Source organism: Phyllostomus hastatus, unplaced genomic scaffold (genome assembly GCF_019186645.2).
Source record: "Phyllostomus hastatus isolate PE091 unplaced genomic scaffold, TTU_PhHast_1.1 phas_scaffold_55, whole genome shotgun sequence".
In the NCBI taxonomy this organism is placed as follows: domain Eukaryota; kingdom Metazoa; phylum Chordata; class Mammalia; order Chiroptera; family Phyllostomidae; genus Phyllostomus; species Phyllostomus hastatus.
This window is the reverse complement of record NW_025334035.1, coordinates 8,181,169-8,253,257: the sequence shown is the minus strand read 5'-3', so window position 1 is coordinate 8,253,257 and position 72,089 is coordinate 8,181,169. Positions and strand designations below refer to the sequence as shown.

Below are 72,089 nucleotides of genomic sequence, written 5' to 3'. Positions count from 1 at the left end.
AAATCAAAATGGAATTCTAAAGTATATTCAAGCAACCCACAGGAAGGCAGGAAAAAGAAAACAGAATTTTTTAAAAAAAGATCTAAACAGAACACAAAATAAAAATAAAATAGCAGACTCAAGTCTTAGCATATCAATAGTTAAAATTATGCTAAATGTAAATGCTTTAAATATACAATTCAGAACTGCACAGATTAAAAACAAACACAAGAAAAACATGACCCAACTCTATGTTGTCTGTAATAAACTCACTTCAAATCTGATGATATGTGCATGTTGGAAGTAAAAGGATAGGAAAAGTTACATCATGTAATATTAATCCAAAAGGTAGAAGCTATGTTAATATCAAATAAAGTAGACTTCAGAGCAAAAAAACATTACCAGGGACTGAGAGTAAAATTATGTAATGATAAAAGGGTCAGTTTGCCAAGAAGATTAGAGCAACCCTCAATGTGTAAACACCGAACACCAGAAGTATAAAATATGTGCAGCACAAACTAAGAACTGAAAGGAGTGCAAAACAAACCCACAAGCACAGCTCTCCAGCTGTGACACCTTTGACACCTTTCTCCCCAAAACTGATAGAATGACTAGACAGAATATCAATGAGGATGTGGAAGAACTGAACTACATCATCAAGCAGCAGAATCTAATTGAGACCTAACAACAACAGAACCTATATTCTTTCCATGTGCCCAGAGACTATATATCAAGATAGACTATATCTTGAGCCATAAAGCAAATCTCAACACATTTAAGAGAATTGAAATTACTCAGATTCTGTTCTCCAATTGTAATGGACTTGGATTAGAAATCAGTAATAGAAAGATAACATCATTTTTATCATAAATGGGTGCTGGATTTTATCAAATGCGTTTACTGCATCTATTGATATGATCATGTGGGTTTATCTTTCATTTGGTTTGTGTGATCTATCACATTTATTGATTTGTGAATGTTGTGCCAACCTTGCATTCCTGGAATAAATCCCACACGATCATGGTGCATGATCTTTTTGATGTATAGCTATATTTGGTTTGCTAATATTTTGTTGAGGATTTTAGCATCTATGTTCATCAGGGATATTGGCCTATAATTTTCTTTCTTTGTAGTGCCCTTATCTGGTTTTGGAATTAGGATAATGCTGGCCTCATAAAATGAGCTTGGGAGTCTTTGCTCCTCTTGAATTTTTTTGAAATAGTTTGAGAAGAAGAAGTATTAGTTCTTGTAAAAATGTTTGGTAAAATTCACCTGTGAAGCCATTCAGTCCAGGGTTTTTGTTTGTTAGCAGTTTATTATTATTATTATTGCTTAACTAGACCACCTTTTTACACTATGCATAAGAATAAATTCAAAATGGATTAAAAACTTAAATGTTAGACCCAAAACCATAAAAATCCTAGAAGAAAACATAGGCAGTAAATCTCAGACATTGCTCAAAGCAATGTTTTATCTGATAAATCTCCTCAGGCAAGGGAAATAAAAGAAAAAATAAACAAATGAAACTACTCCAAACTAAAAAGTTTTTGCACAGCAAAGGAAACCACCAACAGAACAAAATGACAACCCCCATAATGGGAGAACATATTTGCTGACACACCTGATAGAAGGTTAATATCCAAAATTTATAAACAATTTATAAATCTCAACACCAAAAACCCAAACGATCCAATTAAAAAATGGGCAAAGGATCTGAATAGATACTTCTCCAAAGATGATGTACAGATGGCCAATAGATATATGCAAAGATTCTCAACATCACTAATCATCAGAGAAATGCAAATTAAAACCACAATGAGGTATCACCTCACATCCATCAGAATGGCTATCATCAATAAATCAACAAACAAGTGTTGGAGAGGACGCGTAGAAAGGGGAATCCTTTTGCACTGTTGGTGGGAATGCATATTGGTGTAGCCACTGTGGAAAGCAGTGTAAAGATACCTCAAAAAAGGAACTTCCTTTTGACCTAGCAACCCCACTCCTGGGAATATATCCAAAGAAACCCCAAAAGACTAATTTGAAAGGACATAAGCACCCCTATGTTCATTGCAGCATTATTTACAACCAAGATATGAAAGCAGCCCAACTGTCTGTCAGTAGATGAATAGATAAAACAACTATGAAACATTTACACAATGGAATACTACTCAGCCATAAAAAAGAAGAAAATTTTACCCTTTGCACCAGCATGGATGGACCTGGAGAACATTATGCTAAGTGAAATAAGCCAGTCAGAGAAAAACAAATATCATATGATTTCACTCATATGTGGAATCTAATGAACAGACTTAACTAAAAAGAAAAATAAAGACAGACTCATAGGTGGAAAACAGGCTGACAGCTCTGAGAATGTTGTTAGGGAGTGGACAGATTAAGCAAAAAGGAAAAAGGACTCATGGGCATGGACAACAGGGTGGTCATTGTGGTTGTATGAAGTAGAAGGCAGATAAATGGTAAGGGAAAATACAATAAAAACAACAACAAAGTTGGAAAACCTCTAGGAAGACTAGAAAAGAAAAAAAGAGAAGACACAAATCACCAATATCAGGACTGAAACAGGAGATATTCCTACAGGTGCTGCAGATATCAAGAGGATAACAGAACACTATGAATAACTCTACACAGAAACTGGGCAGCTTAAGTGAAATGCACCAATTCATTGAAAAATACAAACCATCATAACTCATTCAATATTAAATAGATAATTTAAGTATCCCTTTAACCATTAGGGAAATTGAATTTGTACTTAAAAACCACCTGAAAAAATAAAGCACCAGACATAAGTGTTTCATTGGAGAATTCTACCAAACATTTAAAGAAGAATTAATACCAAATTCTACCCAATTCTTTCCAGAAAAATAGAAGAGAAGACAATCCTTCTCAACTCATTTTATGGAATATTATTACCTTGATACCAAAAAAAGTAAAACAAACAAATAAGACCAACATTACTCATGACTATAGATATAAATATTGTTAACAAAATAGTAGCAAAGAGAATTCGACAACATATAAAAATAACTAGGTACTATGACCAAGGGGAGTTTGTTCCAGATATGCAAGGCTGATTCAACCCTCAAAAATCAATCAACATAAGCCACCACATTGAAAGGCTGAAGAAGCAACATGATCATATCAATTGACACAGTGAAAACATTTGACAACTTTAAACCAATTTATGACAGAAACTCTCAGCAAACTTAGGAACAGAGAGGCACTTCCTCAATTTATAAAGAACATCAATGAAAAACCTACTAACAGCAAACATGATGGTTTAAGGCTGACTGCTTCCCCTCTAGGATTGGGAATAAGACATGGACATATACTCTCACCACTGCTGCTGAAGAGATTGAAAGAAATAAAGGAAATTCTCACCAATTAAATCAGTCAAGCAAATAAAATGAAAGGCATACAAAATTGAAAAGGAAGAAATAAGGCTTTCTCTATTTGTAAATGTTGTGCATGAAATGTCATGTAGGAATTTATTTAAAAAAACACATGAGGCCCTGGCTGGAGTAGCTCAGTGGATTGAGTGCGGGTTGCGAACCAAAGTATAGCAGGTTCGATTCCCAGTCAGGGTACATGTCTGGGTTGCAGGCCATGACCTCCAGCAACCGCACATTGATGTTTCTCTCTCTCTCTCTCTCTCTCTCTCTCTCTCTCTCTCTCTCTCTCTCTCTCTCCTTCCCTCTCTAAAAAATAAATAAATAAAATCTTTAAAAAAACTAAAAAAAAACACATGAGTTCAGCAAGGTTATATGATACAAGATAGACATACAGGGTAAGCAAAAGTAGGTTTACAGCTGTGTGTATGTGAAACAGAATTTATTCTTGTGTTGTTATTATTTATTAACTATTGTATTATTTATTTGTATTATAATGTAAACCTACTTTTGCCCACCTCATATATATACACACACAAACATATAGAAACTGAATAGTAACTCAAAAAATACTTAGAGGTAAATCTAGCAGAGGATGTATAGGACTTACATACTGGAAACAACAAAATGTTGGTGAAATAAAGTTTAAAAAATCTAAATAAATGGAATTATATTCTGTGTTCATAGATGTGAAGATTTGAATAGTTAAGGTATCAATTTCCCCAATTTTACATAAAAAATTTAATGTAATTTTATCAAAATATCTGCAAAAATTCTGTAGGCATAAAAATTATTATAAAATTTAGACTTCTGGCCAAGATGGAGGCATAGGTAGACACACTGTGCCTCCTCCCACAACCAAGATAGGGACAAAAACAATTTAGAAACAGAGTAACAACCAGAATTGACAGAAAATTGAACTGTACAGAAGTTGGAAAACCAAGGAGTTAAAATAGACATGTTCATCCAGACCAGTAGGAGGGGTGGAGTCAGGCAGCCAGGTGCAGGTTGAGGTGCAGATAGGAGATATCATTGGGACCAGGTGCATAAGGCACACTGGGCACACAAGACTGTATTAGGCGACGCCAGCTGAGGGGTGGCAACTGGCAGGCCCAGAGAGGCAGCCATTGTAAAGCAAGGCACAGCGAGCAACCCAGGACCCCAGCACTGGGAAATAGAGCCTTGGGGCACTGATTGAAAACACCTGTGGGGGTTGAGGCGCAGGGAGAGACTCCCAGCCTCACAGGAGAGGTTGTTGGAAAGTCCCACAGGGTGCACAAGCCCACCCACATGGGAATTGGCACCAGAGGGGCCCAGTTTGCTTGGGCAGCAGAAGGGACTGAGGTCCCACGGAGGGTAGAGCAAGCGCCATTGTTCCCTCTCAGACCCCACCCCCACATACAGCATCAAAACTTAGCGACTGGGGGGCCCCACCCTGGTGAACACCTAAGGCCCCGCCCCTCATATGTAACAGGTGCAACCAGACCAAAAAGAAAAAAAAATGGCTCAAACAGAAGAAGAAATGAAAGACCCAGAACTAGTACTTTTAAGCAACCGAGAGATAGCCAACCTATTAAATGCACAGTTCAAAGCACTGGTGATCAGGATGCTCACAGAATTGGTTGATTTTGGTCACAAATTAGATGTAAAAATGAAGGCTACAATAAGTGAAATGAAGAAAAATGCACAGGGAACCAATAGTGATGGAATGAAAGCTGGGTCTCACATCAATGGAGTGGACCAGAAGGCAGAAAAAACATACAATTAGAAAAGAATGAAGAAATAAGAATTCAAAAAAAATGAGGAGAGGCTTAGGAACCTCCAGGACATCTTTAAACATTCCAACATCCAAATTATAGGGGTACCAGAAGGGGAAGAGGAAGAGCAACAAGTAGAAAACTTATTTGGACAAATAATAAAGGAGAACTTCCCCCATTCTGGCAAAGGAAATAGACTTCCAGGAAATTCAGGAAGTTCAGAGAGTCCCAAAGAAGTTAGACCCAAAAAGGAACACACCAAGGCACATCATAATTACATTACCCGTGCTTAAAATGAAGGAGAGAATCCTAGAAGCAACAAAAGATAAGGAGACAGTCACCTGCAAGGGAGTTCCCATCAGACTGTCAGCTGATTTCTCAAAAGAGACCTTGCAGGCAAGAAGGGGCTGGAAATAAGTATTCCAAGTCATGAAAGGCAAGGACCTACATCCAAGATTGCTCTATCTAGCAAAGCTTTCATTCAGAATGAAAGGGCAGATAAAGTGCTTCTCGGAGAAGGTCAAGTTAAAGGAGCTCATCATCACCAAGCCCTTATTTTATGAAATGTTAAAGGGACTTATCTAAGAAGAAGAAGATAAAAAGCATGTATAGTAAAATGACAGCAAACTCACAATTATTAACAACCACACTTAAAATAAAAACAAAAAGAAACTAAGCAAACAACTAGAACAGGAACAGAACAACAGAAATGGAGATCACATGGAGGGTTAGCAATAGGGGAGTGGGAAGAGGAGAGAGAGGGAAAAGGTACGGAGAATAAGTAGCATAGATGGTAGATAGAAAATAGACAGGGGGAGCGCAAGAATAGTGTGGGAAATGTAGAAGCTAAAGAACTTATAAGTATGACACATGGACATGAACTAAAGGGAGGAATGTGGGTGGGAGAGGGTGTGCAGGGTGGAGGGGAATGAAGGGGGTTAATAAGACAACTGTAATAGCATAATCAATAAAATATATTTAAAATTATTATAAAATTTAAATGTAAGGATTAAAAAACTAGAGCACTAAAGCAATCCTGAAGAAGGAGAATAAACAGAGACAAATCACTTTACCATTTTCAAGACTTCTTATGTAGCTAAATCAACCAGGGTTGTGTGTTACTGGCAGCAGGACAGACATATAGATCAATGGAACAGGACAGAAAATCCAGAAATAGCCCCACACAAATATGCACTGATTTTAACAAAGGGGCAAGAGCAATTTAATGGGGAAAATGTAGTGTCTTTTCACCAAATAGAAGTGGTTATGCGTAGTCCCAAGGAAAAAAAAGAATCTCTACCTAAACTTCATAGCTTAAACAAAACAAAACTCAAAATAGATTATGAATTTACATGTAAAATATAAAACTAAAATCTTTTACAAGATAACATTTGAAAATATTTGGGACCTAGGGCTTGGTGAAGAGCTGTTGGATGTGACACCAAATGCACAGCCCATAAAGGGAAATATTGATAAGTTAGATTTCATCAAAATGAAACACTTTTGTTCTGCCAAAGACCCATTTAGGAGGGTAAAAAGACAAGCTACAGATTGGGAGAAAATGTTTTCAAACCACATATAAAGGAAAGAATTTGTATGTAGAATATATAATGAACTCTCAAAACACAATGGTAAAAAGAACTAAAAATACTTCAGTTAGCAAGTGAACAAAGTCATGGAAAACATTTCAGCAAAGTGAACATACACATGACAAGTAAGCACAGGAAAGCACTTTCCATATCACCAGACAATGGGGTATTGCAAGTTAAGACCAAGATGAGATATTACCATGTATCTTTTATAACAGCTAAAAAAAAAAATAGTGGCAACAGCAAATGCCGGTGGGAATGTAAAATGGCACAGCCATTCTGGAAAATAGTTTGAAAATAGTTAGGCAGTTTCTTAAAAATCTAAACATTCAACTGCTGAACCCCTCAGCAACTGCATATTTGGCATTTGTCCCAGAGAAATAAAAATTGATATTTTTACACACACACGGGTCAACCTGTACACAGTTGTTCATAGCTGCTTTATTTGTAGTCACCAAAACCTGGAAACAGCAAAACTTCCTTCACTAGGTGAACTGTTAAACAAACTCGGATACATTCATAGCATGGATTACTCAGCAGTAAAAAGGAATGGAGCATTGTAACATGAAGCAACTCGGATGGATTTCAAGGGCCAATCTCAAAAGGTCACATAATCTATAATTTAATTTTCATAACATCTGCTAAAATGACAAAATTCTAGAGATGTTAAACAGATTAGTGGTCACCAGGAATTAGAGACAGAGGAGAGCAGAGGAAGGTGAGTGGGGTGGTAAAGGAGAAAGCACGTAGGAGATCTCAGTTCCCGTGAGAATGTCCTATGCCCAGACAGCTGTGGTGGTCAAGCAAACATGCATGTGAGGTGAAACAATGCAGAAACACACACACACACATGTTGTACAATGCCACACTCCTGGTTTTGGTTCTAGGAAAAATTGGGTGAATGTGCATATGACTTCCCTGTATTATCATTTAAACTTTCTGTGAATTTATATTTATTTCAAAATAAAAACTTTAAAAAATAAAGTAAAAAATATTACTGAAGCTTTATTTTAATTTCTGGAGCCCAAGCACCCCCTTATAAATTTTTTTTTAAAAATAACATTTTCAAGATTGTATTTTGTTGAAATGAATATTAGAATTCCTTTATCAGGTTTCAAAAACGATAGCAGACTTCATTAGTGTGTAGTACAGTTACAGACTATTTGCAGGGAAAATGGAAAAATCCTGTAATTCTAACCACCAGATGGAAAAGGCCAGGTATCTGTGTTACACTGTTTCATAGTCAAACAACAAACTTCTATTCTGTTAAGCCACTTAAATTTTGGAGGGTTTTTTTCTTCATGTTTTGGTAGCTATCCTATACCAATTAATAGAGCTTATAATAAAATTTAAGCTTGCTAATGATACTCTAGCCCCTTTATTCTTCATCTTTTTTTTTGCATAATCAATGCTTTCTTGAATTTGAGAAAATCAGATGTTTACCAATGTTTTTGTTTCTTATGTTATAGTTCATCTTCATTTATGTTTCACATTATCCTCATAGGCCACAATGGACTATTTTTTGTCTTTGAATGAGAGTTCTAGCTACACATTGCATTTGTGTAGTTGGGGAGGATCCTTTCTGATTCCTCCTGTATGGTAAATGGATTCTTTTTGAATTCTGCAATTGAATAGCTTGAGGTGGTGTGAAGGGGACTGTGGGTCCAGAAATGAGATCTTCCCCATCTCTTTTCTGCTGTAGGAGGCAGATGTTATCTGCTCCATCTGGTCACTGCACCAGTGACAAGCCCAGGCACCTGCCTGATGTGTCAGCTCCCGTGTCTGGACAAGCCCACCCCTCCCTGCCAGCTCCCTGCTTGGTGGCATGAACTCCAGGGACTCAGACTTCAATTTTCTCCACTCATGCATCACTGGGCACATTCCCTCTGTGTCCTAGCAGACTAGGTGGCACCATTTGCCTGTGCCAACCACTCACTCCTTTTGGAAACACTTCCTCCTCTTCGTTTCTGCACTAACTCTCCTCTGGCTTGTCTTCTGTCTTCATGGCAATTCTTCTTGGTGCCCCTTGACAGCCGTTTCCCCTCTACTTTCCCAGCCCATGTTGTCTTCCCCAGGAATCCATCTTAGATGTCCCTTTTATTCACACATTCTGTCTCAGAGGGGAACCAATGGTCATATTTTGCCTGTGCCCAAGAATGTTCCCAAGGCATTGGGCTTTGATGGCTAACATTAAAGGGAAAAAAGTATGATGAGTTGTTTACTCTGCAGATCTCTGTTCCTTTGGCTTCAGGTACCACCTAGATGTCAATGACATCTCTGTTTGGATGTCTCTTTCCACTCCAACATCCATCTCTTATGCTCACTGACTTGGGATAGTCACCGCCATTGCTCATCAGCCCTATCATCACAGGGGGATGATCGCTGACATTTCCTCTCCCTCACCTCCCACACCCCCTTCTTGGTGGCTCATCCATCTTCTGTTGTTTATAATACTGTTGTGTCTTTTAATTGGTGTGGTAGTCCTCAAGATGTTTGCAATGATCTGCCTCTACTTGGTCCAGACAAATAGTAGGATGGCACCTCTCAGCCCCTTGAAGTTGGGTATTTCCTTTGGATAATTACATGTCAGCAGAAATCACCCGGGTCATTGTATGAAGAGCAGGTGAGTGGTCTGCCCTAGCTCCTTCTTCCTGTGATGGCAAGTAACAATGCTCCTCAGGGGCAACCTTGTCAGTCTGTATCCCTGAGCAAGGATGAAATGCAGCAGAATCTCCAAGTAATCCATGTGTAGCCCGAATGAGAGAAACATCTTCATCTTTTTAAGCCACTGAGACTTTGTGGGGTTTTTTTTGTTTGTTTATTTGTTACTGGAAGACAACTTAGCCCATACTGAAAAATACACTCGGTCTCCTCAACTTCAGTTTTCGCTGCACAAGTAATTTTCTACACAATAACTAGAATCATCTTTTACAATACATGAAATGCACCAGTCAACCCCTTTTCAATGATTTCATACCAACAGAGGAAATAGCAGCATCCTTACCATGGACTATCATGCCTCCTTGTCTAACTCTCCAGCTGTTTCTCTCTCCTCTCTCTCTTTCTTGCCCCTTCTCTCCCTCTCATTCTCTCTTTCTTATTTTCTGTTTCAGACAAACTGGACTCCTTGTGGACACTAAAATGCAACATGTATTTTTACTTCGGTGACTTCACACACACCTTGACCATCTCACCTCATGTACCTGAAGATAATTAACTTTTTTTCAAGTTAAATACAAAATAATCCTGCAAATCTCATGAAAAATACTTTTGCTAAGAAGATTTTTGACCCTAAAATTAAATTAGGGCACTCTTCCATTTTTCATAGTAAAACCCCAGTACTAACAATTAAGTTTTCAGAATTTATCCCTCTACTGTGAGCTCCACAAGGCCCAGCGTTCTGCATATCTTAACGTTCCACTTTCTGTTAACTTTCGTTGGACATAGTGCCTGGCACATTAGATCTTATTTGTATTTATTAAGTGAATTGAGTGAATTAATAACAAAAAGTCCATTTGCAGTGTCTGTTAACTAAACTGTATGTTATATCAATGATATTTTTTCCAAGGTTGTGTTAATTGGCATTTCCCTATTTTGCTCCCAGCTGGTGCCTGCTGCTGCCACCACCACCACCTACAGTGCTATTTATTCAACCCCTCCTCTACCACATACACTTGTTTGTATCTTCTCTGCTCACTGCCTTGTTCTTTACCTGACTAGTTCCTATTTATCCTTCATGCCTCAGCTTAAATGTCACCCCCTTAGAGAATATTTCTCTCACTCTGCAGGCTACATCAGGCCCTATCTTCTACCATGACCTTGATACATTTCATTGCAGTCCTTCTGAGTCATTGGATTTGGGGTTATCACCTGTTACATCCAAGGCCACATTCACTTCTACTGTTACCTATTGACAGTCATGGACTGAGCACCATATTCTAGGCATTCTCCACACAGATTCATGATTCACACAGATTGCCTGCTTACAGCATCAAAATAATCCTGCAAGAAGGGGATGGATAATTTATTAAAGTTGGACAATTGATAAATCCCTGATTTGACAATCAAATTTGCATTTTCAGAGACTGTATTTCTTTAACTACTATGTCACAGGTGGGCACAGGTAATCAGGTTCTTGGTGATCAGGACAAAGAATTGAACTGAACACACAGAGTTTATAGCAGAGAACATAGGAGAAAGCCAACTCCAAGCAGAGATTGACCTCATGGGCTAGAGGGATTCTATTCTTATAGGGTGGATTCTTCCTGGCTAGTTTTGGTGGGCTTTTATTGTGCATGTACAAGTAGTTGTATTACTTTAAAGCTACTGCACATATGGTCTCCCTGATTGGCCACCAGAGAAGGGGTCACACAATGTTACCAAAAGGACTCCTCTTCTCCTGGGGTTCCCCTGTACTAGGTTTGTCTTGCCTGCCACCAGGGAATTATAGCTCTCCATGTTACAGATTGGTGAAAAGGAAGGGAATTATTTATTCAAGTTATACAGACTTAAGAGTAATGAATTAATGTCCTCATTAAAATTCCAAAGTCCCTTAAAACACCCACAAATACACATAGTCCTTCCTTCCCCCCTTTGCCCAGGCTGGGGTGCCATATCTCAGGGAAAGAAATAGAAGTCCATGGCTCAGGTAGCCCCTGGTTCTTTTAAGTAATCCATGCTTGGCTGGCAGGCCTCCCTCAGTTCCCAGTACCATCAGCCGTGTCACCAGGATCTCCAGTTCTTATTCCAAAATCACATGGTGCCTTCTCATGGCCCACCAGCAAGAGTCCTTTCACCCCTTTCCTTCCTGCAGCATCTTTCCTGCACTCTTCCAAAATGCTAAGAGAGAGCTCTGCATTGCTGCTACATCTTGCTTTCTGGCTTCCTGATATGCACGGCAAAGGGAGACCCAAAGCTGCATGGTTATCCTCTGCTAAAGCTGTGTGGTTCTTCTCTGCCAAAGCTGCATGGTTCTCCTATCATGGCTGCCTTGCCTGGCTTTAAATCTCAGCGCCAATCTTCCCCTGTAGCCCCATTTTCAACTCCTCCCACAATCGGCTACACTTACCAGCATTCCCATATTTTTCCAGTTTTTCTGGGCTGCCATAGTAAGTCCAGGTAGGCATGGCCCTGTAGTGTGGAGCCAATCATCTCCAAACTCTTACTCAGGCTCTGTAACCAGGGGGGAGTTGCCCCCCAGTTATATCCTGGGTGAAAGTCACTCCCATCTCCCTGGCTCAAAGCCTGGCCACAGCTATTTAACATATCTGTGAAACCAATTAAGGTTATAGATATGTCAAATGACCATCCTAGAGGTTATCTTCAAAACTGTTGCTATGCAAAACAACTCTCAGTGGCCCTGCTCCATGTGTCCCATCCCCCAGTTCATACTTGTGAGGTTGAGGACATCCCATATTTTTAATAATTCCTGGACACCCTGAGTTCTGGACCCCATCACATATCCTTCTTTTGGAGGCCTCCTGGCTGTACCCTCTTACAACTCTATTGTATTTGGTTTATATTTTTTACCCAATCTGAGATTTTTCTTTTAATAAATGAATTTCTTTCATTTATACTTATAGATATGTTATCTACATTTGACTTCATTTCTTCATTTCTAAAAAATGCCTACATTTTTTACTTTCTCCATATTTTAATTATTTTAGTTTTCTGTGTGTTTTATACTATGTTTTCTGTTTTCATTTATACATTTCCTTAAAAAATATTTATTGAGCATTTACTATATACCAAGTACAAATTTAAAAGCTGGGGATAGAGCAGTGAGCAAAATAGAGTTCTTACTCCCATAGAACTGAGGCAGGATAGTAAGAAGCCAGGGAACTTCTTTGGCAAGTGGAATGGAGAAACTAAGACAGATAGCTGATTCAAACTGGCCTCATCCAGCACCCTGATCACCTGCCTCCTTCTCCCTTACAGGACCACTCCCTTAAGCATTAAGTCCTCAGGACAAAGAGGTTCTGATCAGCATCAGATAATGTTAGGAACAAAGCCTTAGGTCTATTGACCACAGAGAGTTTTGGTCAAACTACAGATAACATCTGGGCTTCAATTGTATTTCAGCTCCAAGCCCACAAAAGCAGCAAAACCAGATGAAGTCACACCAAAGCTGGCATCATGACTAGATACAAAGACCAGTGACCCCTAGCACTGACCAATCAATAGAGACCATGACCTTGACCCTGTATGATCACTTTGATGAATCAGCATATTAAAGGACACACCAGGAAAGCTGATGAACATTCTATTGAGATCTTTCCCTGAGACCTCCCCTAAAACTCCTGCCTTTAGAAACAAATAGGTGTGGCTCAGTTGGTTGGAGCATCATCCCATAACCAAAAGGTTGTGGTTTCAAAACTGGTCAAGGCACATATCTACATTGTGGGTTTGATTCTTGGTCTGGGCTCATGTGATCCCAAGTTTGGGTGTGTATGGGAGGCAACAGATCAATGTTTCTCTTTCTCTTCTTCTCTCCCTTTGTTTCTCTCTAAAAGCAATTTAAAAAGTTAAAAAAAAATCATCCTAAGACAAAGAACCCAGTGAGCACTCTCTCTAGAGCATGCCTGTGCCTTCTTTCTTCAGGCATATGCCTTTGCTTTCTTTTTCGTAAACTCTAAGGGCTCTCACAAAACTTGCAACCAGGGAAGCTGTGGGCAGCAGTAGCTTATACCAGGCTAACCCCCTGAACTTGTCTTCAAGGTCTTCCTTTTGCCTCTGTAATTTGTTTCCTAAGTCCACATAGCCCAGTTGGCTCACTTCTTCTGCCTCTGTGATTTTCTTTCTAAAAGGCCAAGGCAGTTCTCTGAGCAGCCTGCTCAAATCTTCTATTTGAGAATACTTTGCTTTGCAATGCTAAATAAACTTCTTATGCTAGAGTTCTTGGCTCTGAATTCTTTCTTTGCCTAACTCAAGAACTGAGAGCTGACATTCACCATTAACAAAACTAACTTCTAGCTAGAAGAGACAGATAATAATAGTAATAACAACAATAACAATAATAGTAACTTGTGAATATGTAATAGGTGGTGATAGTGCTGTGTGAAAAGGGAGTAATGGGAATAAAAATGGGGAAGAATGATGTTATTTATACAAGGAGATCACTCAGGATGAGCCTTGCTGATAAGATGCCACTTTGTTAAAAATACTTCCATTTCCCCTTCTTTTGAAATATGTGTTTTATTGTGTATATTTTTCATTTGACATATGAATGTTTATAGTCACTTAATGAAATGCATAATTTTAATTTTTTTAATCATCTTTAGGCAATAGCTGTTGAATCCCTTTATGAAAAGTGAGGAAACCAAAGAAATAGCACTTTCTTAAGCTTGTATCCTTCTCACCTTTAGCTAACTTTGTTAGTTATAGAGTTACCCTACAAGATGGTTTGTTGTGATTTATGGGAATGCTAATATACAAGAAATTCTGCTGGGTGGGAGGCAGCTCCTCACATCCACACCTGCACTGGGAAGCACTGCCACCATTCGAGTCCCTGATACAACTGACGCAGGTACAAGAAGTCCCCTCTTGGCATGTCCTCGATTTGTAGGTTCGTGGTAATGATAATCTCATGCATTATTTGCACTGTCTTTATTGATTTCCTTAGTCATTTATTATTTTGTAAATTAAAAACTTAACTACTCAAACATCAAGTAGATACGTTCCATTTGTAACTGAATGGAGTGCATACCATTGGTTGTAACTATGTTTAAGTTTTAATTTCAATAATTTACCTTACAAGGAGTTTTTCAGAAAAAGATTACCCTCCAACTAGAACATTTTACTATCTACTTTTCAACATTAATAAAAATCTGTAGTTTTTTCAGTGGCGGTAATCTTCAAAGTTTTTGTTTAAGTTGATTTACTGAACACTTTCCATCTTTCTATCATGTCTTCTCCATTTATCTCTTGGAAATCTCAATTCAATTATTAAATACTTTTTTCTAGAGTGTTTATAGAATCTATGTTTATCTTGTTCTTGCATATTTGAACATGTCTGTCTTGGTATAAATCATTCAGTTTTGTTTCGTGTATCTGAGTTGGACAGGTGTTGCTTTAGATAGTTTTGAACCCAGATTGACTTTTTCCACCCCATTAGGTAGCTTAAAATTTGTGTTTTATTTGTTTATTCATTGGGGGGGAGGGCTGGAGACAGGGATAGAGAAGGAGCTGCATATTGTAGGCTACTATCTGTAATTATTGGAGCCCAACACATTTAATGGATATGTTTTGGCTGATGATTATTCACTAATTTTGAGAGGCCCAGTGTGCCCTTCCAATCATAAGTCATGTACCTATCTTTGTTCTACAAAATGTTCTTCTGTTATGTACTTCAATATTTTATGTCTGCTTCATTTGATCCATTTCCTTTGGGGGTTTACCAATGACATGAATGTTTATCCACTATGTCCCATTTTTTCTGTAGTTCTTTCACTCCTTTTCATATATTTTGTTCATTTCTTCTCTTCTAAGTCTGTTCTTCATGTCTCCCTTTCCCAGTAATATTTATTCTGATTTTTGACAATTCCAGTGTGCTTTAGGTTCTGAAATGCTTTTTTTCTTTTCCACATTTTTCCTGGAACTATTTCAGCTCACATTACTTCTTTTTATTGCCTTATCATGTCTTCTTTGATCCCAATATCTTTTTTCTGAGCTCTGAGAATCACAGACACCATTAAAAATTATTTGACGCTGTAGATAAATGTTTGTTTGTACTGCTGTTCTGCTTTGCAAAGAAATTTTTCTGATATACAAGTGTATATTCCACATGAGGCTTTTGTTTGGTGTGTTTCTTCCTTCTATCTGGTTATATCTATGCCTATTTTTCAGGCTGGTTCTGTTTTTGATCATTTATTATCTGTAAATGGGTACAGTTTTTTAGTGGAGGGGTCAAACATTTGATTAAAAATTGCATGAGGAGGACATCACACAGGCCTAAGAAACTTTTTCTCTACCTCTGGAGTGGGTCTCTGCTAAGAGCTCATTTTCCTTCTTACACCAAGAACGACTACATATTTCACTTGTGTGTGTGTGCATGTGTGTACTCTGGGAGGGGATTTTCATGTCAGTGGATGGTGAAGGCTACCTCTGCCTTGCTACACAGACCACTGGTTTTCCACAAAGACAATGTGTCTGTAATATATGTTCCAGCCCCAGCTTCCCTGATGCTCTCTAACATGGAATGGGATTTGGGGATGTTTCCATTGTCCAAGCATTCCCAAGGACTCAGATGCTCCAGCAAGGGGGCTGTTGGCTGGTCTTTGTAAGCTAATGGAAATACACTTGGGTTTCTTCATGCCCGGCAGGGGAGGATGGAAACTCTAGACTTCTGCCACTAATTCAACCCATCCTTCCTGTTTAGTGGCTCTATTTCATAATTTGTGGTTTGTGGTTGCAGATGCTTCCTAGTTTCATTGAAAGTGGTGCTTTCTCTTCTCACTTTTTTTTATTCTTATGCTTCCAGTTGATTTTAGGAAGTGAAGTGGGAAAGAAATGCTTTTACTTTATGAAGATTGGAAAATCCTGATATACTTTCACCCCATTATACTTTAATATTTTTTGCCAAGTAGAACTATAAATATGAGGGTATCACCTTCACATTTGTCCCCTCTGTGTATTCTTTCAATCTACCCATTTTGACCCTAACTTATGCCATTCTTTCATTCAACAAATATTTTTTGAGCCCCTACTTTGCACCAAAACCCTGACCAACATTGTAATTCTTGTACTTATGAAGTATACAGTCCAGAGGGGGAAAGACACCCCCAAAATTTTTTGTACAAATTAACATAAAATTAGAAATTGTAAGAAGTAATCTCAGTGTAGTGCTTTTCTATAGAAACTCCTGTGAGAATGGAAATGACCCACAGTGGCACTGTTTAATGTAGCAGCCACTAGCTACATGTGGTTCTAGAGCACCTGAATGTGGTCATGTGCTGAGTTACTGAATAAAATTTTATTTAAATTTAATCCATTTAAACTTAAATACCCACATGCAGTCAGTGGCTACTTATTGGACAATGCCCATCTAGAGGGAGAGAACATGAGGATATGAGATAGAACAACAGAAGGCAGTTTAGTCAGGCAAAGAATGGGGAGCAAAGACATCTAAAACTGAGGGAAAAGAAAATGGGTAGACCTGAAGGAAGAAAATACATGGTGTGTTCAAGGAACTGAAAGGAGGTCATGAATGGAGGGTAAAAACAACATAAGGTACAATTTATCACCCAAAGATAAGGTTCATCCTTCACCAACATTAACTTTCTGCTGGGTTACCAAGGCTTGGGGTACCTGAAATCAGCTTGAATTTATACTGCTGATTTTTTTAAACTGTTGCTATAGTCTACACACATGTGAAATAGTTACCTATAAAATAGTGGTATTTCCCCCATACTACACAATGTTCTGCTAGAAAAAAAAACACCTTTATGTTGTATTAGAAAGTAAAACTTTATTAAGAGAGCAAGTAAGAAAGAAAGAGACTGATGAGTCATCAGTGAACTTCAGGAGGAAACAGAGATTTGGATTCAGGTCTTCTTTTTGCTATTTTTACATTCTATCCAAAGATATTAGTCCCAGTTTGTCCAATCAAAACAAAACAACTGTTTAAAAAAGTAACCTGTGCTTCACCTATTTGTCCTCACAGAGGATTTTTAAGGCAGTGAAACGACTCTGTATGATACTATATCATCCTACATTTGTCTAAACCCATCAAATATAAATCACCAGGAAGGAACCTTAAGACAGACTATGGTCTTTGGGGGTAACAATAGCTTGACATGTAGTACTCAGTGGTGACAGTGACCACTGTGGTGGGGCATATTGATCACAGAGGAGGCTGTGTCTTTGTGGGCCTGGGGATTATATGGGAAATTTCTGTACCTTGTACTCAATTTTTTTTATGAGACTAAAATTGACCTAAAAAATAAAGTACCTAAAAAAATGAAAAGCAAGACAAAATAAAAACTTTATGGGTGACAGACATGTAAACCCCTCCCACTGCCGTGAGTGTGTGAGGGGTTCATCAGAGACCAGTGGGCCGACAGGCTGGGTACATCTTGGTTCCCAGAGGCTGGCAAGTTTTCCTATGAGAAGAGGTCCCCAAATAGGGTACATCCATCCTTAGGTCTCTCAGCAGCCGTTACTAACAATGAAGAAGGCCAGAGTAGCGTGACACGGAAAGAGTTGGATCCCTCTAACTTTGGCTCCGAGGTGCCTTTGTGCATCTATTTTTAGTGCATCTAATTTTGTAGGGACCTTTGGCAGATTTAAATCTTGAACAGAGATGAAGACAGTGCTAAGTTAAAAAGGAAGAAAAGAATAAAAATGGACTCAATGCAGGACTCAGAAAAGAGGACAGAGGGAGGGCAAAGGGGCGAGAGAGGGAGAAGGAGAGATGGAGAGACAGAAGGTGAGGAATGGGTCGCACCACAGTTTGAGAAGGGGAAGGTAGAGCCGGTGTTAAGGTGGGGAGGGCTGAGGGCTGGGGCCTGGAACGAGAGGCAGGAGAGCAAGAGAGAGCGGGGGCCGGTGAGCGAGCAGGAGATGATCTTGCTGCACAGAGTGATCTGGAGCTGTGCACGGTACAGCGAAGGAGTTGTCAGCTTTCATCTTGGCTCTAGGCAGAACTGTCACCTCTGGAGCCGTTTCAAAGAAGCCTCCTCTGTTTTGAGAGACAGCCAGTGTGCTCTTGTTTCCCAATCTTGGAATATAAATTTTGAAGTACAGATTTATTTTGTTAAAGAAGCTTGAAGGTTTGTACATCTAAGAAAGAACAGAGAGTTTTTCGGGGATCACAGTGCTAGCAGTTTTTATACAAGCCATGGTCAAAAACATCCTTTTGACACTCAAGAGCTGTCCGAGTGTCTGGTTTGTTCTTTGAGAGAGAATGTCTAAGACGTGCTATGGTACAAGTGCCTGTGGGCTGCCTTCCTAATCCAGCATTTTATTTTAGGTGTTCAAGCCCTTTAGATACAAATTAAAATACAACTTTGAGAAACAATGATGTCTTAATTGCACCAAAACAGTGCAGGTGAAGCACATGGTGAGGAGGCTTTGTGCAATACACCTGCTGACCACACCTGCTGTCAACCCTTAGGAGCCCCCTGAGCTGGGAAGGGTCTAGAAGCAGGACAGTGGCACCTCCTGTCCCATTGCTGAGGGTTGGAGGTGGGAATTCTCACAATGAACTCTTAAGTGAGCCCGTTTAAGTACCCACAGAATTTTCACTCAAAGAAAAACAACGCCAGCATTTGAAAGGATGCTTTTTTTCTCCATATAAGAAAGAAACGAAGATGCAGAGGTGGGAAAAGATGGATGTGGGAAAACCTGTTTTGTTTTCCCCTCGGGCTGCAGGTCATCTCAGTATATGAGACAGAAATTAAAATGGTAGAGAGCATTTTCTGATAATTCTATTTAATTTTTGGATGTATCCTGACAATAATGACATTTATCAGATGCAAGGACAGTTTTTGGTTTTAGGAACCAATGCTCCACTTCAATTAAATCTGTTCTTTCCAGATAAGCAATGACATAATTGCCATAAATAATATCATATTTCTTTTCAAATGCAATTGTTATTTTCTTTTTTTGTTCAAAGGGAGTTTGCCCATTTTTAAAAATAAAACAAATGAATACTTGGCAGGCCTCGTCAGCCCTGTCTCTGTAGAGTACAACTGATAACACTAATGTAATTCAGATAATACTTATCATTTATTGTTTCAATGTGTACTGTTTAAACATAACTATATTCATAACTTTGGAAGAAAACAAGGAAACAAAGAAATAATCTACAGAAGCTTGACATTTAGTTGAAAAGACAAAAATAAAGCAGTAACTGATTAATTGGTTAATTAATTAATCAGTTATTCATTTATCCATCAAATGTTTATTGCCAGACACTATGGTAACTAATGCAGATATTATGATGATCAAAAAAGACTTGATCTTTGACCTCATAAAGCCTTCAGTCTAGTGCAAGAGAGAGACAGGAATCAAGCAACCATAGAAAAGGATACAAAATTGAACTGTGAGACACCCCTTGACATGTGTTATGAGAGTATAAATTTGCAATTACTGCCTCACATTTGCATGAAGTTTATAAAGCATGATGGCATAAAAGTAGTGTTTTAGAAGTTTCAGAACTTTCATGATTAAGAAGTAATGAGTTTATTCCTTTACTAAACAAACTGGTTATTTTAAACAAATGTTTATTGATTTCAGAAAGAACAGAAGGGAGAGAGAGAAAGGAAGAGAAACATCAATGTGAGAGAGAAATATCAATCGGTTGCCTCCCATATGAGCCCCAACTGGAGACTGAACCCATAACCTAGGTATGTGCCCTGACCAGGAATTGAACCTGCAAACTTTTGGTGCATGGGACGATGCTCCAACCAAATGAGCCTCACTGCCCAGGGCAAACATTAATTATTGTAAAAAATATAATGTGTATAAGAGTAGAAGTCTAAGAGGTCATTAGAAAAGGCTGAGCCTGCCTCTGGAGCAAAGTTTTGGAAGTGAGAGGGATCAGGATGGAGACAAGGATCGGTTGCAGGGCAAGAGGACTAAAGCAGCCGAGTGCTATGCAGGAGAGGAGAAGGCATTCATGTTCACAGGGTCAGATTGTACAAAACCTTGATCACCAGTCTCAAGTCCTTGTGCATAAAGCCTAGAGATGAGAGTTCCCCCAAACTGTCAATCTCACATCACCAAGATAATTATTTTTAAGCTACAGATGTCCAGGTTTTGGGTTAACCTAGTCATTCCCAAACTGGGTAATTTTGCTTTAAAATATACTGTAGTTCATAGAAAATTTGAGGCACAGTAAACTCAGCAGACCAGGAAACAACTGCCATACAAAAGATAGTTGATTACTCACACTTCCTGAGAGCACAGGGTAGGCCACCCAGGGAAGCCCCAGGGGTCAGTCAGGAGCCAGAAGGAGAAGGGGAAACTGTGGACATGAGCCTTTACTGTGGTTTCCATGGAAAAGCACAGGTGAGACAGGGTAAGCAGGTTTGCGATTGGCTAGTTTGATAATTTTAGCAAGCTTTGGGACCTGGGGCTGCCCTTGTTGTCTGGTACCTGCACATGATGTGATGAGGGCAGGTGAGTGGTGGCCAGGAAAGTGAGAGCTCATAAAGAAGGCAGTTGGAGTATGTGCTCTGGTTTTGTTAGTTTGTAACTGAAAAGCATGTTTGTGGACAAGTTGCTTACTAACTCTTGGAATTGCCTAAACCTGGGAGGCAACCTGGGAGGGGCAGTACTCTCCAGTGTCAGGAAGGCCCTGATAGGAAAGCATTAGAACCATAGAAAATAAAAGACATGGTTTATACAGCAATGTCTGGAGATGTTTTTGGTTGTTAAAATGGAGGAGAGGGTGCATGCCACTGTCATCTAGTGAATAGAGGCGAGTGATGCTGCTAAACGTTCTATGATGCACAGGACTATCCCCAGACCAAAGAACTGTGCAGTTCCAAGCATCAACAGTTCCAAGGTCAAGAAACCCAGGAAAATGGAAAAATCCTCAAGGACAGCCCTGGAATCTTTTTATATAATTTTGAAACTCCCAACGGGATTCAGAAGATGGGTGTGATTTGAGAACCATTGGGCCCGGCAATGAGAAGCCACAGAGGAGTTTTGAGCGAGAAAGTAAATGAGGGTAAAAGCTTTAGAAAACAATCAGATGTATGAATTCAGTAAATACATGAGGACATGGGTGGGAAAGGCTGACAACAACGTCAGTTGATGTGCTGTTCTGTACACACTGTTCCATGCCAGTACAAGCTTGGAGAGTAGAGGAAAGGAATGGATCAGCAGGGGGCAAAGGTAGCTTCAAGTGTATGGTTAAAATTTTACCCATTAATTAAGGAGATCTACAGAAAAAATTTAAAAATGTTAACAAAATTGCGGTTTAATAATAATTGGGGTTTGCGTATATGGATAATCATTATATGATTTTTAGTACCTTTCTGAATCTTTGAAAATTCTTATAGCAAACATTTTAAAAAGTCATACCTACAGGCATCTATAGTTGATATAATAGGTAGATAAAGAAGTTGATGGACCAGTTAATAGAACTGGTGGGAGTAAAACCTGTTTTCTCATGGGAAAACTCATCCATCTTTAGACAGCTGGGATAGGGAAGAAGGTACCATAGCCTTCCTGCATTTCAGTATTTGGAGAGGGTTAGCATTGCCTCAGCCTGCCGTCCCATCGCCGAGTTCTCTGCTTTCCATGTGTGGCCTCGCGTGCTTCTCTGAGAGCTGGCAGCTCCTTGAGGCAGGAACCATGCCTTATTTTCATTGCACATGTATGGGTCAGCACAGTACTTAGTACACAGAAGATACCAAATACCTGTTATTGAATGACTCAGTAAAATGGGTATTTTTCTCTCCAGTGTGGTCAAGTTGTAGCTTGGGATCTTGGATGTTTTACCTAAGAAGTGTTCTGTTGATTCCCTCCCCTGAAATGTTGAATCCTATCAGACGGCAATCTGTCTCTGTATTTTCAGTATTAGAGATTCCAGTGAGCTGTCTGTGACATTTTATGCAAGAAATGTTGATTATGAAGGAATCATCCACACTTTAATCATAGACTATCAGGGAACACCTCTTAATGCCAGTGCTTTGCCAATGTTTATGTGAATCCAAGTGGTGGTTGTGATTTTGCCTTCATAACACACCTCAAAGCACTTATCATGGCTTCAGTTTTACATATTGTTTGGGTGACAGTTTGATTTGTGTCTGCCTGCTAGAAGGTAAGCCCTTGAGGCCAGAACAACTATGTTTTGCTCACTACAGCATCCATAGCACTTCTCACAGTGCCTTGTGAGCTGCTGGGGAGAGTCAAGTGAACAAACAAGCAAAGAGCAAAGAAAGGGACATAAAAAAAACAAAAATATGAAACAAGATGCCAAAAATAATGCTTAAAATGCAACATGAGACAATAAAAGCAAACAAGCTATGTAGTCTTTAATTATAATTTGCAAATTATAATTTCATTTTAAAACTTTAATGCATGCTGTTAAAGTACCTAAGTATTAGTTGGTACTTAGTGAGCATTTTCTATTTGCCAAATACTACACTAATCACTTTAAAATATTATCTCATTTAATTCTTTAAACAGCTATAAGAAATAGGTATTATTAGTCTGTTTAAGATAACACATATTAACTGAAATTACTCAGAAAAGCTGAAAATAAAATTCATAGAGATTTATCCATAAACAGACACTTCTTTAAGAAAGATGAGTGAAAATGTTTAGAATAAAGTAAAAGACATGATATTTTACATAAAAAAGGGAATTGTAGTATGTCATATTATATTTCAAAACACCCCCACCATGAAAATGTAATTTATACACACAACTGAAACAGTACATGGAAGTACACAAAGATCACCAAGTAAAAATGCAAGAAACACAATGATATACTGTAATGAGCTTTAAAAATGGAATCCACTGCATTTTAAAATGCCCATGATATGTAATACAAACCAATCACATGTTTATTTACAAAATCAAATTAGTATGTATAATTCCCAAAGCAAAATTTTATAATAGCATGACTTAAACATACTGTGGTAAAAAACAAAGTGAAGAACTGTAAATTATTAATGCCAATTAAAATAGAGCAACACCAACCTCATAAAATTAAGAGACAATGCTACATAAATAGATTTTGTATTTAGAGGTGAGAAAATATTCTGAACTACTTTGAAAATATTGACTAGAAAGTTGCCTGTGAATAACTACAAGAGGTTGCCACATTTACACTCAGAAGCAACTGCACAGTCTTAATATTTTCATTGTTATCATGAAAGGATAAATGCAAAATAATTAGCCATTAGACTAAGATATGCAAAATAAATAGCAAAATAAACTTTAGAAAAACAGAAAGGAGAAAATAATAAAGAAGAGGAAATTCATTAGGAAAGAGGAAAAATTCAAATTAATTTTAGAAGTCTTATATTTGGACCTCATTAGTATCATAACCAAACCAGCAATATAAACAAACTCTACAAGTTTAATTGAAAATATAAAAGAGTAAACACAAAGCCACAAAATTAGTTACAAGGGAATGATGCTTTAGATAAGAGAGAGCTTAAAGCACTGTAAGAGAATATTATGTACTGTTCTATGCCAACAGATTAAAAAATCTCAATGAAATGATAATTTTCCTGGAAAATATAAGTGACCCAAATTGACTTAGGATGAAGCAAACAACCTGAATAGAAAAATTACTAGGGAAGAAATTGAAAGTGTTGTCAAAGTCTTACCTCTAAAAACGGTTCTGGCTCAAATATTTTTATAAACAATTTTCCAACTTTGAAGTACAGATAATTCACCTACTCTGTAAACTGTTTGAAAGACTAGAAGAAGATCCAAAGCTTGCTAATTACTTTTATAAAGCTATTATAACCTTGGTTCTAAATCTTGATGACCATAGCACAGGAGAAGAAAAATGCAAACTATTTTCCTATTGTATAATCAAAAAGAAAATACTAGGCATTTGAATCTGATATAACATCAAAAAATCAAGACAAAGGTGCATTTTTTCTCTAAAGAATGAAAGAATGTATTTATATTAGGAAAGCTACTATTAAAACATAGTACATAAACAGGCCAGAAGAAAAAATCATATAAGCATTATAATAAAAATATGTTAGATAAAATCAAATATTAATATTAGCACAATGAAAAAAAAATAATTCTTGAGAGGAGGAGAAAGGATATATTTTAACCCAGTGAAGATTGAATACAGTGGTGAAACACCAGAGGAGTTTTCACTGGAATCAGGTACACACCTGCCACACAACTGCCACACACCTGCCACCACCACAATTATACAATATGTTTGGGAAGTTCAATCCAAAGCAATAAAACAAACTGAAAACTGACAGGTAGCTAAGGGCAATAAGACAAAGGTGTCATTTCGGGTAAGGAATTTTTCTCTTTTGCAAACCAAGAGAATCCACTAAAAATCTATTTCAACTAGTAAATTACACAGAAACTTGGCTAAAACTAAATAATCACCAACTACTATTACCACAAAAGCTTTTTGGACATTTCAAAAAACAAATATAATTCTTTTAAAGAGAGATTTATTCAAATGAATAAAACATGTACAAAACAGCTAAGAATAAACTAAAAAAGAACTATTGAGAGGCTATGTAAAAAAGACTACAAAACTTTATCAAAGTATATTAAATAAACAAAAATGAAATAAGTTTTATTCCTGGAGGAAAGACATTATTTTATAAATGCGTTTCTTCCCCAAATAATAGGTGCATTTAAGGTATTCTCAATTAATTTCCCAATAATGTAATTTTATAATGTGACAAAGTATTTCTAAATATTATCCAAAGCCATAAAGAAATGAGGATAAAAGTTTTTTAAAAAAGAGGAGCAGTGTGGACATTGCTAAAATGTTAATAAAATTGCAATAATCAAAACAATGTGGCAAATGTCTTAAGACAGATAAAAAGAAGAAAGGAAGAGAATAGATAGCAACTAAAATATGTATAACAGATATAACCTTTCACATAATTGGAGAAATGATACATTAATTAGTAGATATTATTGGGAAACTTGGTTTTAAGTTTTAGAAATCAGTTATATCAGTAATAGCAAAATAACATTAATAAAACATATTTCCAGTGGATCAAATATTTGAATAAAAAATAAAATCATAACACAGTTAAAGGAACATATCAATATTGAAGACAGAAGCAATTCTTACATAGAAATATTTAAAGTAAGGAATAATAGAATTCCTTGTGTATAAAGGAATTTCATGTGTATCAAAATTAAAGACATCAATACCACTATAAAAGTACATGGCAATACTACATGGGGAATAACAAAATATTTATGATAAGCATAGATTAACATTAGTATCTTCAACATAGAAAATATATGTACACACACATACATACTTATACACATATGCATATAGCAAAGAGTAAAAGACAGTTACCGTCACATAAAAATTGCTAGTTTTCCAAAAATATAAAAGCAAATTTTTAATAAAATTTCAATCTACATAGTTATTAAAAATACAAATGAAACAATCTATAAGTTAGTTATCAAAATGCCAAAGGTGAAGACACAAAATTGCTCTGTATTGCCCAGAACTGAGATGAATATTCAAAGCTACCAGTGAAAAACTGGTGACATAGCAGGGAAGGACTGTAGACCCTTGGATTGGAGATGCTTGGGTTGTGACAAATCCCTCCTCTTTCTTTAATTTTCTAAGTGTGAAACTTTGTCGTGTTATACAATTTCTGTGTTGCAGTTTCTTCTTCTCTGACATGAGGAAAACAGTAGTCATGACCTGTAGTCCTATAGGGATAAAGCGATTTAGCACATGCCAAGTACTGACAACAATGCAGGGCATACAGCAAATCCTCAATAAATGTTAATGCTTTAAACAATATCTTTTCATATGCACAATCTTTGACTTAGTAAGTTCACTCCAGTTCCCTGAGAAAATAATCAGAGATTTGTATGTAGTTTTGTGCAATTGAATATCAGCTTTATTTACAACGCCAAGAGACTGAAAACAATTTAAATTTTGAATTAGGGATTGGTATAAGAAATTATGACCCATACAAAAGCTGATTATAGGCCGTCATTAGACTATTTAATGACATGAGGTAAAATTCAAAATAAAATAATTTGGAAAAGCTAAATACAAAATCATAAATGAAGTATAATATGGACTTTGTTTTCTAAATATGTATGTGTATGTAAGATATCTATATCTATCTATATCTATATCTAATATTAGATAGATATAGATATATATCTGTTAGATATAAATGTAGATATATACATATATAAGATATATATATCTTTTTATCAGAAATATTATGAGTATAGAATGAAATATTAATTGTGGCTATCTTTGGGTTGTGAGGTTATGAATAAATTCAATCTTCTTAATATTTTCCTGCATTTTAAAAATTTTCAAATGCACATAAATTATTTGTATAATCTGGGGAAAGTATCACATCAGCAATATCGTCACATTGTTGCTTAATCACTAATTCTCATGAACTCCCCCACACCTCTGCTCTGACAGTCCCAGACTCAGTTTTGCTGCTCTTGCTGATTCCAGCCCTCTGGACCTCGCTGATGGCTTCTACTGCCAGCAAAGAACAGCCTTGGGGCAGCTCCTTCAGGGTGCAGTTGCCACAGGTTCTCTGCAGTCATCTTTTCAGCCACCTTCCCTATCAACTGCTGAACAATGCCAACTAAATATCATTTAACCATGACACCAAAACCAACGTGCGGTTCACTTCCCACATGCCCACACACTGGGCTGGGCATTGGAAACTGTGGAGTTACAGTCTAGTAGGACATAGCCCCACCTTCAGGAGCAGCAGGCAAACAGAGAAGACCTGCCCCAAGTCCTGTACAGTGTTACACCACCATTTACAAAGATCACCCAGATTAGCTCCCTTGTAATTGATAACTTCAACCTCTGCAGCTCTAAGGTTGCCAAATGTAGCAAGTGAAAATACCATAGGAAAAAAATATTGCATGAGATACACTTAAAAGAAATCCAATTTATTTGAAATTCAAGTTTAACTGGGCATCTTGTATTTTAACTGGCAACCCTAGACAGAAATTATCTTCTTCTCCCACCATCTCCATTTCACAAAGGAGGATTCTGAGGCTCAGTGAGATTTGGGAATTTGCTCTATCTCATCAGTGGAGCCTGAATTAGAACCTGCTCTCTTTCTGTTAGTCTAATTGCACTCAGAACCCACCTCCTTTGGGGTCTGTGTTGCAACTGACCAAGGCCGGGCAGATCCACTCTTGCCTCCAGTAGACGGAAGGAAATGCACGGAGCCATAGGGATGCTTGACAGTCTTTACTGGTGGGTGGGCGACCATGCCAGCCACAAGCTGCACGCCTCTCTAGTGGAAAGCCCCTGCCTGTTTAAATACTAGAGGGGGACAAAGACAGAAAACTGCCCCAACCTTACATAACATAATCCTGTGCATGTGAGCTCACTTCATGTCATGGGAACAGTTTATCAGACCCAGTCTCAAGGCTGTGAGAACACTGGTTATCAGGCCTCTCCAAGGCTATGGGAACACTGCTCCTCTTAGTTACCCAGACACCTGGGCGAGGAAGCCAGACTGCCTCCACTTACCCTACAGGGTCCCATTCACTTTAGGGTTTGTATGTGTCTGAATGTTGTAACGAGCTTGATGCAGGTGAATTTTTGTTTTGCATCTGGACTGGTGTCACTGCTGGGTAACAGATGGTCCTCCATGAGTTCACAAGAGGCTTTCAGAGTGTCCAGAAGTGGGGGTGCTGGTCAGAGGGAGCTTGGGGCTGACTTTGGCCCCTGAAGAGGGGCAGCATGCCTTCCTGCCTCTGCTGGGAGAGCTCTTCTCCCAGACGACTGTGCTGGGAACCCAGGGGAGCCTGTGACTTCTGTGCAAAGAAGCCTTTCAGTTGAAGCCTGACTGCTATAGTGAATGGGCTAATGAGATGCTCAGGGATGTGGGAGCTGTCTTGCCCCACCCACGCCGCCTGCACTAGAGTCATGGGAGGCCCTAGGCTAGAACAGATGTCCTGTTCACATGTGCTGAATAAATAAATAAATACTTCCAATAGAGCCAGGGGGCAGGTTCCCACAGTGAGCTCACCTCCCAGCATTCCTGGTTGACCTGTGGCAGAGAGGGGGAGACTCTTATCCCAGTGCTCAAGGATGAACCACTTTAGAATGGAGCGTCTGAAGTGGCTGTTGGGGTCTCACCTTCCATGGGGGCCCCATGAGGGCACTCATGCCAGACTCAATTCCAAGGACATAGTATTTGACAGATTTCATCCCAGGCTGCAGAATACAGAGGTAAGGACACAGCTCCTAGCCTCACTCAGCCCATGGTTGGCAGAAATATAGTCCTAAACCATTGGATTTAACTGGTTCCAGGGTGAGTGGCTTACATATTGTCAGAAATGACCCTCATCCTTTGGAATGCCCAGGCAGCATGAGACTCTTACGTATTAGATGACCTCAATTTTCAGAAAGGTCTAGAGATTATTATAGAGAAAAGGCCACCCCTCTTAACTGTTTTGACTGTGCCTAGAGCATTGGACATACAGGGCACTGAGGTGGCAAGGGCTATTTCGACACCCCTTGTCCATCTATCTTTGTCCATCTTGCATACTGAAACCTGCCACAGAAGAACCCACTCTCCTTCTCTGGTTGTCTCTGTGATCTCTGATTTAGCTAAGCTAATGGGTGCAGGAGCACAGGGGACTGGATACAGGTGTGTCTAATCCAGGTGGAAATCAGAAGATATTGGCTGCACCTTTTCAGGTTCTCTGCCAATGACAGCCTAGGTCTCCGTTTGCCTGTTGTCAGGCTGGTATGACAAGCTCCTTGGCTGGGAAAGCAGCTTTTCAGGGTCCACTGGAGAGGAATGGGCACAAGGTTTGGCCTCGTGCCAACCTGCCACACTGGTTCAGGGCCTGCTCACCCCGGAGTCGGAGCAGTCACCTGCTCCTCTGTTGTCCTCCCCTGCCCACTCCTTCTCGCAGTGGAGGGAGTGGTTAAATGCTTGCTACACTTCAGGAGGCAGAGTGAGATTCTCCAGGCCTTGCTGTGCCTCAGCCACTTCTATCGTCTCAGAATTCAAGTCCTATCAGACGAAGACCGACCTCTGAAAGGTGTGTGTTATTTCTGGTACACACTATGGGCATCAGTCCAGAGACCTCTGCGGCTGGCAGGCAAGGTGGGTGAAAGGGGAAGCCCAGCTTGCTGGTCAGCAAGGCCCCTCTGTCTGTCTGTCTGCCTGTCTGAGGTTGGAGAGGGTGAACAGCAGGCCAAAGGAGGTGTCCAGGCTGGGGAGGGGGTGTGGGGTCTCACTAAAATTTCATAAGATGAGCTTTGAGAGATTCAGAAAACAGCTGAATAAAACCCCTGGCACTATGAAGAGCTTTGTATTAATCAAAAAAGACTTGATTCGGCTCCTATCAAAACAAACAGCTTCTAAGAGCTGGACTCTTCTGTATTGTTTTTAAGTGCCAGGATGCGGTGACTTTTTCAGAAAAGAATTATTTTAGGGTCAGCCCAAGGAGGTGTGGTTGACTTCAGTTGCAAACGTTAATTTAAAACAATGGAGTACCTAGAGGATTTATTGTTAGGCTTTTTGCAATTGGGTTTTTAATCCGATTTTAAAAAATTCTCACTCAAGGATATTTTTTCTTGTTGGTATTTTTAGAGAGAGGAAGGTGCAGAAGAGAGAAAGAGAGGGAAAATCGATGTGAGAGAGAAACATTGATAAGTTGCCTGTCGTGTGTCCCCGACAGGGACCAAACCCACAGCCTAGGTACTGTATGTGCCCTGACCAGCGATCAAGCCCACAACTTTTTGGTGTATGTTATGACACTTCAACCAATAGTGCTATCTGGCTAGGGCTGGCTTTTTGCAATTCTTGAAGCTGCTTTATTTAATAAGTAATATGGTCAGATAAGAGATGTCTGTACCTCAAAACTAAGTTCACCGATCTGACTCTATCTCACATTCAACAAACAGTGACACCCTTTCAGTTGTGTGGCTAAAAACAAAATCTGCTTCACTGAGGTTAGCACACATGCCTTATTCCTTCCTCCTACCTTCCACTCATGCTCTGATGTAAGGAGCATCTTCCATGTGTGGCATTAGGTACCACAAGGAAGGAAGGACCAAAATGTGATGTCTGGGAACAACAGCACTTTGTTGACTAGTAATCCAAACAGGTATTAAGGCCCTTCCTCTAATATAAACAATGGAAATACTGCATAAAATATAGAAACACTTTTAAGATGTAGAAGAACTAATAAGAAAGAGTATCTCCAGGTGTAAACAAGCAAAGAAAAAAATTAAAATCGAAGTGATAAAAGTAACCAGGGGCCTGGGGCCAGGGGTTCTAATACTCAGGTAGGAAAAGGAGGTACCCCTTTTTGCCCTGAGGGGCAACAGAGTTAGAACAGACCTGAATAAAGTGCAGTGTCTAGGAGGCCATGTCCCTGTGCTCACTGACCCAGCAATGTGGAGAGAAAGCTTGCTTTCCAAGATGCCTTGGATAGAAGAAATAAAATTCTCCAATAAGAAGCTGAGTATCCTGTCTGCATTGTATGACAGGTGCAAGCTCCAAATTTACAAAGCCTGTGCAGAATATAAACACCTGCAACCTGAGAAAGAAACAGAAACAGGTTCAGCAGCCATGAATGATTTAGCTCATCCTGCCTGAAGGGGATCAGGTGGCCTTAGTATATGATTGATTTATTCCTTTGGAGGAGACCTCTGAGGGTAGTGAAGGGAATTAAGGAGAGCATTTTGTAGAGTTCAAGGTAAATGCATGCAGCAGCTCAGCTAGACACTGGAAAGGACCAGCAAGGCCTCCTGGTCTTGGGTTCCATCTCCTCTTGGACATCAGATATTTTCACTTATATTTTTGTCTATTTCCCTGGATATAAAGAAGAAGAAAGAGCTTCCCAAGCTGCCACCAGGCCCACCCATCTCATGGAAACTGAGGTCCTCCTACTTTACCATCCAGAGGATTCTTGGGTCCAACCATGCCCACTAGTCCCCTTGTGCCTCCTATGGGTACCTTTCCCCATTCTCTGTGTTCCCTCCCTCCCTCCTCTAGTCAACCTCTTACCTTTCTGCTGTCTCCCAAACCATAAGCACTGTGATCAAATATTACTTTTAATTTCGTCATCTGGAAAAAAAATAAATACTACTTCTCCTGACTAACAAGCTCCTTTACATCCTCACTGTCTTCACTAGTGTTCCCACACATATTTGTCTTAAATAAGACAGGGTGTCCCTCCAGAACACTGTTCTCCTTGACACTACTTCCAAAGGTGGCTTTCCACTAGTGCTCCCACACCTCACCAGCTTAGGAGCTAAAGGGAGGCTCGAGTCTTCACCATTCATCACAGCTCCTCCTGTATGGCAACTCCACTTCCCTTGACAGCATCTCTTTTGATGCTAATTGGCTATGCCACCCTCTTCTTTTCTCCTTGCTCTTACCTTCCTACCCCTTGGTCACTTCCAGGGATTCATTCAAGAGTTTGGCTTATGCCCTGGCTGGGTGGCTCAGTTGCTTGGAGCATCGTCCCATGCACCAAGAGAGTGAAGGTTGTACAGCAAATATTCATAGATACAGGTGAAGGGAGGCAGATCACCTTCTGGTACCAAAGGAAGACTCTGAGTCAAGTAAGAGCCCCTGGGCCCTGGTATCAAAGACTATTCAAGATTGGACAAATCTTAAGGAAGTTAGCCCTGAGGGTCTCAAAGATCCCCCAGTCTTGGCTCTTTTGGAATACACCTCTTTCATTGTTGCTGAAAGCTTTTGGGCTTCTTTTACCCTGACTGTTAATCCCATGCTCATTCCCTCCCTGGTCTGAAAGCTTGTCTCTTAGACAAGAGAAGCTTAATCTTAGTATACCCCAAGACTGATGCAGAAACCTGCTAGCAGTGTCTGTGGCATTGTGGATGAGATGAGACAAATTCACATGGACTACTGAGTCCTGTGGAGGAAAAAGGACGGTACAACCACTCCCTCAAGGGAAGAGTGCCTTGGAGTGCCTTGGCCACTCTCTCAAGAGGATAGCATGCTGGCCCTTGCCTCTGCAGGCTTTTATTGCTTTTCTGGGCACATTACATTGAGGATGGTCCTCATTTATTATGCACAGGTTCACTTTAGGTGGTTACCTTTTAAAGAAAACAAAGGAGAGGATGTTGCTAATTACATCAAATAAAAGGATATTTGCAAATGTAAGGGAAATGTGTTTGAACTGGTTACACTTGTCCTTGGAAGGTTTAGCATAGATTTTAGGAAGTTACTTTAAAGATATGCAATAAACATCTGCTGTCTCAATTCAGGGTGAGGAGTTTTAGCAAAAAGCAGGTCTCAAAGCAGCCTAGGTACAATGCAGGCCTGATTCCCCGTGGGAGAACCTATCCATGGGTCCTGTGTACCAGATCTCGCTTTCCACTGGCCTTTCTGAGTAGGGGCTGGGCCCACGCCATGCAGAATGGTCTCCTATACAAGACCACCCCACTAGACCAGGAAAGAGTCCCCACATATTGGAATATGGACCTATTGCCCCAAGCCCTACCAGAAAGTATCTCCTTACACCCCCTCTGGTGGAGGACTGGGTAAACTACCAAAGGGAAAAGATAAATAATTTGGTCTGTGCCTGCTTTTGTGGAATATGTGTATCTACTTTAAAGAATGCCCCCTGGGAGGGTGGAAACAAGTGAGAGATAAAACTTCAAGGGTCTGGGGGATAAGAATTTCATCCCAGAGAAATTGCCCTTGGGTGCTTATTACAAAATTGGGAGTCATTTGTGTATTACACTTTAACTAAAAAGCACCTTACTTTCCTTTGTAATACCACTCTGCCTCAATATGAACTGGAGGATGGGGAATTGTGGCTGGTAAGTGGGTTTCTAAATTATAACACAGTTATCCAATAGGATTTATTATGTCAAGGGCTGAAGAAATGGGGTGAAATCCCTTAACATTTAATTTTTATGCCCTTGTTCCAGAATAAGAGGTTATTTTAAAAAGTGGGTTCCCATCTACTGAAGAGGGCCCCAGAAATCCAAATCAGTTTTCTCAATTCTAAATATGAGATCAGAAGGCCCCTTTGACTTCCTCCCTACCCCAAGGCCAAGTTTCCCCCCAATGCCATCTAGTCCATTAGGTGGCACCTAGTGCAACCTTCTCCTGGGTGGCATGCTGCATCTTCTTCTGATAAGCTTTCAACCCCCTTGCCTCTTCCCTCACCCACGCCCCAACCCCCACCAAGATACCTCCTCCCCCGACCCTGTCCTACATCTCATCCACACCCAGGCCCCGGTCTGGCCAGTACTCATAGTGGGACAAGTTATAAGCCTGAGGAACAGAAAGGCTGTCCTTCCACTGAAGTTCCCAGTGGGGAAAGAGAGCCTAATGACTGTGTATGTGCCCTTTGCCTCATCAGACCTGTGTGATTGGAAGGTACATTCAAAAAGATTAAGAGAAGACTCAGAGGGCTCCCTTAACCTGGTTAGGGAAATATTCCAGACCCACTATTCTACTTGGTAGGTGTCCAGACCCTCCTAAATGTCCTGCTAACAGGAAGAGAAGCCCCTAGTCCTTACAAAAGCTAGATAAGAAGCAGAAAAACTAATAGGTATAATGCTGGTCATCAAATCTACCAACCAGGAGCATAAGCCATCCCTGAGATGGATCCTACTTGGGACTTTAGGGATAATATAGGAGAAGGTCAATTTAGCCACTTTAGAAATATGATTCTTAAGGTAATACAAGTAGCAGCAGGAAACCTATTAATTGGAATAAGAGCCAAGAAATCACCCAGGAACCTAAGGAGAATCGCTCTGCTTTCTCAGAAAGGTTTAAAGAATGCCCACACATTGACAGCAATTGAAATCCAGAGTCTATAGAAGGAAATGCAATAGTTTGGTCCTACTTTATGTCACAATGTGCTCCAGACATTAAGAGAAAACTATAAAAATTAGGAATAGAACCTACCACCCTGACCTCCAGATCAGTGGAACTGGCCTTCTGAGTGTTCAACAACAGAGGCCTCAAGGTAGAAGCCAAGAAGGACAGGAGGGCCAAGAGAACAGCTAACATTTTGGCTTTGGCAGTTCAGGGTCAACCAAACTTGCAGAGATGATGGGGCCCATCCCTATGGAACTCTACAACACCAGTGAGTTACTCAAATTCCCCCAACAGCCCTAGGGACTTGAGCTTAACCAGTGTGCCATATTCAAAGAGGAAGTTTGTTGGAAAGGGGAATGCCCCAAATGTTTCCTAAGAAGACCAAATGGACCACTACATCTATACCCATCCCTGCAGGTAGCACAAACAGGAGGAAAAGACTGAAGGGGCCAAGGAGCTCCTCTCAAGTCCCTTGAGTTACCCCTGAAGAGCCTTGGCTGACCCTGGTAGTAGGGGATAAAAAGGTTGACCTCCTAGTCAACACAGGGGCCACCTACACAATCTTGAACACTTTGCAGGGCTGTATGACCAAGGATAAATCAAAATAGTGAGGGTAGAAGGAAAATCAAAATATAGACCCTTCCTTGAGTGCTTAGTATATGACCCAGATGGAAAGATCTTGTCCCACTGTTTTCTCTGTACCCTGGAATGTTTGATCCATCTATTGGGAAGAGGCTTACTATACAAATTAGGAGTTTAAATTTACCTAGAAAACAAAGTTATTAATATATCTCAGGAAGAAGTCTTCCTGTAAGACAAAAGTGAAGTTAGTAAACTGAAGAGGGAAAGTATCAGTTCAATGAGTATGGGATGGGCCAATTTGCTCCTGGCTATGCACTCCCTATTTTATCCTCACCCTACTCAGATGGTGGTGAGGAACCTGACCATCATTAGGATAGTCTCTCATCTAACAATGCCCATCTAAAAAATGCCCAGTCTTGTCTTCTTTTTGTCCATGGCATTAAAAAAAAACCCCAGAGAGAAAAAAGGAGTCTTGGGCCCAGTGTTCAGAATTCAGAATCTTAAGCACTAGCAACCCTATAAAGGACAGGGATCAGTGACCGGGAAAGGTCAATTAGAAACATCTTTATCCTGGTTCAAGAGTCATGGAAGCTACCCTCCTGGCTCCAGAAGCACACCACACAGCTCTCAACTCCTTGGCGGAGGTAGTCTTTCAGAATTTCTGGGCATTAGATGTGCTAACTGCAGAAGTAGGAGGAACAGGTGTCATGTTATGTTAGGGAAAGAATGTTGCTTTTATGTAAACACATCAGTTCAAGTAGAAGAGAGTCTAGAAGTCCTAAAGAAAAATATAGTCATTTTAGAAAACACCAAACCCTGGCCATGGACCCCTATCCTAAACAAAATATCCCAAATTTGGGTTAGATGGCCAGGCCCACTTCTAAGCCCATTTATGTCAGTAGTCACAATAGGAACCTTCCTCTTAATCTTGGGGCCATGTTCATTAGATTGCACTACAAAATTTGTAAGATGGATCTTAGAAACAATTAAACTCCAGATGGTAATTACCCAGGATTACAAACAGTACAGCTGGGTGGCAATCAGACTTACTTAAAGATGGCTAGGGAAAGTTTCTGCTCCTCTTCAAACTCCCACCAGTGTCCCACTTCAGCAGGAAGCAATTACGAAAGCTTGGCCCTTTAGAGCCCCCCTCAAGAATAAGGAGCAATAAGTAATGAGAGGGGGGATTTTGTCATCATGGCCATAGGACCCTGGCTGTTGAAACCTTGTGTACTTATGTTTCCATTTCAGTTATAGGAAAAGCCAGAGATGAGGAAACCTAGAATAAGAACCAGCCAGAGTCAGCCTGAACCAAGAAGGTGCTGGATCTGGCCTCCAGGAAGCTCCAGGCCTCATCTCACCCCGATTATAACACATCATCATGCTGCCTGACACACCAGCTGGCACCGTGACAGACTTGACAAGGACCATATAGGGAAGGAAATGGTAGCACCCCAGTGCTGGGAAGAGACCAACCCATTCCTGAAAACTGATGCACATGTCTCCCCCTCATGTTGTCTCCATAGTCATCTCCCTGGACTTCTCTAGAATGGGCAGTTGATCTGGGAGTCTGCCTCCCACTTTTCAATTCTGTGGCCATTGAATAAAATCTTGTGTTGCTGAACACTCAGCTTCAGTTTCATTGTTGGCACAGTGATGCCAAATGGAGAAAGACCCTTGGAAGGACAGAGGGTTTGGGTTTTTTTTTTTATTTTTTTTACAATTTTTTAAAGATTTTATTTATTTATTTTTAGAGAGGGAAGAGAGGGAGGGAGAGAGAGAGAGAGAGAGAGAGAGAGAGAGAGAGAGAGAGAGAGAGAGAGAGAGAGAGAGAGAGAGAGAGAAACATCAATGTGTGGTTGCTGGGGACCATGGCCTGCAACCCAGGCATGTACCCTGACTGAGAATCAAACCTGCGACACTAGGACAGAGGGTTTTGCCAGGCACTGGGTCACCACACTTGGCCCTGGATGATCTAAACTGGTAACACTTTGTATATTATATACTCATGTATGTGTAAGTGATATTTATACATGTATTAGTTTTTTGTGGCTTCCATAACTAATTTATGCAAACTTGGTGGCTTAAAACAGAAATGTATTCTCTTACAGTTCTGGAAGCATGAAGTCTGTAATCAGTACCACTAAACTGAAATGAAGGTGTCAGCAGGGCCACTCACCCTCCAAGGGCTCCAGGGAGACTGTTCTCACCTCTTCCAGTGTCTGACAGCTGCCAGGGTTCTTTGGCTTGTGGCTGCATCACTCTAATCTCTACCTCTGTGTTTGTATTGCTGTCTTCTCTTCTGTGTTGTAGTCTCTCTCTCCCTGCTTTCCCCTTATAAGGAGACATGATAGCATTTAGGGTCCAAGTAATAATCTGGGGCAAACTCCTCACCTCAAAATCCTTAATTCAATCACACTTTCAAAGTCTTTTTGTTTTCTTTTTCTTTTTGCCAAATAAAGTAAGATTCACAGACCCCACAGATTAGGGCCTGGATATTTTTTGGGGGGTGGGGGGGAACATTATTAAAGCCCATTTCACTCTATGCTGTGAAATACTTCAAGATAGTGAAACTGAAGTCCACTTAAGTTAGGTAACTTGCCCAAAGTCATACAAGTGACATGTATTCCAAAACCTAACTACATTTTCTTATGAAGAAAGGCCTCACACCCTAAGTAAAATTAAAATAATGAAATACATGTCATTGTTGCTTTAATTTGCTGTTAATCATTCTTTATGTGCATTAGAAATATTTTAATTGCCTTGAAAAAGAACTAGAAGGTTTTGTGTGAGGCACATTAAGAAACATTATAATTCAGCAGCCAGCACATACAGGCTGGGGCTTCTTGTCAAACTATGTGGTCACTATCCAAATGAGTTACAGTAAATATGAGTTATCAAAGAAAACATTCAATCACAGGAAGTACTTAACCATAAAAGTTCCCTTCAGGATTTAGTAAACATATGGAATCAATTTCATTCAGACTTAAAAAGATGGAAAGAAGAGAGTGAATTTTATTTTTCCTAGTAAGAAAGTTTTCAGCCTATAGTACAACTAAAGTGAAGTCTTTTTTTTCTCTCTCTTCTTTAAAATTATCAGATAGGAGAATTGATTGTGTGGGTGATTTCTGCTTCCCACTCAGCTAACATTTTATAACAAAATCATCTATTTTTGTTGGAAAGCCCTTAGCTGGTACTTAGACTTCATGCTTAGAGGCATGCTCCTGGCTGTTACGCATTTTGGCTGGGTTCAATCTGACTTTCTGGGCTCTGCGCTCCAGAGTTAAAGATGCTGCTAGCACTGGTACACACTTGGAGTAACCAACTTCAAGTTTGTCTCCCCCTCAATTGACAACTCTTCTGAATGCCCATGTTTAATATTTCAGTTCTTGTTGATAATAATGATTTTCTGTATAAGTGGAATTGTGATGTAGTACAGCATTTAAATCTGAATACCTTGATTTCAAGTTAGCACTTCCCTAATGACTAATGATGCTGAATATATCTTCATGGGCTTATCTCTTCTTTATACATGTCCACTTTGGTGAAGTATCTATTCAAATATTTTGAGCATTTTTATTTGGTTTGTATGTTTTCCTAGTTTAAATTTTGATTATTCTTCATATAGTTGGGATACAAATTCTTTTCTAGATATATAATGTAAAATTCAAGTTGGTAGCTCATCTTTTCATTCTGTTAAATAGTGTCTTTCTCAGAGCAAAATTTTCAATTTTGATAAATTCTAATATATCTTTTTTGGTTTGTCTTATAGATGATGATTTTAGTGTTGTATCTATGAGCTCTTTATCAAAGTAATGAAGATTTTCTTCATTTTTTTCTAAGTTTTATAATTTTACATTTATATTTAGGTCTAAGAGGCATACGTTAATTTTCATAAGGTATGAGGTTCAGATAGATATTTATTTTCTTGCATATGAATGCTAAATTGTTTCAACACTATTTGTTAAAAAGACCATAAATTACCTAAACTTACTCAAAATATAATAGACCAATTGAATTAGTAGTTAAAAGCTTTCTAACAAAATTCTCCATGCTTGGATGATTTCACTGGAAATTTTTATCTCACACTTTAAAAAGAAATAACACCAATCCTATAATATCTCTTCTCAAAAGTAGAATGAAGGATATACTTCCCAATTCAATTAATGAGGCCATCATTACTCTGTTCTAAAAGCAAAGGGAAACAGTACAAAAAGAGAAAAACTGTAGCTAAAATTTCTCATATAAATAGTTGGAAAAATCTCATGAACACAGATACAAAAAAAAAAGCAGTAAATATTTCCAACAATGTATTAAAAAACGAATGCATCAGAACTACATGCAACTGCAACTTATCTTGGGAATGTAAGCTTAAATTAATATTAAAAAATCAGTCAGTAAAATCTACCAAAATCATAGTATAAAGTAGAATGAATTCCACATGATTGAATAAATTGATGCAGAGAAACCATTTGACAAAATTCAACATTCTTTCACAATCTAAACTCCTAAGAAACTAGGAATAGAAGAGAACTTCCTCAATTTGATAAGGAGCATCTAAATAAAACCCTTACAACTAACATTAAATTCATGACTAAACACAAACTGCTTTCCCCCAGAAGATTTGGAGCAAAGCAAGTAATGTCCTCACCACTGCTTGTCAACACCATCCATCTGCCCTGGCCAGGACCTGAGAAAACAGCAAATGGGAAATGTGAAAGCTTCTTATCTCAGATGACACCGAGATATAATAAAAGTAAGAATGACCGGCCAGTTGGGAAAACTATTCTGAATGGAAAGGGAAAATAATGGGAATATATAAGGCATACAAATGTGCTCTCAGTTTTTTTTCTTGAGGAAGGAAAATTTTACAGGTAGATAGTATTCTATATTAAGAGGGTATTAATATAGAAGATGGGAATAAAGATGGTATATCATTTACTGAGATTTTCTGAAATGTAATTATGTAAGTTTTCATGCAATAATAAAAAAAAAAAAACTAAAGAGCAAAACCATTAAAAAGTACCAGAGATGAGAAAGTGAGTAAGAGGTTCTTGGTTTGGGTCCATATAAAGTACAGAGGAAAGGGTTACGATAAATAGAAAAGGTGCTTACTCATATCTAGGAAATTATATTTTTACATCTTGCTCTAAATCTCTTAAAATGTAATGCCATGGTAACAGTGTTGTGCTTTAAATAAATTTAAAAATTCTATTTTTGATAGGAAAAACAATAATTGAGTGCAAAATCATGCTTATCTATGTTCCTCACTTAGATACTCTTAGGGGACATTCAGCGTTTGGCACCAAAGCTGTTGAAAGTAGTGGTTAAGACCTTGTTCTTTTTTTAAATCAGAATTCTGGCCTCAAGGATTGTGGTGCAATCTTGGACAAATTACCTAAGCTCTTATAATAAGACCTAATAATAAGCTCTCATAATAAACTCAAATAAGACCTGCTTTGCAGGCTGGTAGAGGAACTGAAGGGGTAATGCTTGTAAGGTACTAGACTAGTACTTGACATAAAGTAGAGATGGATGTTAAGTATCACTAACTATCATTATTATTTACCATATAATAACAAATTATCTGAATTGAATAATTAGTCCCTAGGAGGAAAATAACAAAATAAAATATATATACCTTAAAAATCCAAACTTTTAATGTAATGGTAAATATGTCATGGATAATATCCCTTGCCTATAGGAAATGTGTCTGAGTACTCAATGGGATGTAGCAGTACAGATATAGAGGAATTGGTATGAGAATACAGATTTTGAGGGCAACAAGGCATTGGATGTTAGTTGAAGACAGAAGTTGATCTGCTCCATACCCACAACCTTCCAATTCTGTTACTCTTTTTCTAAGGTGAAATACTGAATTAATAATTCAGATCCCAGCACAGTGATGGGCCACCTTTACTCAGAAGTAAAGAAGTTCATGTTTTTTTGTACATTAGTTTTCTTTGTCCCCTTCCACATATGCCTTTTTATTTTCCCTGTGGATCCCAACTTTCTATTCCTGAAGTAAGGCCAGCCAAGCCACTAGGTTTTGGGGACAAGTTCTTATTTCCTCTATAACAGAGACTGGCTAGATGTCCACCAAAGCTATGTCTCCTTCTTTCCTGGGCATACAATTAAGGGTTCCCTGTGGCCAGGTTGTTAAATGTGGATCCAAGTGAGCTATACAATTCTCAAAATTGTTCCCTGATATATTCTTTTTTTTTATTTCCATCAAGAGGGGGCCTCAGGAGCCCTAGAAGATGGAGTCCTCAGATAGAAGATCTCTAGGTCCCTGAGAGACTGTGTGGAGTGGAGCTTCCCTCCTCCAGTAACTTGTTTTGTATTGCAGCATGAGAAATAAAGTTTGTATTCCGCCAATGAGATATTACAAGTCTTGTTATGGAGTTACTCTGTCCCAACTAATAGACACTCTGGGTGCTTTTACTGTGGTAATATAGAATGTAACTATCACTTAACTAGCATGTAAGTTCTCACACCTGGGGTTGGGTTTGGAGGAGAAGAGGATGGGAAAGCTTTCTGTATGGTTCAACCCAACTTCTGGGAGCTGCATATTAATATTTAAGCCAGAGACCCAAATAAAAATAATTACTTTTTTCTCTTTGCCACTTACATTCTTTCCTCTTCAGATATGGCCTCTCTGGGATAAGGTAGGATTTAGTTATTTCAAAGCTTCCTGCACTGAATGCCATCCTACTATGGTATGGCCTTAGAGCAGTCTGTAGTAATTATTATTATTATCTTTTTAATGTACACAATTTTTTCTTAATTTTATTGTTGACACTATAACAGATGTCCCAATTTCCCCCCCATTTGCCCAACCCCACCCAGCTCCCTGTCCCCTCTTCCCTCTGGCCAGCACCACACTGTTGTCTCTGTCTAGCTCAGGCGATGTTCTTTAGCTAATCCCTTCATCCTCTTTCACCTAGAACCCCTCTCTACCCTGCCTTCTGACAACTGTCAGTCTGTTCCATATGTCCATGTTTCTGCATCTATTTTGTTCTTCAGTTTATTTTGTTCATTAGATTCCACATATAAGTAAAATCATATGGTATTTGTCTATCTCTGACTGGCTTATTTCACTTAGCATAATAACCTCTAGGCCCACCCATACTGTCGCAAAAAGGTAAGATTTCCTTCTTTTTTATGGCCACATAGTATTCCATTGTCTAAATGTGCCACAGCCTTTTTATCCACTCATCTACTGATGGGCTCTTGGTCTGTTTCCAGATCTTTGTCATTCTAAATAATACTACTATGAACATAGGGGTACATGTATTTTTAATTGGTGTTTCAGAATTCTTAAGGTGTATTTCCAGAAGTGGGATCACTGGGTCAAAAGGCAGTTCCATTTTTAATTTTTTGAGGAAACTCTATACTGTTTTCCACAATGGCTGCACCAGTCTGCAGTTCCACTAACAGTGCACAAGTGTTCCTTTCTCTCCACATCCTCACCAGCACTTGTTGTTTGTTGATTTATTGATGGTAGCCATTCTGGCAGGTTTGAGGTGATAGCTCATTGTGACATTAATTTACATTTCTCTGATTAGTGATGTTGAGAATTTGTTTATATGTCTACTGGCTATCTGTATGTCTTCTTTAGAGAAGTGTATATTCAGGTCCTTTGCTCATTTTTTAATTAGACTGTTTGTCTTTCTGTTGGTAAGTTGATAAGTTCTTTATATAATTTGGAAATTAGTTTTTTATCATTGCCAAATATGTTCTCCTGGGCAGTGGGTTCCCTTTTCATTTCATTGATGGTTTCTTTTGCTGTGCAGAAGCTTTTTAGTTTGACATAGTTACATTTGTTTATTTTTCTTTTATTTCCCTTGCCCTAGAAGACATAGCAGCAAAGATATTACTATGAGAGATGTCTGAGATTTTACTGCCTATGTTTTCTGCTAGGATTTATATGGTTTCATGACTTACATTTAAGTTTTTTTTAATCCATTTTCTATTTATTCTTGTGCTTAGTGTAAGTTGGTGGTCTGATATCATTTTTTTTTTTGCTTGTGCCTGTTCAATTTTCCCAACACCATTTATTGAAGAGGTTGTCTTTACTCCATTGTATGCTCTTGCCTCCTTTATCAAATGCTAATTGACCATATTGGTGTGGGCTGATTTCTAGGTTCTCCTTTTTGTTCCATTGATCTGTGTGCCTGTTCTTATGCCAGCACAAGGCTGTTTTGATTACAATGGTCTTGTTTTATATAGTTTGATATCCGATATTGTGATTCCTCCAACTTTGTTCTTTCTCAAGACTGCCAAGGCAATTCAGGTTTTGTTTTTTTTTTGCAGGGAGGGGTTTCATATATATTTTTGGAATATTTTTTCTAGATTTATGAAGAAGAATCTTCTTTTTGAAAGGAACTGCATTGACTCTATATATTGCTTTAGGTAGTATGAACAGTTTAATTATATTAATTCTTCCAATCCATGAATATTGTATATGCTTATACTTATTTGTATCTTTCTCAATTTTTTTCTTCAGTGTCCTATAGTTTTCCAAATACAAGTCTTTTACATTATGTCCTTGATTAAATTTATTCCTAGGTACCTGATGTTTTTTGTTGTAAGTGGGACTTTTTTTTAGCTTCTCTTCTGATAGTTCATTATTAGTGTACAGAAATGCCATTGATTTCTGAATATTAATTTTGTATCCTGCTACTTTGTTAACTTATTAGCTCTAAGAGCTTTTTGGTGCAGTCCTCAGGGTTTTCTATGTACAATATCATGTCATCAGTGAATAATAACAGTTTTACTTCTTTTCCAATTTGAATGCCTTTCATTTTCTTGTCTGATTCTGTGGCTAGGACTCCCAGTACCAATCTTAAGGGAAACATTTTTAGTTTTTTGCCCACTGAGTATGATGTTGGCTGTGGGTTTGTCATATATGGCCTTTATGATGTTAAGGTATGTTTCCTCTATTACCATTTTGCTGAGTATTTTTATTATAAATGGGTGCTGGATTTTATCAAATGTTTTTTTCTGCATATGTTGGTATGATCATGTGATTTTTATGCTTTAAGTTTTATTTTTAACATGTTTTCTTTTGATGGATTTTTAAAACATGGATGTTATTCTTTCTGTTAAGTCTATTCTAATCAGCAAATGAAAGTGATCATTTTACTACACCTCATCAACATTAGATATTATTTCATATAAAACATTTTTAGATTATCATTGACATTCAATATTATTTTATATTTGCTTTAGGTATACATCATAGTAGTTAGACAATTATATAATTTTTGAAGTGATGACCCTGGTAAGTCTAATACCCATGTGGCACCATCCATAGTTATTACAATATTGTTACAATATTATTATTATACTATAGTTATTATAATATTATTGTTACAATATTACAGTATTATTATTACCAATATTATTGAATATTACAGTATTCCCCTTGCTGGACTTTACATCCCTGTGACTATTTTGTCGCTTCTTAATCCCTTCACATTTTTCATCCAGTCTCCCTACTTCCTTCTCATCTGGAAACCCTCAGTTTGTTCTCTGCATCTATGAGTTTGTTTCTGTTTTGTTTGTTCATCTATTTGGTTGTTTAGATTCTACACATATGAGTGAAATCACATGGCATTTGCCTTTTGCTGACTGACTTATTTCACTCAGCACAATATCCTCTAAGTTCATTTATATGTGTAGTCGCAGATGATGAGAGTTCATTTTCTTTTATGGCTGAGTAATATTCCATTGTGTAAATGTACCACAGCTTTTTAAAAATCTACCACTCTATTGATGGGCACTTGGGTTGCCTCTATATCTTGGCTATTAAAGTAGCACTGCAATGAACATAGGAGTGCATATATTTTTTCAAATTAGTGTTTTGTATTGCTTTGAATATATACCCAGAAGTGAAATTGCTGGATTATAAGGTAGCTCTATTTTTAATTTTTTGAGGAAGCTCCAAAGTGCTTTCTATAGTGGCTGCACCAAACTAAATTCCCACCAACAGTGCATGAGGATTCCCTTTTCTCCACATCCTCACCAACACATGTGCTTGTTGATTTCTTGAGGATAGCCATTCTGACAGATGTGAAGTGATATCTCAGTGTGGTTTTACAATTTGCATTTCTCTGATTATTAGTGACATTAGCATCTTTTTGTATGTCTGTTGGCTATCTGTATGTTGTCTTTGGAGAACTGTCTATTCAGGTTCTCTGCCCATTTTTTAATTGGGTTGTTTGGGGGTTGGTTTAGTGTTGAGTTATAGGAGTTCTTTAAAATTTTGGATATTAACCCCTTATCAGATGTATCCTTGGCAAATATCTCCTTCCATTCAGTAGGTTGTCATTCATTTTGTTTTCTTTGCTGTGCCAAAACTTTTTAGTTTGATGTAGTCCCATTTGTTTTTCTTTTGTTTCTTTTACCCAAGGATATATAAAAAAATATCACTTAGAGAAATGTCAGAAAGTTTACTGCCTATGTTTTCTTAAGATTTTAGGATTTTGAGTTTAACATTTAAGTCTTTAATCCGTTTTCAGCTTATTCTTGTTTATGGTGTAAGAAGGGTGGTCAAGCCATTTTTTGGCCTGTATCTTTTCAATTTTTCCACAATTTATTGAAAAGATTGTCTTTTCAATACTTTGTATATTCTTGTCTCCTTTGTCAAATATTAATTGACCATAGAGGGGTGGGTTTACTTCTGGGCTTTTTATTCTGTTCCATTGCTATGTGTCTGTTTTTATGCCACTACCATGCTTTTTTGATTTCTATGACCTTGTAGCATATTTTGATATCAGGTAGTGTGATACCTCCAACTTTGTTTTTCTTTCTCAAGTTTGCTATGGCTATATGGGCTCTTTTGTGGTTCCATATGATTTTTAGAATTATTTAAACTAGTTCTGTGAAAAATATGCCATTGGTGTTTTAATAGGGATTCCATTAAAGCTGTAGATTACTTTGGGTAGTATGAACACTTTAACAATATTAATTCTTCTTATGCATGAGTACAATATATGCCTCCATTTATTTGTGTCTCCTCTAATGTCTTATAATTTTCTAAGCCCAGATCTTTTTTTGGTTAAATTTATTCTTAGCTATTTTTTCAATGCAATTATAAATAGAATTGTTTCCTTAATTTTGTTACCCAACAGTTCATTATTAGTGTATAAAAATGCAACTGATTTCTGGATATTTATTTTGTATCCTGATACTTTACTGAATTCATTTATCAATTCTAATAGTTTTTGTTAGATTCTTTAGGGTTCCATATATACAGTGTCATGCCATATGCAAATAATGACAGTTTTACTTCTTCTTTTACAATTTAAATGCCTTTTACTTCTTCTTCTTGTCTAATTGCTATGGCTAGAACTTCCAGTACTATGTTGAATAAAAGTGGTAAAAATGGACAACCGTGTTTTGTTCTTGATCTTAACAAAAATGTTTTTAGCTTTTTTTCTGTTGAGTACAATAGCAGCTATGGTATTTTATATATGGTCTTTATTATGTTGAGGTATGTTCCCTCTATTTTCACCATGCTGAGAGTTTTTAAAAGTAAATTATTTATAGGTACATAGTTATGCCATATTATTATTCATATTTATGGTCCTTTTCTTCCTTAAAGAAGTCTCTGTAACATTTCTTGTAATACTGGTTTAGGGGTAATAAATTCTTAGCTTTTAGCTTTTTCCTGTCTGGAAAGTTCTTTATCTCTCCTCCAATTTAAAATTTGCTGAGCCTTGCTGGGTAGAGTTGTCTTTGTTGTAGGTCCTTACTTTGCATCGCTTTGAATATTTCATGCCAATCACTTCTGGCCTTAAAAAAATTCTGTTGAGAAATTAGCTGATAGTCTTGTGTAAGTTCCCTTATAGCTCTTTCTCTTGCTGCTTTTAAGATTCTTTCTTTGTCTTTAACCTTTGGCATTTTACTTATAATGTGTCTTGGTGTGGGCCTCTTTGAGTTCATCTGGTGTAGGATTCTCTGTGCTTGCTGGACTTGTATATCTAATTCCTTTACTGGGTTAGGAAAGCTTTGAGTCATTATTTCTTTAGATAGATCCTCAATCCCTTCCTCTCTCTCTTCTACTTCTTTTGCCCCTCCTTATGATGCAAATGTTGTTTCTTTTACTGTTATCCCAGAGGTCCCTTAAACTGTCCCCAGTTTTCAAAATTATTTTAATTTTTCTGTCCTGAATTGGTTTTTCTTGCTTCCTTCTCTTAAAAATTGGTGATTCAATCATCAGCTTTAATCTGCAAGTCTCAGAGTACACTGAGACCAGCCATCACCTGCCTGGGCCCTGGAATATTGGCAGTGGGGTGGGTTCTCAGGGAATCCTTAGGGTGAAGCTCCTGAAGTTTACAAGGACAATGGAGACTTAAGTTTGGTGGTGATTGCGGGAGGGCTCAACACAGGGAGAGTGGAAGCTGTCTCTCTAGCCCTTGCTCTGAAGCTGCACAATTCAGTTTCTTCCTGTGTTTCTAGTGCCCTTCTGAGCTGCTGTCCCTCCTCAAGAACTCAAGGTGAGTGTCTGCAAGCAGGAGTTTGTATGTTGGCCCTTTAAGAAGATTCCTGTATTTTCAGCAGCCTTCTGTTGCCACAGAGAAATAAATATTCCTGCTGATTTTTAGTCATATGTTAAGCAGGTTCTTCTTTTCATCACTGGATTTTGGGGCTGGGGAGTCCAGCATGGAACTGAAACTCTTCACACTTCAGGAGGGACCTCTGCAGCTGAGACATCCCTCCAGATTCTCAATTGCCATATGGAGGTATGAGACTTGCCGGTTTTGTGTCTCCACCTCTCTTACCAGTCTTGGTAGAGCTTCTTTTTTATGTCCTTAGCTATAGGAATTCTGTTTGGCTAGTCTTCAGATGGCTATCCAGGTTGATTTTTCTAGAATTTAATTGTAATTTTGGTATCATCTTGACCAGAACCCTATTATTATCAATAATGAGCATGTAGAGAATTAAACATGGAACAGGCAAATGATTAAGTACATATGCTCAACATAAAGGATTTAAAATTAAGACTACCTAATTTAATTAAAATACAATTGGTTCATGAATCTTCTTACTGATATATTAGGAAGAAAATTCTATGCTAGACACTGGAGTGCATATAATGGATTAGGTGGTTTGGTTTCTTCTCCCTTGACATCAAATGTAAGTATTGGGAAAAGCCAAGAAAATTACATCACAGAAAACAGACAATAATAAAAATATTTGTTACTACTTGTAAGAAGTTTGGGAACCATTAAGCCAATCAAATACAAAGGAGAGTTTATAAAAAACTTTGCTCTTAGACGTCTAAGAAGAATGGATAAATAGTAGTTTGAATAGTTAAAAGGTGCACAGGTTATGTGAAAATGTTAGTGAGATATTTTCAATGCACCTTTAATGCTATTTCCCTATTATTCTTTCCTTCTTGGGGTGTCCCCCCAGTCAGAATGTGTAAGAGACTGTTCTGTGTGGCGTGGGCCCAGCTCCCACTGGGAGATGCACAGGACCCACACCCAGGGATAGATTCTCCCATGGGGAATTAGGCCTGCAATGTACCTGGGTTGCTTTGAGATTTGCTTTTGCTAAAACTCCCTCACCCTGAATTGAGACCTCAAGTGCTTACTATAACTTCCTAAAATCCAAGCTAAAACTCCCCAGCATGGAGTGTAACCAGTTCAACTACTTTTCCCTTTTCATTTGCAAATATCCTTCTTCTGTGATGTGATTAGCGGCATTTGCTCCTTTGTTTTCTGTAAAAGGTAACCACCTAAAGCCAAGCGGTGCATAGTAAATGAAGATCATTATGTAATGTACCGAGAAACCCAATAAAGACCAGTCAAGGCGAGGGCCAAGGCTTTTGCTCCCCTTGAGAGTGATGCTGCTCGCCCTTTTCCTCCACAGGACTCGGTAGCCCATGTGAATGTCTCTCCCCCATCCACTATGTTGCGGGCCCCACAAGCCCGGGTCGGCATCAAGAATGCAGTGATTAGCACTTTGTAGACTCTTTCTTGCTTCTCATCCCCAGGAGAATCATGGAAATAAATCATGGGTTAGATTTATATCCACTCATTGTACTGAGTGAATTCCAAGTGCCTGTCCTAAGTGAAGGTCCCTACTTACCTGAGAAAGGGTAAAATTGAAATAATGGCCTTTAACTTAAAGGTGGGAGTGGTTTGGATTTGGTTATAAGCCTACCAGTTCTTTAAACATTGAAACCATCTTTATATCAGACCACAGTAAAAATAATTAGACTGAATTATAGAACATATTCACCAAGATGGCTGATTCCTCCAAGCAGAATTCCCCATCATGTTTGTGCATTTTACATAGCACAAGTGCTTTATATTATGTAAGACATTCCCCCAAAGATACACTTTATAAATTCAAGAAATCATAATGTTAAAGGTCAGTTAACATTTCTGCTGGGACAGTTTGTGTGTTTTTAACATTCATTACACACAGCTCTTGGGAAGTAACTCAAGGGCTCATAGGGGAGTTCTGTGGGGAGAGAAAGATTCCCATTCAACCATGAACCGAAACAGTTTTGTTTTTATCTGGTTATGTAATGTCTCTCTGTGTGAGATCTGATTGGGGGAAAGAGTTTAGAAAAATTGTTTACAAAAGTATTTAAGCCATTGCTTACAAGAAGGAAAATCTATCATAAATTAACGACCTACTGTGTGTCAGTTACTTTATAGCTATTATTTTAGGTAGCCATCACTACAACCCTTACCAAAAACAATGACCTATTCTATAAATAAGGAAACTGAGGCATTGGGATTAAATATTTTAAAAGTCACACTGCTCTCAGGTAGAGCCAGAATGAGAATCCATGATTTTTGTACTTTTTAATCCAAAACCATTCTTAAGAATTAAGTTTATTAGCCCTGGCTGGTGTAGCTCAGTGGATTGAGTGTGGGCTGTGAACCAAAGTGTCGCAGGTTCGATTCCCAGCCAAGGTACATGCCTGGGTTGCAGGCCATAACCCCCAGCAACCACACATTGATGCTTCTCTCTCTCTCTCTCTGTCTCCCTCCCTAAAAATGTAGAGAAGTAAAAATAAATAAATAAAATCTTAAAAAAAAGCTCAAAGGTAAATTAAAAAAAAAGAATTAAGTTTATTAATGCCTCCAAGTATGTTTAATAAAGATAAACCCATCAGAAGATAATTAACAAAATGGCAATAGTAAGTCCTTACTTATTAATAATTACTTTAAACATAAATGTATTAAATTTTCTAATGGCTGAATGGATTTTAAAAAGAAAACAAAATCTAACAATTGTTAGATTGTCCTTGGGTACAACTATTTCAGTTCTAGGTCTCGTGGACTCTGAAGGGGAGGGGTTAGCTGGCTTCTGGGAAAACTTAAAGGAAAGTCCTCATGGCAGGTATTTCTGTGAAGGGCGGATGCTCTTCCCATAGGGCCCTTTGCTCTACTTTCCTGTTTCCCCCAAGATTCACTCCCAAATTTGTCCTTCCTTCCCAAGCAAGTTCCTATCTCCCCACTGGCTTCTTCTACTCCACCTTGAATCATAAGACTAAGCTTTTAAAGAGCTTGCACTTTAGGAACAGGGATATGACTCAGAAACACAGCAGACTGCAATAGGAGCCACTGAAGAGGAACAGAGGCCAAAAGTGCTGCAGAGCTTTGAAAGTGAGCTCTAAGTAGTGCTTTGGGATGTTTGAGGTGGTGGGCATGGGCCAATTTTCACAACCAGTTTCGGTGTACAGGTGTTGGGAACCGCCCTGACTGGTATCAGAGGCTGAAACCCCCGCCTAGGCTAAAGCTAAGGGAACGCCCTTGGAACCGTGAGCCGGCAAGGAGATAAAAGCTTATCTTCCTGGCAGGAATGCTGCTTCTGCTGCTGAACCCCAAAAAGCTTGGTCGGTTAGCCAAAGACGGGTAAGATTCCCCACGGGGGGAATGACCCAAGCCAGGCACGATCACTTTGGGAGGCCCCCCAAAAGAAGGACTTGGGGGGCTGCAGCAAAAGGGGGTGATGGACCCTCACTCCTTGGCTTTGACAAAGTCTGAGTTCTCAGCGTCCGGAAGAAAATCTCCTTATCTCTCGGTGGCCTTAGTTCCCATGCTCCACCTAAGCCTGAAACAATGACAGGGTAGTACAGCTCGGTACTGGGAAGTGCGGATTTCCCGGGGTGATCAGGCCTAAGAAAGAACATGTAAATTACTGTGAAACCTTCTTTGTTTAGAATGCTCTCAGTTGAATGAGAAGGGTCTTAGGAGGAAGTTAGTTTGTTCCTCAGTCTTACAGCTCTTTGACCCCCCAACTCAATAGACGGGCAGAGTTCTTTGTTTTCTATAGTTCCTTACTTCCCCTAATGAGTATTGTACTTTACCTGAGTTATTATGTAGCATGAGCCCAATAAAAGCAGGTATGGACTGTAAATCAGGGCGCTCCTCACTAGAAGGGGTGGCCATTTCGTCCCTACTTCTCCACAGAAACTAGTTTGTCTCTGTGCATGTTTTTTCTCGCGTGTTTATCATCGAGCCATCCACAGCGTTCCGTGGTCACTGCTGGCCGGTGACCCACGCGCAACATACAGGTAGCTATTCTTCTGGTGGAGGGAGTGAGATCACCAATAAAACATTTCTCCCCATTTCTTTTCTTTGTAAATTGGGTCTCCGTAACTTAGACCAAGTAGGGGAAGATAAATCTTAGGCCCAGTGATGGTTTAGCAGTCTAAGTCATCTGTTTCAAAACAAGACAGAATTACAGCCAGCTGGTATTGATTTTCAAAGCCTGACCTCTGCAGAAAGGGGTGAAAATTTACCAGAAAGTTCACTTCCAATCCAAGGCACCAGGCTGCATTTCCCTCACAGGGGGACATGGATGCTATGAAGCTCTGGCTTTTATTTTGATTTGTTAGTAACCCCAAGTCACGCTGTTACAGTATTTTGAATACAGCATTTATAAATTAGAAATAGAAGGAGGGTACAGAATGTGCCACATTTTCTAGTTCATTGTTCCATGTCCATAAAGGAACACTTAAAAAGTAAAATTCTACATTCTTCGAGGTAGCAGCAATAATAGCACTGTTCTCTCAGCCATTTACAATGAAGGGTAAAAACTAAGCTCTTTAGTTACCTCATGTGCCTTATTGATCTGTTACAATATGGAGCAGCCCTGACAGGTCTCATCATTTCTAAAAGTTCACAGCTCTTGCATGTGAATATTCAACCCTGTGCTGCTCATCACATGTTATGGGCTGACGTGTGCCCCCCAAAACAAGTTGAAGTCCTAACCCCCGATACCTGTGAACATGACCTTATTTGGAAATAGGATCTGAAGATTTAGTGAAGTTAAGATGAGGTCATTAAGGTGGAGTCTGATCCAATAAGATGTGAAGACACAGGGACACAGGGAGGCTGCTATGTGAAGGGAGAGACTGGCATGTTCATCTACACATCAAGGAACAATAAGGGTTGCTGGCATTGCCAGGAATTTGGAGAAAGGCACGGGGCAGATTCCTCAGAGCCCTCAGAGCCCTCACTCAGGAGGAACCAGCCCTGCCCACACTCTGAGTTTGGGCCTCTGGCCCCCAGAATGCCGAGAGACAAATACATTTCTGTGGGTTTAAGCCACCCAGTTTGTAGGGCTTTGTTACAGCAGCCCTAGGGAACTAATAGACCATTTTTATGAAAACTGTCCACAAAAGAACTCTGTGTAATATTACACATAAAATTTTAATGAAGACACTTAATCTGACAACTATTATAAATACGAACAAGATTATCACATGCAAGAGAGAATGAGGACTCCTAAGCGGGTAGCTAGGCTACTTGATGAAGGAAAAAGTGAATTCTCCGAGTGAGGCAGGGTTCATCTTCAGAAGCAACATAAAGATGCTCCAAATGAGGAGTAAGCCAAGCACGGCCTTCAGGCCAAGGCCAGCCCCCAGGCTGTCAGTGCACAGTCCCTGAGCTAAGAAAGTTTTGTACATTTTTAAAGAGCTCTTGAATGTGGGCCCATCTCTCTCTCTCTCTCTCTCTCTCTCTTTTTCCCCATTTAGGAAGGTCTCCAAATAGATGGAGAAGCCACAAGAAGTCTTGGTCCCCAAAAGATTTTATGGTGTAGACCCCTTACATGCCCAACTCACTGTGATGGAGAAATAAACCTTGATTATGTTCAGCCACTGAGAAGTTAGTCACACACAGATGAGGGCTTTGTGTCACAACAATTACTCTGTCCTCACAAGCACTGTTGTTCTCCAGCTAAGCCTGACCCTCATTCTCCTCCTAACCCCAACATCAGTGAAACCAGAAGAATATACAGTGGAGACCATGTGTGGCCCCTAAAGATTAAAACACTTACTATCTGGTTCTCTACAGAAAAAAATTTACCAACCTTGGTCTAATCCAGTGATTTATAGCATTAGTATTGTTATTATTATTATTTATTATAGATCTCTTGTTTTATTTTAAAAATGATATATAAAATAGTTGGAAAAGCTCTGATGCTCTAGATAAAGCAGGGCTCACAGTCTTGAATTCTTTCACTCAGTGAATTTAGTAGCCCTAGGTTTTCACTAAATAATCATTATCACGATATTGGTAACAATCAATCAAGTACTTACAGTGTGTCAGCAGTACTGTGCCACACACCACACATACACTCTTGAATTTAATCTCCAAAATAATCATATGACAAGTGTGTCATTATTATCTTCATTTTTATACATGAGGCAAGTGGAGCTTAGAGAGATTATATAAGTTAATTGCCCTCTATTTACATCTAGTGAATGGCAAAGACAGAATTCACATTGATGTCCCTCTGGCAGCAAATCCCACACTCCTGCCTATGCCACATTGCTTTCCCCAAAACAAGCTCTGTTCCCACCTCCTCATGGAGGGCCCTAAGGAGGTGAGGGTGTAGATCAAAGGCCACAGGCTAGCTGTTCTCAAGTCCAGGTGTCCTGATCCCTTGATATTATGCTCTTTCCACTGTTCCTAAGACTTGCTCATCCTGACTGGGTGTGGGTTGAGGGGAACATTGACTAGACTGGCCCTGAGATAGAAGGGGTGGTCAGGTATAGGGCTCAAAGTCCCCATGTTCTCATTCCCATGCTCCTCAGTCTGGTAGGCTGGAGAACAAGATGTACATAGCATGGGGATCAGCAGACCATGGTCTGCCCTTCATTTTTCCTTCTTGTCCCTGCTCACAGGAGAAGCACCTCCCTCAGCAAAAGCAAACACACAATCCTCATCTCATGAAAGGCCCAAGGTCCGTTTGATTTTGCCACAACTGCCAGCAATAGTCAATCAAGCATGTTTCTCACAATGACCTGGCCAGCCCATCTTGAACTTTGCTCCTCATACTACCCTTCTCTCTCTTTCTTGTCCCCCAGATTGGAAGCATGAGTCTATCTTCCCATTCCAACTGCTGTCCCTCAAGTGTCTGTGTCCCTGTGCTAGCAACTCACAGCTACCTGAATTGAAGTCAGCTGATTCCTTTATTTTTTTATCAATGTACATTTGCCATACATTATTATATTTTAGGTTTTACAACATTTCAACATTTATATACCTTACAATGTGATTACCACAATTTGTCTCATAACCATCTTGTAACTTTGCCATACAAAGTTATTATGATGTTAACTATTTTTGCTATGCCATACATTATTTACCCCATAACTTATTTATTTTATAACTGGAAGTTTTGACCTCTTATTCCCTTTACCTTTTTATTCTCTGTCATCCCCTTCTTTGGCAACCATCAGTTTGTTCTTTGCATCTTGAGTCTGTTTTCTGTTTTATTTGCTTGTTTGTTTTTAGCTGACTCCTTCTTAACCCAGCCCTAAGGACTATTGAGGCACATATTTGACCTAGCTGGTTGCATGCGCAGGAGACTCAGTCAGGCTGCTCTCCTGGGAGCAGCAGCTCCTTCCCCTGTGAATGCCAGCTGTGATATGTTGTTCCCTTTCTTCTCTGTGGTGTGATATAGTTGTGTGTGCCGACAGTGTCAACATAGTCACAGTCACTAATATCTTTAAGGGCTTTAAGCTAATATCTTTGAGGGACAGAAGTTTGCATTAGCAGTAATTATAATAATAATAGCATAATTCATTAATTGATCACTTTATCTATGTATGACCTTATAAAGGAGGTACTATTATAATCTCCATTTTGATAGATGGGAAAACCAAGGCATGGAAAGGTTAGGTAACTTGTCTGAGAATACTGAGCCAGGAAAGCATGGAGCCAGACTTTGAACTTGTGCTGACTGGTTTTCAAGCCTGTGTTCTTTGTGTTTTTTTTTTAATTTTTATTTTAATTATTGTTCAAATACAGTTTTCTGTCTTTTACTCCCATCCCAGCTCACCCCCCAAACCCTCCCACCTCCCTCCTATTTCCACCCTTCCCTAGTTTTTGTCCATGTTTCCTTTATACTTGTTTCTATTAACCCTTCCCCTTTCCCCCTGAAACTCCTTCCCCTCTCCCCTCTGGTCACTGTCAGCCTGTTCTCTATTTCAGTATCTTTGGTTATATTTTGCTTATTTGTTTGTTTTGCTGTTTCTTAATCTCTCCTTTTAGCTGACCTGCATAAGGATTTCAGTCATCTGTGCTGGCTGCCTGCTGTATGCCAGGCCTTGTGCATAGTGCTTTACATACATGGTGGGAAATTATGGGGAGATATTTGTCCATATGTTTTCCCTGCTGTTTCCTGTTTTCCACCCATTTGGCAGCTAAGCCATCCATCTTTAGTGCTTCAGGGAAGGAAAAACCAGCACAATATAGATAATAGAAGAGACATATTTTTAGCTTTTGAGTCCAAAATCTCAGGCTCTAGGCATAAACCAAAGATTTGGAAGATTAGATGAAAAGCTGGGAAACTTTCCCTAGCCCAGATAAATTTGGGAAGGAGGAGGGCCAGAGAGCCAAGAGAGCTGATATAATGGTGGGGTCCCTGGGAAGAGCCCTGAGCATTTCCCACCTGCCCTGCAGCCCCGCTGCCCCAGGTGGGGCAAGTGGGGCAGCAGACAGGCCCAAAGACACCAAATCAGATAGGCCCTATGGCCTCCCTTGTGTTTGGATGAGGACACCCTAATTTGACCGAGATTATGTTCATAAACCATTATGTTCCCATAAAACAAACAGGGACTCAAAATAGAAATTAAGTGTACTTATAGAAAAATAAGAATTTAGAAATATGTAGAAAAATTGCATTTCTTATACAGCAAGACCTAAGGCCATGTGCACCTACCACAAATGCATTATTTCTAGTCCTCTACAATGACCCTACAGTCATTTTTTATTATCTGCATATCACAGCATTTGATTAAAGAGTAGAAAAATTAGTCACCCAGGGGACAGAGCTAATAAGTAAAAGAAAAGGCACACCAAGAGAAAAGTGAAAATCAATGAGGGAAAGAGAAAATAAAAGAAGTAGTAAGAGGTAAGTCAAGGCTGTAAGACAGAGCCCCTGAATTACAATCATCCCATAAAGAACATTTCTCTGGATCCTTCAGTAAAAGTGAGGTTTTCAGGATATACTCACATTTTATTTGGTGAACTAGTCATTTGCTTGATCCTTCTTCCCAAAGCTCTACCTTGGGGCTGGGCATTGTGCAAATGTAGCCAGCCTTCATGAAGGAGTTACTTGAACTGTGTCACCACTGCAAAGAAAAAAATGCACGTGAATCAGAGTTCTGTCATGGAAATGATGCTTTGTGACAAATATGTTATGAATGAGTACTCACAAAACCATGCCAATACATATGCTATCACAGCGTTCAATTATTTTAACCTGCTCTGAACTCGCCTGTGATAAATCATGGGAAAACTAAGAACTATCTTTAGTCACTGCACTGTTCACTCACTCAAGTCATTCACTGTTCTAAAAATACAATTTATATCATTGGATTCCTGAAATTCCTTCAGTGCTTACATTCTGCTTTAAGTGGCATTAAAGCTAGGGCGATTGAGCTGAGAAGTCCAAGACTACGAACCAATGTCCCCTGGGGTGTTAGCTGTCTATCAGATCGAGTACATTGTTTATCAGACCTGCGGTGAGAATGCCATTAAAGCTTGGCCTGTGGTTTGGGGAAAAGGGCTTGGGTTTCTCAGCCTGAAAGAGGAACTTTCAGTGAAAGTGTGGACAAGACTTGGGGTAAGACTAATCTAGAGTAGATGATCAGTTCATTTAATGTCCAATCTGAAACATATTTGGAAGTGACACTGGGGAACCACTAATATTTATGCCAGGACTCAGGCAAAAACTAGGTGCTTTGTTCAAACAGGTGAGGACTCTAATAATGGACTAATATAACGTTATATTATATGAATATAGGTTGCATCTCCTTTGTGTTTAAAAGCAAATTCCTAACTCCTTTCTCCATGTACCACCTAGAAAAAGCCAGTTTTTTTGTGTGGTCCTGATAACATCATCCTGATTCTGTGGTTCCATATTTTCCTTTGGAATGCTGGGGAACAAGCAACCTGCTGCTACTGCTAATACAAGGTATGGTGCATCTATGTGTGTACAAGGCAGAAGGTCAGTGTGAATGGGTCATTTTTATATGTAAAGGGTTATGCAATCTGGGACAGTTAAGTAGTGTTGTAGGGAGAAAACACTCGCAAAAAAGAGCGACCAGTGTACCATCAATCAGTTGCTTTGGATAGTCGTTTCTCCAGGCTCAATTTCCTCAACTAGTCAAATGTGACAGGAGGACATGACCTGCAGTTCTCAACCCATGCTGTGTATTAGAATCACCTGGAGAACTTAAGAAGCCTATCAACATCCTCACCCAGTCTCTGGAAATTTTATTTACTTGGCCCTTAGGGGTCCCCAAGGAATTCTGATGTGCAGCTTAGACTGAAAACAACAATATTGAAGCATTCCTGAGGTCTCCACCAACTTCTGTGACAATCTGGGTTTTCTGGACAATGGGAGTGAAAGAAGCAAGAGTAACCTGTTGCCATTGACATTGGTCTGTTACAACTGGGGTTCTGATCCAGTGTTTCCTAGGATACTTTGTGGAAGTTTGCTATACCCTGTCACATGACTAGGAATGAGTGAGTAGTAAAATACATGATTTTTGACCTATTCCCTGCTAGGAGCGCAGAGTGTATGGCTCAGAATAAACAAAAGGTTTTTGGAAGCCTTGAGCACTCAAGTGCAGAGTTGCTGCCCCCAATGATGTGATATGATTTAAAACATACAGTTGACTCTTAAACAACATGAGGGTTGGGGCATCGACCCCTCCCCACCACATGCAGTCAAAAATCCACGTAGAACTTTGACACCTTGAAAACTTGACTAACAGCTTGCTGTTGACTAGAAGCCTCACTGATAACAGGAACAAGTCAATTAACACATATTTTGTATATTATAGATATTATACACTGTATTCTTACAATAAAGTCAGCTATAAAAATGATATTAAGAGAATCATAAGGAAGAGAAATACATTAAGAGTATTTATTGAAACAAATATATATAAGTGGACCCGTGTAGTTCAAAGTTATGTTGTTCAAGGGCCAATTGTGTGTGTGTGTGTGTGTGTGTGTGTGTGTGTGTGTGTGTGTGTGTGTCTGTTGCCAGGGTTCCCATTTGATGCTTTGCATTGACTAAAGTCAGATTTCGGAGTGCATACGAGTGTTTCTAGGTCAAAAACCTCACTGTGGTCACACGTCTCACATTATTCCTAGGGATGTTGTCTGTGACATAAGTGACTTGAGAAACAATTCTGGATATATAAACACTATTAGTGATAAAAACCCTTCTCCCCAGCCATGCCCCAGGGATTTCTGGGTTTGATTACTTGCTTTTCAATGCTTGACAATTTGACTGGTATTTAATGCTTTCTCATTTCTCCTGATAGGGACCGCTGAGCACGTTGTGTTCTTTCTCCCAGTTGGCAGCTCAACAAAGGCCAGCAATAAAAACCCCCACTTGTGTAATAAACTGTTGTACAATCTACTGCTTATGAACAAGGTCCCTGAAAATGTGCAACCTTTCTGCACATTAAACACAAAACAGATGGAGGTTTGAAAATAACTTTCCACTTCAGGGGCGGGGAAAGTCAAAGAAGTGCGAGAAAGACTCCTAGTCTGAGTGCTGCGTTACTCTACCAGAGTCTGAACTTTCTGTTCCAGGGAGGCAGCCACATTCTTTCAGGGACACTCCACACCTCAGGGACCTGTGAAGTGGGGAGGGGTGGTGGGTAGGCTTCAGGGAAATGGTGCGGGTGGTGATGGAGAGCCAAGCAGGTGGATCTGCCACTTGCTTGTCAGTTAAACCAGGCAGCATGGACTCCTTTGGGCCTCAGCATGTAAAATGGTGATAACTTTGAGCCCCATGCCTCAAGTTCACCAGAGAATGGAATGGCTAGAAACAGAAATACTTTTGTTTTGCTGTTACTTTTTTTAAAATTTGCTTTTATTTGTTGGTTATGTGTGTGTATGTATATATGTATATGTATAGACACACAGAATATTAATTATTTATACAGGCAGACCTTGTTTTATTGCACTTTGATTTATTGCACTTCACAGATGTTGTATTTTTTACAAATTGAAGGCAAGAGCCTGAACCAGCAAAAAGATTACAACTTGCTTTATTGTTTTGGTCTGGAATTGAACCTGCAATATTACTGATATATATATATATTCATAGAACAAAAAAATTGATGGAGCCAAGAATTTGTGTGGTATATATGCACATATATGCCTGTATCTATTAATCCATGTGCACTTATTATCTTTTTTATAGATTTTATTTACTTATCCTTAGAGGGGAAGGGAAGAAGGCAGAGAAACATTGATGTGTGGGAGAAACATCAATCCATTGCCTCTCACATACACCCAGATTGGGGACCGAACCCACAACCCAGGCATATGCCCTGACCAGGAATCAAACCTGTAGCTGTTCACTTTGTGGGATGATGTTCAAGCCACTGAGACACACCAATCAGGACTGTAACTTTTTAAATTATATTCTTTTATGTTTTGGGGGAAAATTAAAGTAGTTTATAATGACTCCCATTTATTATACAGTGCTTAATAGTATATGATCTTATTTGTGAAAGTGACTGAGCTTTAGTTAGCCAGAAAGTTAGACTGAAAGTTCATGTCCCAGTGATAACATGGCCACTTCCTGTGTGTGCCCTGCCCCCTGAAAGCCACAAACACACTCTCCTGCATTAAAATGCAGGGTCTGAGTGAAAGGCATTAAGTGTTTTAGAAATGCAATTGAATTCACTGAAGGTACTCCTTAAAATGCACAGTCTAATAAGGTGCTGAATGAGGCATCTTCTGAAGGAATGAGATATCATATGATTTGGGGAAGAGTGGACTTTTGACTAGTTTTATCAGTCAGAATCCAATCCCCAAAAAACCAGAAACCACATTAGGAATTGAAAGCAGGGGATGCAATACAGATTGAACAGGATTTAATACAGAAATTGGTTGCTGTGGTATTGGAGGAATGAAAGAGAAAGAGGGAGGTACCACTCCTGAGCTGATACAACACAAGAAGAAAGGTGTGAGTTTCTGAGGAACTGGTGCGCGAATCGCTGAGGAATGGGCACAGCTGCTGCTGATGGCCTCTAATGAGAAAAAAGACTGTTCTGGAAATTCTGAATGAGACCTCAGCCTGAACAACACTGACAGGGAAAAAGCCAGAAGCTCCAGCCTGTGCCTCCTGAGTTCGTTCTCTCCAGCACCACCTATGGGCAGCACTTAACAAGACTTTGGCTGCCAGGAAGAACGTGTTTGGGGGTGAGGTGATGCTGGATGCTTAGCCCACAGGTCCAGGTTTTAGTTGATTTCCAAAAGGGAGAATGGTGTGCAAAATCCATGAAAATAACCAAAACAGGAGGAAAATAAAGAGAACTGAGGTATGTGGCCAGATACCTCAAGCAATGAGAAGAAAAGAGCAGGCAAGAAGTTAGATTGAATGGTCCAGAAAAACAGACCATATGAAGGCACAGAGACCTCCTCCTAGTCTAACAGACTCTTTTACAACTAAGAAAGTGGTCTTCCCAAATTTTCAAATGTCCCCAGTCACCCAGGTGCTCAATTAGCTGCGTCACATAAATCTGTTAGACACTGTAGCCATCAACCACACTTTATATTTGTATTTGACAGTGATTACTTTTCCTTAAAATATATTAACTTGTTTAATCCTCCTGTAACCCAGACCATTTTTATTAATCTCAGGTTCAGTGAATGACAAGGTGAAGTGCATGTACATCTTCCTAACTAGTGGCAAAACCACGAGGTACCTGTAGGTCTCCTGACACCTGGCCCATTGTTCTTTCCACCATGCCATAAAAACAAAACAAAGCAAATGCAAAAACTAAGAGTGTCTTGGTTTTAGTTGTGACTTTGACAACTTTTACATGAACACAGACCACTCCTACCCTATTCATACATGAATTGAATTGAAAGGACTGTTTCATGAAATAACTTGCTCAGCTGCAGGGCAGCATCCAGGTACCACTGATTTTCCTTTGCTTTCCACACATCCCTGCCTCTATATGAGCATACCTCTCACACCTGGCATGTGCTGGGGTTGTGTTTTAAGCGCAGCATAAATGTATAAAGTCAAAAAGTAAGAAAAAATTCCAAATACACAAAATTGCCTTGACAAGTTTCTTAAACCTCCTATCAAATACTGATATGTCCTCTCTAAATAAGACCAGCAGTCTCAGGTTTCTCCCAGGGTTGCAAGAGGCCTTAGTTACTTTTGTTAGGCCCCCATGCCATGGTTGGCCTATACTTAGGGGGACGTGCTAGACCAAACATCTGTACTTTTAAAACTCTGGAGTTAATCTCAAGACTGCAAATTGCCCACATTGTGAGGCAAAGGCGGGAACTGGGCCAGGGAGGACAGCAGTTTGTACTCTTGGTCGGCCTTCTCTGGGGGCAGCAGCAGGTTGATGTACCTGCGTTACTCATGGTCTCTCTCTCTCCTCCTGTAGCATCATCCTCCTTGCCCCACCCTACCAAGCTTCATATGGTGGAATTTGTGCAGATAAAGTACCTATCCACTGTCTTCAAAATGAATTTTACTCATTGATCAAGACTTGTGATCCTCTGGAAAAGATTTGCAGCACTGTGAGGTCAAAGACATATTGGAGGAGCATTGGATGCAGACAACACTGGCCTGAATGTCAAAAAATCAGGCTTCAAGAACTGCAAGGTACTTAACCAACTGTGAGCTTGGAAGTCACCTCAACTCTCTGAAACTCAGATTCTTCATTGGAAAAGTGATTCCTTAACCAGCAAGATGGCCATGGGAATCAAATAACAAGTTGTATACTAACAAAAATAAGCCTTTGACAACTACAAATATTTTTACAAATAAAACAAAGGACTTTAAATCTTTTCTTTTTCCATCTGTCAAAAAAGATTCTTTATAGGGTCACTTATCCATAAAAATATGGCCTATCCAAAATTCAGAAATAAGGCTATTTCTCTAGTGTTACTAAGAAAAACAAATCATGCTATAGGCCACCGATAGCATGATTCCATTCATATGACATTCTGGAAAAGGCCAAACCACACAGATGGGAAACCCTATATCAGTGGTTGCCAGGGTCTAGGGGAAGGGGGAGCAGCTGATTACAGAGAGGGTGCATAGGGAATTTTCAGGTGGTGGAATCATTGGTGATACCGTAGTGATGAATAAATGACACTATTCATTTGTTAAAACTTATAAAACTTTACAGCACAAAAAGTGAACTTTAAGGTATGCAAAGTAAAAACAACAACTAGAACTCAGAGGATCCTGGGATGGAATGCAGACTGTGAGAAAAGAATCTGTGTTAAAAATGAATGGTATTTCTCACTGAAGTGGATGGGCGGGTCTGGGGGTGAGGGGGTGGCATTGACTAACTTTGGAAAGTGGCATTTTGACTGAAAATTGGGCTGCTAAGGCAAAAGTAACTGTACATAAACACTGCACTCTAGTTGGTAATGTAGTTTGTCATGGGAGCACTGGTTAAAATTCAGAAACCGTTTTCCATGTGTACTGGGTTGGACAAATAAGTGAAAGTATGGTGGATGGTAGGAGCCAGTTTTCCCATCATTGGAGAAGGAAATTATAGAAAAGCAAAGGAGAAAACCTAGAATGAAAAAGGTTTTACTAGATTAGATTTGGAGGCATCATTATGAACTCAATTTTAGCTTAATATGAATACAGATCAATACATATAGACATGATATAGATATATATATATACATGGGTTGGCATGTATATGTATATTTCTTAGGTCTGTCCCTGGAGAGATTCTAGAAGCAATGACACTCGAGTAGTGATGAGCATACCAAGTGCCCAGATCTCATTTATATTCTCCAATAAAATCCAGTGGTCTATGCATAGATAGTTGATTCTAGGCCATATTGTAAAATTGATTATGGAGTATCTTGTAGGGCCAGAAGGTAAGGAAATAGTCAAAAAACAAAAGGATGGGGGCATGTTGCAGGCACACAGAAGCCAGCCTGAAAGAGCTTCCAAGGGCTAAAGCTGGAATTATCTGAGCAACAAAATTAATAATGTAACACTTGGATGGAGGGAAAGAAGGAAGGAAGTATGGAGAGAAGGAAGGAAGGAAGGAAGGAAGGAAGGAAACAAGAGACATATCTTCCTTACAGGAGAATTACAAATTATGTAGACACTGCCTTCTGAGATGGTGACGTGCTTCCAAAGAGTAGCATATTCAAAAGGATGAGAAATGTAGCACATTCAAAAGGGTGGAGAAACCCAGAAGACACAACTTGGCCTGATGATCAAAGTTAACATCACCAGGGATAAATCCTGATGATAGCATGTACCTCTGATATAATATGATGCACACTTCGCAAGTCAATGGTATTCTTCCCCAAAGCCTATAACCTTGGTCTGACAGTGAGAGAAGAACCAGGCACACCCAAACTGAGAAAAATTAGATGACATACCTGACCAATATTCCTTACAACTGTCAGGGTATAAAAAAATAATGAAAGACTAAGAAATTGTCAAGAGATAAGAGGAACATGAGGAGACAGCATAAATAGAATGTGACATCCTAGAGCAGAAAGAGGATATTAGTGAAAAAAACACAGTGAGATATGATTACAGCCTGAAGTTTAGTTCATAATAATGTACCAATGTTGGTTTCTTGGTTGTGACAAATGTATGATGGCAACATCAGACAATAACAATAAGGACAACCAGGTGAGCGATACATGGGGACTCTCTGTACCATCTTTGCAACTTTTCTGTAAGTTTAAAACTATCCAGAATAAAAAATGTATTAAAATACTATTTATAAAATATCCCAAAGTGTAAAATACCCAAAGATAAATTTAACAAATGATGTGTTAGATCTCTACCTGGAAAATTATAAAATATTTCTGAGAGACGTTAAAGATACCTAAATAACTAAAAAAATATTCTGTGTTGATTAATTGGAAGACCAAATAGTGTTAACATGGCAATTTTCTCAAACTTGATCTATAAATTCAGAGGGTTTTTGGAGGGGTGGAGGGGATTGAAAAGACAATTCTAAAATTTATATGGATAACCCTGACCAGAGTGGCTCATTTGGTTGAGCATCATGGTGCAAAGCAAAACGTTGCCAGTTCAATTCCTGGTCAGGTCACATGCCTAGATTTTGGTTTTGGTCCCCAGTGGGGGCATGTATGAGAGGTAACCAATCAATATTTCTCTCTCACATCAATGTTTCTATCCCCCTCTTTCTCCCTCCCTTCCCCTCTGTTTATATAAATATTTTTCAAAAATAAAAATAAAATTTATATGGATATGCCAAGTAACCCAAAACAGCTGTGAAAAAGAAAAAAAGCAGAGTTGGAGCATTTACTCTACTTATCATGATTTACTGTTAAGTGGCCATAGACACATAAGTCATTGGAACAGAATAGGGAGCCCACAAATAGACCCACTTACTTACAGTCAAATGATTTTTGATAAAAATGTCAAAGCAAGTCAACAGAAAAAGGAATTTCTTTAGCAAGAATTGTTGGAACAACTAGAATTTTATTTTTTAAAAAATGAAAGAAAGCACCTCAACCCCTATCCCACAATATATCAAAAATTAATTTGAGATGCATCACAGATTTAAATGTAAAAATTGGACCTATAAAGCTTCTAGAAGAAAACATGAGAAAGAAATCTTCTCAGTCAAGAGATAGAAAGATTTCTTAGAGAGAACACAGAAAACACCAACAATTAAAAGTGATAAATTGAACTCCTTCAAAATTTAAAACTTTGCCTCATCAAAGAAACCATTAAGAAAATTAATGGGCAAGCCACAGATTGGAAGAACATTTTCAGAAGACATATATTTCATTAAGGGCCTGCATCCACAATATATAAAAACTTTTACAACTCAATAATAAAATACAAATGACCAGATAAAAATGGGCAAAAGATTTGAGCAGCTACTGAGCAAAAAAAGACGTAAGAATGGACAAAAAGTGCATGAAAAAATTCTCTCATTACTGGGAGGGATTTGGAAAACACAAATTAAAACCATGAGATTGTACCACATCCCTCCTAGGATGGTTAAAATGAAAATGAATGACTATACCAACTACTGAAGAAAATGCAGAGCAACTGGAATTCTCAGACTTTGCTGGTGGGAGAATAAAATTGTACAATCACTTTGAAAAATATTTAGAAGTTTCTTAAAAACATATCTCTATTCTGTGAACTGGAAACCCCATTACCAGGTATTTACCAAAGAAATTTTTAAAAAATATATGTCCACAAAAAGCCTCATACAAGGATATTCATAGCAACTTTATTCATAATACCCCCAGACTACAAATAGCTCATCTTCATCTACTGACACATGGATGCATCATATAATAGGATTTTACTCAATAGAAAGAAAGAACAACTATTAATATATGTTAAAATCCATGTGAATCTTCAAACCATTATGCCAAGTGAAGAGCCAGACAAGAATGGTTGCTTTTGGGGATGAATGACTGGGAAGGGGCTCTAAAGAGTTTTTGGAATAAAATAAATAAGCAATATCTTGACAGGATAAAGGGTTACTTAGGAATACACATCAGTCAGAAGAGATTGAAATTATATGCATTTTACTTTGTGTGAATTCTACCTTAGTTTTGAAAAGTCAACACAGATTATGAGAGCCCCAGAAGTATATAGAGAAAACAAATTTTTTCATTTAAATCCTCACCTGAGGATATGTTTATTGATTTGAGAGAGAGAGGAGCGGAAAGAAAGATCCATGTGAAAGAGAAACATCAATCTGTTACCTCCCATCTGTGCCCCAACCAAGGATTGAACTCATAACCTTCTTGGTGTACCAGACGACACTCAAACCAACAGACCCACCCAGCCTAGGCAAGAGAACTTAAATTCAATGATGTAAGGCATCAAAGAGGATACAGTAAAAATAAAATAAAATAAAAACAATGATTTTAGGTGATAAATTGAGTGGCCAAACAGCACAAATACAGAATTAATACATTCAGTCTTTAGAAAGAACTGAAATCGACATGGCTGAACACTTAATTACTAACACATAGGAAAGGACTGAAGTAACAATAATGGAAATAGAGAGGAAAGGCAAAGGTCATAAAGCAATTAGAAAGGTGATGAAAATAAGTGCTCACACACCTCAGTTGCTCATAACCTGGGTGTTTTTTTTTTATCACCAATGACTATAAGCCCCCTTTCTCTTATTTATCCACTCAGGGCACCTGGTTTTCTGATCTCCATGATTTTTCAATCTCATCAGGACCTCCAGTTCAGTAGGATTTCCAATTCATGTTTCTCATCCTTCTGATGTTCTATTCCCTGGTGAATTAGATAATTATTCCCTATGCATGTCTTTTGCTCCCTTTCTCTTCTCTATCATTATCACTGTCAGTTAGCAAAAGCAGGACCTTGGTTAAATTCAACATTGTCTCTCTCCTGCTGCTCCACACAGGCTGAATACAGGTGGGAAAATATGCACAAACACACTGGCCTCAATTTAAATTCATGATTATCACCCTCAAACAGACCTTAATGCTGTGTCTCAGCATGCACATTACCTGAAACAAATGGCTTGAACCAAGGCTGTAGGAAGTAAGCAATAAAAGGTACAAGATGTATTGGAGAAACCACATAGGCTGGTTAGGCTGAAACAGACCTCATAACCTGGGGAATAGTGAGATTTAAAAAATGGAAAACTGTGCAGGCTGGGCAGCTCAGTTGGTTACAGTATTGTCCTGACATGCAAGGGTTGTGGGTACAATCCCTGGTCAGGGCACATACAAGGTCTGTCCAGAAAATGTCTAACAATTGTTAATATAATGAGAACAGTTTGCATGACACTGATGTAACCCGGCAGCCAGGAAGAGTGGACTGGAATGCGCATGCATGAGCAATGCTGGCTTCACTGGAGTAGTCAGTGGGGGTGGTAGATGCTGTTGATTAAGCATGTGTATTGTGTGGATGTTGCCTTCAAAATGACTGAGCAAGTAGAACAACAAATCTGCATCAAATTTTGAGTTAAGCTTGACACTTCCTTTGTGGAAACTATTTCGATGATTCAGAAGGCTGCAGCTAAGGGCAACTGGCGACTGGCAACTTCATCATGACAACATGCCTGCTCATGCATTACGTCTGCAGTTTTTTGCAAAGCATCAAATCACCCAGGTGACTCAGTCCCCCTACAGCCCAGATTTTGTACCCTGCAATTTCTGGCTTTTTTCCCAAAACTAAAATCACCTTTGAAAGGGAAGAGATTTCAGACTGTGGGTGAGATTCAGGAAAATACAACAGGGCAGCTGATGGAGGCTGGGAGAACTGTGTGAGGTCCCAAGGTGCCCACTTTGAAGGGGACTGAGGTGCCATTGTCCTATGTACAATGTTTCTTGCATCTTGTAATCTTCTTCAGTAAATTTCTCTATTTTTCATATTACATGACGGGATACCTTCTGGACAGTACTCATACAATAAGTGACTAATGAATACATAAATAAGTGGAACAACAAGTTGATATTTCCCTCTCTCTCACTCTAAAGTCAATAAAGAAAATTTATTAAAAAATAGAAAAGCATCAGTACCCACCACCACCACTACTACTACACCCAATAATAGTATAATAATATTGGGTTAACCAAAAAGTCTATATGGTTTTTTTCTATAAAATAAAAGACACATTTTTCATTTTCACCAGTAACTTTGTTGATTTGGATATTTTGAGTATGTCCGCTATCTCCCACATTGTATAATGTTGATTGTTCTCAATTAATGTTTTGATTTGATCACTATCAACTTCAACTGGTCTATCCAACCATGGAACATAGTCCAGCAAGAAATCACTAGCACAAAATTTCACAAACCACTTTTAACACAGTCAGTCACAGTACCTACTCCATACACTGCACAAATCTTTTTGTGTTTCAGTTGTGCTTCTACCTTTCTCGAAATAATAATATAATATGCTGAAATGTTGCCTATAGTCTTCCATCTTCAATATTAAAATGGTTACATAAAAATTCACCACTTTTAATAAGTTTATTTTTTAATGCACCATTATATGACAGCTGTCATAATGCATTCTAACAAAATAGTTTCGAATGGAGTTAAAGACAACTAAGTGATATAAGAGTCATCTTACGGAAAGCCAAACAAACATTTTGGCTGACCCAATAATATTTCTAATCACTGTTACAACTGATTAAATGCTCATAATATCTAGGTGCTATGTTCAACATTGCTTTTTAATAGAGATATTATCTGTCTTTCTCTCATATAATCCCTACAAAGACTTTATGAAGTAAGTACTATTATTATGACACTTGACAACATGGAAAACAGAAAATCAGAGATGTCAACTATCTCAAAGTCATGTAAGTGGGAGAGCTGAGCTTCAGACCAGTGCTACCCCTGTAATGATATCATAAACCTCAACTACTTCATCCATGTAACTCCAAGGGGCTTGTGAACAGTATTTGCTGTGAACCCCCACATTTTAACATTCTTGTCCTCTATTTATTGGTGCCCTCATATGAGCCCATATTTCTATATTGCCTTTCATCAAGCATAAGTCCCCAAGGAATTTATTGTTTAATTATTCCGCTCCCTACTATCTTCCCACTGGTGCTTTCTTGATGTTTTATTTTATTTTTATTTTTGACTTTTTCATACTGCCACCACTCTTCTCTAAGTGATCTTGACCATTTTTAGGGCAGTTCTTCATTATTGCTTTCCAGCTTCTCTCTTGTCCAATAAAGTGGGTTTTAGTATGTTAATAGGGTTGGGCAACCACTGCCACTATCTAATTTCAGAACATTTTCATCCCTCCAGAAGGAAACCCTGAACCCACCAGTAGTGCATCCTATTCCCCCATCCCTCAGCTTCCACAGCCGCTAATCCACTCTCCATTTCTGTGGATTTGCCTATCCTGGACAGTACATCTAATAAAATGATACCATGTGTGGACTTTTGTGTCTGGCTTCTTTTGATGTGAGTTTTCTGATTTCATTTTTAATCCATGTTTTTTTTGCCCATACTTTTAAAATTCCTTACATTAGAGTATGTTTTTACCATATTTTATATGAGATGGAAAAAGTTTATGTTTAATTATTTACTCAAATGAATAAAAAATTGCATGAAAAAGAAATTCAGCAAAAGATTGTATGTGTTTACTTAATTCCTCCAAGTTTGAAACAGCAACTGCCTGCACGGAGCCGGATTCAGGCCACAGTGGTGCCAGGCTACTGGCTTCTCTTTCAGTGCATGTTTCCTATCCTGTCCTCCCACACCCTGGTGATGCTCAAGTGCAGCAGAGCTTGCACCCTTTGGATTATCATTTTAACTGTTCACACAACAAGAAATGTGCACATCCCTCACTGACTTCTACCAAATTTCTATTAGAAAAAAATAAATTTGCATGTGAGAATTCAGCTTGAAAACCATATAATCCAAAGTATTTATTTTGTTTTCAGCAGCCTAATTCAATATTCATGAAACACCACTCTCTCTTCTGCTCTTTCTGTGTACCAAATTTTGCCCCAACGGGTTTATTAAATTGATTTTGTATTTTATTCACTCCATGTCTCACAAAATGAGGATGTCCTATTTGGTGAAATCTTTACAGAAAAATTTCATGATAACAAATTATCACATTTTTCTGTGCTTGTATATATCCTATCCCCATGGACATTGTTGAGTCATAAACATAGGGTGGGGTATTAAGTAGCAACAGACAAAATAAAGGGAGGCAACTAAAAGGCCGATCTGCATGAGCTTGCACATCTGCTTTCTTGTAGAGGGAGTGAATAGCTATCAGCCATCTTCAAACAGGAGATTCATTATTTGAGAAAGATAATAGTGGAAGTACTGAGGAAGGCTAAAGATGGAAGAAACAGAAGACAGACCACCTAGTTGAGAGGTTCTTACAAGAGATGAGGAGGATCTGAATAGGAGCAGATGCCAAGATTAAGAAATTGTTGTGTATCATGTGTTATGTATATATGACCTTTATCAGGATCCCACACATTGCACCTAGAATATGGGTCAGAAACATTTCTTTTTGGCCAAATATAAAGCCTACTTGTCATCACAAAATACAAGTATAAAAACCTACTTTGAGAGCAACTTTTGATTAAGAATTACATATTAATATTTTTTAGGCACTTACCTAGATGGCTGGTTCTATCCCCCGACTAGGTGGGTATGGGAGGCAATCAATCAATGTTGCTCTCTTACATTGGTGTTTCTCTCTCTGTCAATTAATAAACATATCCTTGAGTGAGGATTAAAAATAAAACAATAAGAATGAGTTTAGCGTTCTAATAGAAGAGATTCCATAGAGTTCCCTAGACACTTCCATCATATGAGGATACAACAGGAAGTCTTCAGTCTTAAAAAGGGCCCTCACCCTACAATGCTGGAACCCTGATATCAGATTCTAGCCTTCAGAACTACGAGAAACTACTGTTGTTTATAAGTCATCTAGCCTATGATATATTTTTTATAGCAGCCTGAATGAACTAAAACCCTTGAATAAGTCATTTAATATTTTACCTTCAGTAGAAGAATTCTTGCTTACACATCTCACAGGGTTATTATGAGTATCAATTGAGGTAATGTGTGTAAACACCCATTAAAACTAGTAAAAGTCCTACTCAAGTACAATTCAACAAATTCCACAGCCAGTTTACCTTGGTGAATAAACACTCTTCATCTCAGTGTGATAACATTTCCTAGTGCACACTTGAGTCTTACAAATGTTTAAGTAGGAATAGGTCATAAAATAATGTGTAACCTTTATGAAGAAATAGAATGTGGCATCGCTCCTCTATGCCATGTGTGGGCAGGTCAGAGGTAACTTCTTGAATTTGCACTCTCTTAGCAACCTCTTTTAATGGTGTATTAGATTTCTTATTCTGTCATTCCCATTCTTTAACATCTATTATGAGTTTTCTATCTCCCTGTTTCTCTGTGTTGCAATCTATGTAATTTCTTTGGAAATATTTTATACTTCACACATCCCTTTTTTGGTTATTTCTTATCTACTGCATAGTCCAACTTTGAATTTTTTTATTTTAACATTTTAAAAAATTTTTAGAATACATCTTATGGTACTCCAAAGATGGAATTAGAGAATGGAGGGTAGGCATTGTTTGAAGAGAAAATGGCTGAGAATTTTTGAAATGATAAAACCCATAAACCCAGAAATCCAGGAAATGCAAAGTATTCACAAAAATTGGGTAAATTAAGGAAACAAATGACTAGACATACCAATGAAACTACATAACAGGGGGAAAAAACTATCAACATAACCCGGCTGAGTGGTTCAGTTGATGGAGTATCAGCTCATACACCAAAAAATTGTGGGTTTGATCCCTGGTCAGGACACACACCTGAGTTACAGGTTTGATCACCGGTGTGGAGCTGTGTGAGAGGAAACAGATTGATATTTTTTCCTTTCTCTCTACCTTCCTCTTTCTATAAAATTAAAAATAAAACTACCATTATAGAATCGGTTGTCAAGAAAAATTGCCTTCAAGAATAAGGGTGGACTTCTGGTCAAGATAGAGGCATAGGAAGATACGCTTCACCTCCTTTAACAACCATAAGAAGGATCAAAACTATCTTCAAAACAAAAAGCACCCAGAACTTCCAGATAATTGAACTATATGGAAGTGTGACAACCAAGGATTTAAAGAAGACATATTCATCCAGACTGGTAGGAGGGGTGGAGCTGGGGAGTCGGGGCAGGGTTGGTGGGGCTCGAGGACTTGGTATGGTGGCAGCAAGGCAGTAGTGGCAAGGTGGCAGTGGTGGCTGGTAAAATGGACAGTCCCACAT

General features: G+C 38.9%; 2 long non-coding RNA genes across 2 annotated transcripts; one reads left to right on the top strand and one right to left on the bottom strand.

The window, feature by feature from the left end:
* Positions 1-25,853: 25,853 nt before the first annotated feature.
* Positions 25,854-56,403, bottom strand: LOC123809377. Its single transcript, XR_006783993.1, has 4 exons — positions 56,298-56,403; positions 39,445-39,483; positions 36,973-37,127; positions 25,854-26,088 (listed from the first exon to the last, which is right to left on the bottom strand). It is a non-coding gene; the product is annotated as an uncharacterized LOC123809377 (long non-coding RNA).
* A 329-nt stretch (positions 56,404-56,732) lies between these two features.
* On the top strand, positions 56,733-62,108 carry LOC123809376. Its single transcript, XR_006783992.1, has 3 exons — positions 56,733-56,808; positions 57,150-57,260; positions 61,726-62,108. It is a non-coding gene; the product is annotated as an uncharacterized LOC123809376 (long non-coding RNA).
* Positions 62,109-72,089: the final 9,981 nt, after the last annotated feature.